The sequence below is a fragment of the Alosa sapidissima genome, chromosome 6 (assembly GCF_018492685.1).
Source record: "Alosa sapidissima isolate fAloSap1 chromosome 6, fAloSap1.pri, whole genome shotgun sequence".
Classification (NCBI taxonomy): Eukaryota; Metazoa; Chordata; class Actinopteri; order Clupeiformes; family Clupeidae; genus Alosa; species Alosa sapidissima.
In genome coordinates, this window is record NC_055962.1 from 29,628,722 (window position 1) to 29,699,095 (window position 70,374).

The window sequence follows — 70,374 nt, forward strand, 5'->3', positions numbered from 1 at the left end:
ATAAATATTATATTTGTTTTACAAATATTGTTAGAATTTGTAATGTATACTGGAATAACACACAGAATCTAGAAGTTGAAGGTTAGAGGTGTTAAGAGCACAAAAAGTGACGTCTTTATCAAGTCTTTTTCTAAGTAATTACAACTTTTGTATAGCATCAGACACACATTCTTTTACTATACCAGGTACCTTTGTGCCTGATAACAAACTGAAAGATTACAATATTTAAAATACTGCCGATTTTAAAGTTGCCATTTTTATGATACCATAGTATGTTCCTAACATACTGCTAATTCACTGCACCTTTCTTCATTTTCCTTTTAATATGCCTGAAAGCCTCACTGAGACTGAGGAAAAGCTTCTATCCATATCTGTATCACATGACATGATTTATCTTAAATATTCTATTTAGTTCCTCTCTCTCTCTCTATATATACATATATATATATAGATATATGTATACATGGACAGATTATGAACTTTCGGGCCCCTCCACTAATTGTCGCATGTGTATGTGTGTGTGTGACCCCGGTAGGCCCATGCAGTAATTCATCCCTGTACTGTATATGTATTTTTTTTTTTACATTATTGCACACTACAGAGAAGTGACATTTCTCTGCATACTGCATATTGTACCTTCTTTAATTGTATGTGACAAATAAAAATGTATTTAATTTCATACTAGGAAGGTGTGATTTATCATCCAAATGGAATGGAATGGAATATTTACTATTTTTTTTTGTCATCTCTTACCAACTGTGTTGTGGATAATCACTAACCATCCACAGTGTTGCTGCTGTGTGAAAAGCAAGACAATAAGGTAAAATGATACACAAATACATCAAAACTAGGCCTGCATGCAAACTTGCACAAAGGGAACTCTTAAGGTTAAGGTTCTGACTCAGATCATGTCTGCAAGCAAACCGCAGACAGAACGTGAACCTTGAATTTGGTCCATTCATAACTTATTTTTGTCATTTAGCTTCCTCTTCCTTCTTCCTTTTAGGGTTACAGAACATGTCAATCATGCATCACTAACAGATCACAGAAAAGTGATGCAGAGCACATCTGGTGTTTATTTTACACAAACATACAAAGACAGTGTGGAAATGTGAGGATATATGCATAAAGCAACACATGCATCACCAATATTTCTCAGGAGATTGCAGTGCATGGCTATCATTACATAAACTTGAACTTATTTTACACAAACATACAAAGACAGTGTGGAAATGTGAGGATATATGCATAAAGCAACACATGCATCACCAATATTTCTCAGGAGATTGCAGTGCATGGCTATCATTACATAAACTTCATTTTTATATTGACCCAACATGCATGTCCATGGTATTCTAATAATAGCCTAGCTCTCTGCTCTGCTTTGAGGGGACACCTCATTTGAAATAAACAGTTATGGGTTCTCATTACGCAGTTATGCAAAAGTGACATAAGCTGTCAGGCATTTAAATCACCAACAGTTCCAGTGGAATACCCCCTCTGTCTATATCTTGCGCTCTACTGTGCTATAAAACTATCTTTTTTTGTAATGCATTACAAAAAAAGATGATTAACATTAGAGGTAGCAGCTGTAGGTTTTTTTTCCCTTTAAAGTTTTTTACAAAGCTCTGTAACTTTTTTGTTTTCAAAACTCGAACAAATTTAACTAGGCTATTGCTCACACAAAATGTCATATCTTCCGCTAAATTAAATACCCAAATGCGGTAGTTAATATTTTCTATCTACTGTATCAGTGTACAGGTGTGTATCTATACAAAGGCAATGATTTGTTAGTGTTCAGTAATGACTATTTGTGAGGAGTGAGGCACTGGTGAAATAGTGTGGATAGTGTGGCATTTTGAAAGATTGTATTTGAAAAAGCAAATCAAGTTACTTGCTGATTTTTGTAGTTAGAGAATTATGTGTGGTGTTTTACAAAAAGTGCTTTATGGAATTGAAAACAGAGTTAAAGGCTGAGAATTGGTTTAGTTTTGCAGATTTGAAATGGGGTTATGATGTTTTTAGAGTGACACGTTTCAGAAATGGTGTGACTTGGAAATATGCCTTTACATGATTAAAAATACTGAATAGTTGTGGAACACCCCTTAAAATTAGGGGTTTCTCCTGTCCCACTCCTGCTGACAACTTCTGCATCAAATGTAACATCTAAGAAATGTATCGGTCTAAATTGTCCCCTAATCCTGGAATGTCCCATATTATGTTGTAACCAAAATATTACAATGACAATATGTAGGCTACTAATAATTAAATGTGCATCATCGACCTGGCATTGGGGTGCTTACAAATCAAATTAAGCTGAGGAAAAACGATAATAGCAAAATGGGACCCCTAGGCCTATTAGCCTACTTCACACAGGCAGCACATAGTGACTGGCATACGCACGCGTGAAAAAAACGTGTCGAATGCTGTTCCAAGCAACTCTTTGTTAAAGTGTAGCAAGCAACGGATTCAGTTTAGCGAAAGGTTTTGATATTTGGGCTCAAGTCAATTGAAATGTATCCCGCCTCCTTGATAGCCTGTGTCCCATCTACAGACCCAGGATTATGTAACGCTACCAACAAACATTGCGCGTAAAGTAGGCTAAACACACAGCTAGCCTAACATTAGATGACTGCGTGGAACGCTTAATTTAACATAAAGGTTATGGGATTATGATCGCAGCCTATAGACTGCACAACTGTGGGCTAAAACAACTCGCCCCTGCAGCAGATCTTATACGTAGGCTAGGTTATCTACTGGGCCTACGTAAAACAGCCTAATTGCAAAGCTACACCACCCTGATAACCCAAGCTAACTTACAACAGAGTCCTTCCATGTTTCATCCAACTAAAGCATGACTAATAAAATAGCCTAAATATAGCAAGTCGCTGCATCTCACACGCAAGAACGTTACATTCTGCAAATGCCCGATTAACGTTAACTGATTATCCAGACACGTTTAGTTCCATTCACTCCTTTTGACGTCTCTGTCCCATCTACAGTTTACCGTAAAATAGATTAGCCTGTGCAGTAAATCCCTTTGCAAATGGATCATGGTTATTTACCGAGAATGCATTAGAATGCGTTGCTATAGACGCCTTACAAAAACCACTCTGTTTTAGTTCCGGGAAAAATACAGGCTCTCCTTTCTCAGCTCCGCCTGCCAGACTTTTCCAGGAAAACATTCCACCGTGAAATATGATATGCGTGTCGCCATAGAGACTAAACAGCAAATCACATTGAACTTCCAAATATGGACACGGAAGTGTGACGAAATCGCGTGCTATGCAAAAACGTTCTGACGTCTTCTATACGTCGGTGCGTGCGGGCACTGAATGACTAGAGGCGCTTTGGCAGAAGTGTAGGACATTGTGCAAAATGTAAAAATGTGCAAGTTGTGTGGGTCTAATAGCTTTATTATCTAGTTATCATTAACATTCTCTTAGTAAATTCATTATTGTTGTTTTTTAATTCCAATGTCAACACATTAGGCCTACCACAATATGCTTAGAACAGTTTTATTGAAATATGATGTTAGAACTCATTGATGGTTTGTGCAAGCTTATTGAACTACAACCTCATTTTTGCATAACTGGAAAACCCTTAAAGATAAAAAAATAAACTATGTTTTAAAATGTCACATGATAGGCCTATATTTTCAAGTCAGTCATCACAATTTGACACATTGGCACAATCAGGCCATACAGAACAAAGAACACAGACAGTACCAAATCTCTATGTGCATTCTAAGTTTATGATAACACATCTCAATTTCCATTTGAGGATCCAATGACGACAATTTATATATATATATATATAATATGCATTTGATGTAAACAACAGTACTCAGACGAACACAGTGTGTCTGGAAGAGGTCAATTTTAAGTGCAGGCACAGTCAAATATAACATTATCAGAATAATTGATATGGAGTTACACAACCCTGTACGTATAAACTTGTAACATCCCCCTCCCACCTGTTTCCCTGGTCTACCTGAACCTTCCCTGCAGACTCTGAATTTCTACAGAGCCAAAAGCGTGGGGGAGTTCAGAATATCTTTAACCATATCCGATCGGCCTTTTGTTTGACCGCCACATTCACAGTCATCTGCCAAACTGTCAAAATCTGGGTAGTTGAACTCAAACCCATGAAGGCTACTGCCACACGTTGGGCTGGAGATCACAGTAGGGCTGTTGAGGATCTCCAAGTTGTCCGCCATGGACTTGTAGAGTGTCTCCCAGTCAGAGATGCCGAGGGAATTGGTGAGGTCAATGTCGGGGACGGCCGGGGCCACATCGTATCCACTGCTACTCTCAGGCTCCCGCGAGGACTCTTCCTTCACTCCCAGGAAGGCCTCTAACTCGGATGTGGCCACCACGGCACTGGAGCATAGCAGGATATTAGAGTTGCCCAAGATCGCAGTGGTCGACGAGATGCCTCCTGCATGCATTTCCAGGTCCTGGAGGGATGGAAGCATCTCAGGAGCCTTCCTGGGGTCAAGAACTGGGGGCAGGTGCTGATTAGGGCTATGCGGACTCTGCTGCATCTCTTCCTCATCCTTTGTGATCTTGCAGGTGGGCTCGTGGGCTGATAAGACCATTTCAAGCTGTGCTTTCTCTCTCATGAGATTATCTATCTCAGCTTGCAGAGTGGCTTTCTCCTCCTCAAGCTTGTCCGTTTCCTATGAAAACAAACAAAGGCTTAAAATATACATGTATGATACACTGGGTTGACAAACTGGTGCAGGAGACTGGCAGGAGAAATCCAGATTTTCATACAGGCTATACATTCTGCTTACATCTTGTAATCTCTCTGTGAGCTCTCTTCTTCTGTTGCGACACTTGGCTGCAGCAATTTTATTCCTTTCTCTCCTGAGCATCCTCTTCTCTTCCTCCTCTGGGGTGAGCTGAAACATTTACAAGAAAAAAAATATATATTTTAAAAAATGTCATGGTAAAATATCTTATCAGCTAAAACATACAGAAATCATTCATTTGAAGGTGCACACTTAAAGTTCTCACTGTGACAGTCTGCCAGCAACATGAATTACATTTTCATTTTCAAAAGAAAGTCATTGAATCAATGGGCATGTCTATGAATGCGGACGTACATCTTTTTGTCTTTTCCTGCGGGATGATTTTTCACGGCTGTCGCTCTCCGAAGAGGACGATGGGGAAAGGCACCGTGATCTTCTGTGCCTTGCAGCGCCTAATGCTGGGGAGACTGTGTTGACGGTAGGATGGACCATCGGCTGCGTGTCTGCTGTGGACATCTGCGACGTGACAGTTGGAACAAAAGGAGAATCTGGTACAGGTCTCCCTCTACCCGATTCCTGAAACCCATAAGAAAATATGTTCAATTTCAAATCCATTATGACGTCTTTAAGCAAAGAATTCGATTTCATATGTTCACTTGTTACGCGCATTGTGGGAATCTTCTGATTAATGCATCAACTTTGATATGGTTCAAAGTGTACATGTCAATTAACCACCAACGTGACAGACATCATGTTTTTTTTTAACGAAGCAGGGTCATATGGCTGTCAATAGCACATTCACATTTCCGTCATTCGTGCACTTTGAATGATTGCAAAGACTGTCAATTCACACCTACCTGCACATTTTGCACGGAGGACACCGATGCGCGGGAGACAGACTCAGCTGGAGATCGCTGGTGTTTGATCACGACAGTGTCTTCAACGGAGGAGACAGAGGAGCAAGACATGGAATCGCAGTCAACGTTCAAGTCACGCATCTCTAAAAATCTGCAGGAATATAAGTCAATTTGTGCGTCCTGGCAGAGTGATTAGATAAATGTCAGCCCTTGATTGTGTAATATCACCTCACTGCTTACACATCTGGAATCTGCAGTTTTATTGCAAGGCTACTCGTTTTATAGTGAGCCTAAATTTTATGAATGAAGTATGTGTGGTGCGACTGTACCATTCAAGAAGGAGGGAGATACCTATTAGCACAACGAATTATGTTTTTCAGTCAAGCAAAATCTTAGAGTAGCTCAGGCAACTGCTAATAATAATGCATTGTGATAAAATAAATGATACAGATATCGTCAAATAATAGAAAATTATAACCATACTCCCTCACTCCCCCCACAAAAAAACAAAATGATAGGCCCACGTGCAACAACATGAATGAACAGTCTGACGTCATAAATATATTCAGTCTGCATTATGGAACATTCTTTCACAGCGGCCATAGATATGTTAGCCAAACTTTAAAGAAACATATGCTAATAATAACGTTAATAAAACATTATTATAAGTCTATATAAACACATTTGTTTGCCAATTACCTAACATTGAGCATGCATAAGCCTCATCGAAAATAACCTGCCAGAATAAAACTCATGTTTAGGCCTACAGCTACTGTATTAGAATGCACTATTAGAGATATGTATATTTTATTAACACTGCTGTTGTTACTGGGGTATTGCAATAATCCATCTAAGTAAAATAGATTTATCTCTGATATATAGGATATGTCAATATATATGACATTTGTACATAAAAATCTGCCTCTCACATTTCTTTCTCTTTAGATGTTATTTTAAGGGTGATAATTATGACAAACAGCACAGCAGACAGGTTGCTAGCCAAGCAGCCAATCGCTGTTAACCTGCTAAGACCATATATGGCATTTCCGGTTCTCACAGCCAAACTGCATTGCAGCCTATCACAGCATTATTCTATTGTGGAATATAAACTACAGTAGTAGTGACCATTCTATTTTAAGCCGATCTCACAAAGAATGTCATCTGACGACGTGGGAGACGCTGCTTGTGCCATCACCTAAATACATTATTTTAAAACAAATAGGTTAATAACAATAACATAATATCCCAATGCCATATAATAGTCTACACACAAAAACATTGGCCCATCATGAAATTAATAGTCTAGACTACTTAAACTAGGTCAAACGAGAAAGAAAACAATTAATTTTCAGAGACTCCTTGCTATAGGCTAACCAACTATTCTCACGGAGACAAGAGACCTCCTTGGTTGAAATCGCCTGGCTATTTATAGCTCGCATGAGGTAATACGTCCACTCAGGCGAAGGCGTGAGAGTTGGCCTCTCTAGTTCAAGCCAGAGCCAAGTGATTCCCGACAGCCGCGCCCCTGGTCATTTTCTGTTAGACCTTTGAGGGTCAGCTGCCCGTTATGCAGACGAAACAGCTCCCGGAATTTTAAATGTAGTTTGAGTTGTTAAAATGTAACTTTAATGGGCTACGAAAAAATATATATATTGAAATGTCTTGCTTGCGTTAGATTAGGCTGGCGATATTAGGCTTTTCCTCTTTAGCCTTAGGCTACTTCTGTGTCGGACGTAGTGTTGCCACACGTAGGCCTAGGCTACTGGATTTTCAGGGATTGTTCTCTTTTTTGAGTGACTGTCCCGGATAATTAATATTCCCGGGACACGAATCGTGCGGTTTTTGATTAAAATGAGCTTCTGATTATAATTTTTGCTAGTTTTAAATGAAACGGCTATTCTGCTTTCTTCTTGGTTGTGTTTACCGGTGTAGCTTACGTGCACAGATATAAAATGCATGCTTTTTTTTATTGGCAGCAGAAATACCGTTTACCTTATTACCTAGCAACTGCCGCGCCTTTCTAGTAGGCCTAGCCTAGTTGCTCAGTAGGCTAAAGCAGAAAGGGGCCGCAGCAGGGAAAGGAGTCCAAAGGGAGTAGGAGTGTGTTTGCGTCAAGGGGTGCATCAGGTCAAGTATAGGCTAGGTAAGAGACAATAGGAAATGTCCCAACATTGCATAGGCTAGGCTACATTGTGCTACATACCGCCGCTCCTACCTCACGCAGCACACACACAAGGGCACCAAGAGACGAAAACGTAGCCAATAAATAATAGCTTTGCTGCAAACTGCTTTTCACTCTTCTTCGAGAATGTTTATTACGACGCCAGAATGCACCAACTCCGTGACATGCAAGGATGATCATGCAACAGATACAACTTGAACATTACTGGAACGCATCTTGAGTGCGATAGAGAGAAAGAGAGATTTTTACAAAGAGAGGGATTTTCACAAATCAAATGTAGCGACCCTAGTTGGACGCATAGTTTTATAATGTAGGCTAGGCTAAAGATTAGGGCTGCTACACTAAAAGGCTAATCTGGATCGTGTTTGTCTCGTGTTTGTTTGTTCAACCTGCGAACAACAAAACAAACAGTTGTCTTGGAACAACCCGTGATAGTTTGCATTCGGTCTGTTTGCTCTTTGCCGCAACTTTGCCCAGTGCAGCACCATGTGTACTGAGCGTCACTGACGCGAAGGGGCGGGACGTTACCAGGGCAACGGCACATGTCAAACAAAACATGAACTTGGGAAACACGGCTAAGAGAATCTGTCTTGGAACGCTGATAAGGCTGTATAACCTTGTTTTTGTTTTTGGTTGACACAGACATTTTAGCAAGTATATAAAAACTGTAATTAATAATTATTTTAATTTTGAAGAGGAGTAAACTAGCCCATAAGATAAAATAGTAAATGGTAAAAAGCCTACAAATAACAATAGTCTAATAATAATAATAATAATAATAATAATAATAATAATAATAATTCAAGTAGTTGGGGCTAGGCCTGTAGGCCTATCTTATAAGGACAGACCTAAACATGAATACAAATATTTATTCTTAGATGCAGTCTACTGACTAATTGATAGTGTCTTCTGAAAAGCATCCTAAACTGACTGGCTTAAAAAGAGAGGCCTAGGACAATAGGTGTTCACAGAGCGGGCCGCTACCCCAACAGCTCCTGCAAAAGGCACTAGGTCAAGCCCATATGTCTTTGAAGTAAGCTTGGGTTACAACATGACTAGGAACACCCAAGGGAAATCTACATGAGAACATCTTCTGCCAGTCTAAACGGCAGACACACCCTTTGCATTCCACAAAGGTAGGCAAGATAAACATCGGCAAAAAACAGACATTGCATAATCATAATACTGCTTGCTCAGGCAGTTCAGACTACCTAGGTCTATAGCCTACGTTTGTAGGTCAATGTAAATAAAATATAGGCTTACATAGCCTATACTTATAGGCCTATGGCCAATGAAGAATATAACGCAGTTAAAGTTACCTATACGTTCTTTGCTAACTAAAAGGTCAATGTGTTCCCCATAAAATGTTCCTTATAGTCAATAATTTATTTCGTGAACAATCCTTATAGTCAATAATTTATTTCGTGAACAATCGATGCAAAAAGTAAAGAATGAAAAAAAAAAAATGGGTTGCATTGTTTATACATTGTTTATGTCGTCCACAAGTTCACTCAACTTCTGTAGGCTATTGTGCTTACATAACGTCATGTTACTGTCAGCCAATTGCATCTGATGTTAGGGGCACAGTCGGCACAGTGCATTTCCCGTAAGTCCCGCCCTTTCAGGATGCATTCCATATTAGGTGTGTGACGTATTTTTCGGGATACCCTGCCATGGAACGTTCGACTCTGCAGTCGTAAGGAGGCCGATTACAGATATTTAATCACTTAGGCCTAAATAAATCACTTATAAAAATGAATTACTTTTCTATAGATTCCCACAGATCGATAAATACGACATAATTGTTCAGCAGTATTGATTATGTGTGTTTAGAACCGTAGTTTTTACTGTAAGAACATTTTTTTTCTCTCTAGTCACCCCGCCCCTTACTACGTCACTAGCTCTGAATGCATATATTAGAAGCGAAGTCGGGAAGTAGCCAGTACAAACTTTGCACTTCACAAGCAAAGGATCAAGCAATACGAGAAAGGATTCTACAGGCAGGGACAGCGATCCTGCAACAGAGGAACATAAACAGCTCAACTCTTTTGAGAATTTACCGAATTCGACGAGACGAGCCAAGCTTCCTCGGATTACTACAATGATGTTTACCACTTTTAACACGGATTGCGATTCTTCCTCACGCTGTAGCACAGCTTCCCCCAGTAACATCGATAACATTGGTTACTATCCGTCGCCTGCTGGATCACAATCGAGCATGGGCTCTCCACTAAGCCAATCTCAGGTATGGTTTCATTCATTTATTAATGGTCGTTTCTTTGCTATACTTTTGTGGTCGAATTGGGTGCTCACAGCCTAGTGTTGAAGTCTTCAAGTTCAAAGATACTCTAAACAATAAGTGCATACATCAGTAAGTTAACTGTTGACATTTAGAGATGAAAATCAAAATGCATAATGCCTGAAACAGGCTATTTGTATTTAACAAGTCGCAATTTCATATTTAACAAATGTCCATAAATTGGCCAACCTCTTTAACTTGCTTAGGGTGAAATGGCTGGTGCTCATAACATAACATGGGTTTTCTCTCATGGGCTTGTTTCACTGATGTTTTGGTGTCTTTTTTTACAGGATTTTACAGACCTCAGCGTCACCAGTGCTTCCTTCATCCCAACTGTCACTGCTATATCATCTTGTCCTGACTTGCGGTGGATGGTACAGCCAGTGGTGTCTTCAGTGGCCCCTTCCAATACCCGGGCACATCCCTACAGTGCAAACTCCACTTCTGCCTACCGTACCCCAGGCCTGAAGACTACAGGAGCTAAAAGCTCTGGGAGAAGGGGCAAAATTGAACAGGTAGATACATCAACTTGATATCAACATTATAGAATGACAGTCAATATAACCTACTATACACTGAAAATGTATACTTGAAAACAACTCTAAATCGTTCCCTTTTTATTGTGTTTAATAGCTTTCCCCCGAGGAAGAGGAAAAGAAAAGAGTGCGCCGTGAACGCAACAAGATGGCTGCAGCAAAGTGTCGCAACAGAAGAAGAGAACTCACAGATACTCTGCAAGCTGTAAGTATTAAACTTCGATTTCTGAACTGACACATGCACTGTATGACATGTTATGGCCATTTCAAACATAGACCTGTATGAACATGACATTAAATTCTTACACTTGCTCTCCTCACAGGAAACTGATGAGTTGGAGGATGAGAAATCCGCTCTTCAGACAGACATTGCCAATCTGCTGAAAGAGAAGGAAAAGTTGGAGTTTATTCTGGCAGCTCACAAGCCCATCTGTAAGATTCCCTCAGACCTGCCAGAGGCCTTTCCTGAAGCTCCCGTTTCCTGCTCCCATTCCATCCTGCTTGAGCCAGTTGCCCAACCTCTGAGCACCCTTGCCGGGTCTTCCAGGTCGACTGAGCTCCCCATCGCCACTACCTCTTCCACTTCACTGTTCTCCAGCCCTAGCGTGGTCAGCGACATGACGACAGTCAAGATGGCTGACCTGGACTGCTCCTTGGAGGAATCGCTGGACTTGCTCGCCAAGAGCGAGCTGGAGACTGTGCGCTCGGTCCCCGACATGGATCTCGTCAGCTCATTGTACACCCAGGACTGGGAGCCTCTCTACACCTCAGCCAACAACGACCTGGAGCCGCTGTGCACGCCGGTAGTCACCTGCACCCCTGCCTGCACCACCTACACGTCTTCCTTCACGTTTACCTATCCCGAGAGTGAAGCTCTCCCCACCTGTGGACTGGCCCATCGCAGGGGTAGCAGCAGCAACGACCAGTCCTCAGATTCTCTCAGTTCCCCCACCCTGCTGGCCTTGTAACAGCCATCTACAACATAAATGTTTATACATCATAATGCTAAGTTGATCACAAGGCTATGGAGAAGTCGAACAACAAACAAACTTTATAAAATCTATATTGTAGTTACCCTATTTATCATCCTCTCAGCCTCTTTATTATGTAGCAAGCTAAAGCATGGTTTAACCAGTTCTACATAAATATAGTTTGGTTAAATTTGTAGTTCTAATATTTTATTGGTGCTAGATAATGGAGTTATTTAGGTGCTGCTGACATAAGCTCAGAGCAATAGATATCAAGAGATTTGTTACATGTTGTAAGAATGTGAGTGAATTTGTTTCCACAAAAATGTTTGTCTTACTATGGTCTGAATGGTCTCACTACATGAGTTTTCTGTGAAAACGTTGTGTTTAATTTATGAAACTTAAAGTTATTTTTGTACTTGATACTGAATGCTTAATTAAGCAAAGTTAAATCTTGTCTGCAAAGCTCGTGACAATAAATCTATTTAAAATGTAAACTTGAGTTTGTTTCCTTAAACAGCAAGAAATTATTGCTGACATTTGTCATTAATTCTTTGAACTGTATGGTTATGTATAGGCTTACATGAAAACATGTAGGCTTCTTCAACACCCACAATTATTCCTGTTAACTGTGAAACGATGGGCCTAGAAAATCAATCATGTCAAATTAAGTGGATTCGCGGATTTTTTTGCGTATGACAAAAAGCCTTCCGTCTCCGCGTTCGATGCAGACGTCATCGCGTCATTGCGTTCTTTTCCTCCTCGTCCCGCATCACTCCAACGGAATAACGTCATGTTTCCGTGTCCATATATGGAATTTATTACTGTTCTCTTTTGAATGGAAATTTCTAGAGCGCTTTCAGACAACCTGAAGATAATGAATCTTGTGATCAAGGATTGGTATTAACAAGTATGTTGGTGCGTTGTATTGCAGTTATGGGGAAGATAAGCACGCGTTTCTGATTTGTTGGCTCTTATAGACGTCTCCTAAGCATTAGCCCAAGGAGTATTATATGCTACTAATAATTGGGCTAATGAGAGGCTACTATTTAGACTAACGGATGGCTCTATGTAAGGACACCATGATAGATTGCCTTGTGTTCTTGTCGGATCGTGTTTATTGAAAATTCGTATGAAAGACATAGCAGGTGCTCAAAGATAAAAGCAAAAAAACAAAACAAAAAAAAAAACAGGGTTAATCAGAATATATTTTTCCCTGGCACCTCTGCGACATGAAATAGCCTACGTGACAGACGATTCCTGCAGTGGGTATATGACACATGAACAAAAAAATGAGCTCCATACTGCACATTCAGCCTACACAAATCACCATCAGATGGCAATAACAAGGTGTGTTTTTCCCCTCAGTTATGACAAAATCGTAGCCTGTGCTAGGATCTGTGTATTTTTAAACTAACAGAGAAAAAGACGTTGAGAGAACTGCATTGCTATGGAAGACATACTCTGACGTAACACTAATAATAATATAACATAATTTCCCCTCTTTTTACATTTCTTAGACCTAACCACTCCTATTTTAGACAGTGTGGTGTGTGAGTTTTGTACAGTAACTCAGAACAGGGCTTAGCTAATGCCTATAGTCATTTCCTCAGACTTGATATTCAAATATTCAGATAGGCCTAATTTCTATTTCATAATCCCGAGCATCAAGAGATATTCAGATAGGCCTAATTTCTATTTCATAATCCCGAGCATCAAGAGATATATTTCATTAGTGACATTTGGGGTGTGTTGACTGTGGTCACCATCAGTTTCTTTCATCATTTCCTACTGCTCCCATATGCTAGTTTATCTGGAACAGTGACCTCATTGGAAGAGTAATGGGCTATGAGGTCAAGTGTGTGATAGGTGATGCAATAACTAGCTAACAGCTGACACACCCTTTGAGGTGTACAGTGGGATAATGAATTACACTGATAGTCTTAGTTAAGCCTCCATGTATCTCAGCCAAGGTGTCATAGGGAAATTATTGACCTGCTGCTTGATAAACCTGTCTGTTCCATGGAAACCCTAACACTATAAGTTCTAGCGTACATTTCTGGTTTACTCAATATCAATTAATGGGATCCCGATACTTTTCTTAATCTGAGTGAAAAATAGGAAATTAAGACCATTTCGCTCCTGTAATAAAAACAATGGGTGAGATTTCGTGATACCTTTTTATATTAAGTTGCTAATAAAAAAGCAAAGCATGGCCTTCCATGTTACCCCTGATGTGAAATCACACAGCGCGTAATAACTATCTATTAATACTTCTCGCCAGCCCTGGGGAGCGTATGTAGAAGCAGAAATAGCAGGTGCCCGCCGCTTCTTTTAACATCAGCATCAACAGTGGTAAAATTAGAACACTGTGACGCCAACCTACGTCGGTGCTTCAGCCCAGGGGAGGAAGCAGACAGGCAGGGTATGCTTGAGAGGAGAGGGATGGGAGGAGCAGGAGAGGAGGAGAGGAGACAAGGAGAGGATCCTGCACGGAAATAATCTTGAGTGCAGTGATGAGAGAGGGAACAGCTTGATGCAATTCCATAAAAGCAAAAGTGATTGCTCCTATTTTCAGATCACCTTACACTCGCCTCCAGTTTTTTTTTCATCCCTTTCAGCTTGTAAAAACATGCAACTGTTACTACAATAGTTGAATTTGTATGATTGTAATAAGATGCTTGCTTGTAAATACTGGGAAGGTGAACAATGTATGGTCTGTAGGGGTGTGGAAGGTAAGGCGATCACTGCAAGAGACCTCACTCCATGCTGATTTTACCAAGGGGGGGGGTCTCTAAGGTAATTGCTCATCTCTTCCTCTTTCATGTTTTTTTTTTAAACATCAGTGATTTTTTCGCTCAGTATTCAGTAAAAACTGTGATTGTGTTTCCTCATTCAGTACATATCTGTCCAAAATGTAAATATTGCATGCTTAATTATCTGCTCTGACATTTCTGTCTTGCCTTCCAAACCACACTTATAAAAGGGAAATGTGGTTGGTGGTTGACAGGTGATTGGTCCTAATTGCTAAAACCTTCTAAGGCTGAATTTATGGCTTTTAATTTACAGACACACAGCAGATACGCCCTTTAAGGTGTAGCGCAGGATAATGCATTATACTAATAGTCTTGTAAGCCTCCTTGTATCTCAGCCAAGGTGTCATGGAAAAATCATTTACTTGTTGTAGCGATTTCAGGTTTACTCAGGTTTACTCAAGCTGAAAGCAGTAAATGAAATGGAACCATACTTTTCTTAAAGAGTGAAAATAAAGAATGAGATGGGTAGGAAAGGAGGATCAGCTCCTAAAAACAATGGGTGAGATTCTGTGATACCGTGATAAAAGACAAAAAAAACAAAACAAAGAACGGCCTTCCACTGAATTTCCCTCATGTGAGGGTGATTTCATCCTGGCCGACTGGATCAACAAGAGGTCTCCCCGGAAACCCAAGAGCTGTAAAATATATCTTGATCTCAATCCTGCTTCAATACATTTCACTACCTTTTGGTTTGATAGTGAGCTAATGGGAATGGGAAGTTTTTCATATAAACTCTGAAGCTCATTAGGTCATCAGAGTCTGATTCTGCTAAGCCTTGATATTAATTCTGTGAATGTATTTCAAGATGTAAATCATTTTTGTTTTTTTTCACCCCTCTACTGGGTTGTGTTGTGTGTTTATTTGTCATTTAATTTAATTACAGTGCATGAAAATGCACTGTTTTGTTATCTTATAAAGTCTTCTTCTTCTTCCCACCAAATTTCTGCGTCTAATTCAGCTTCAACCGTTTAACGTAGAAACTTTGTTCAAACTTTGTAACGTAGGTCTTGACAAGGACACTTGAGGAATGTATTTTTCACTTTTGTAAACTTTATACTTTTTGAGATATTAATAAAAAACAAGCTTATTTTTCCCCATAGACTTTGCATTGGCACTATGACATCACAATGGGCTAATTAACTTTATTTGCACCTGTATCAACTTCCAGCTGCTCAACTAGGCCCCATCAAAAAGCCAGTTAAACTGACTGCACCTGTATCAACTGCTTTCTGCTTAACTAGGCCAACTCTCTCTGTATCTCCATTCTACAAAGATATAAGGCACATTCCATCCAACTTTCTATCCATTCATCCTCTTCAAACCATTCACTCATCCACCCATTAAACTATCCCATCAACATCCATTAAACAATCTGCCTATCAACATCCATTCAACTTTCTGTCTATCAACATCCATTACACTATCTACATTTAACTTTTAAACTATATACTCTGTCTCAGGCTTTAAGCATACGATCTGGCTCTCTACAGATCCTGTTCAACTATTTCCTCTGCCCACAACTGTTTCAAAATAAATGTCCTCACTACAATAATTCACTATTAAATAATGTAACTATTTAAACTACTCAACTAACTGTTCAGCCATTTTAACTGTCAGTTGTTATCAACTATGACTCCTGCCAACTGTTTCCTCTGCCCACAACTGTTTCCAAATAAAAGTTTGTTTTGCATTTTATATTAATATACAGTATGTTTTGCATTTTCACGCACTGGTAATTTCCTCGAAATAACATTTTCTAGTTGTGATTGAGTTAGTTGATTCATGTGTGTAATCTGAGATATGCCAACACATATAATCTATGTTATCATACTGTCATCTAATGGATCATTTTGGTATTGCCCCAAAGAAAGGCTTCAACATTACACAAACTAGATGTACCGCAATATGGTACAAAATATGACCGCCGCTCAGTCCTGCATTCTCTACGCAAAAAAAAAAAAAAAAAATACGCTTGTCAATTTGTCTCCATCTCTTACTCCATCCACTACTCTTGGGACTTTTGTGTATGTAAATGAGTGTGTGCATGTTTGGGTTTGCTTTTGTGTATCTGTGTGTGTGTGTTTATCTGTGTGTGTGTGGATGTATTTATGTGTGTGTGTGGGTGCATGTGTGTGGGGGTGTGTTTATGGGTGTGTGGGTGCATGCATGTGAGTGTGTGTGCGTGTGTGTTTTTATGTGTGTGTGTGCGTGTGGGTCATTCTATAATTCAGGGTACATTTCCCGTCTCCATGATAAAGATTTAGTTATTATCCAAAAAATATTTTTTTATGGAATACATTTTGAACAATTAAAACACCCTTTCACCAATAACAATGCTTTATATTTATTTTAGACCCAATTTATTCACAAAATATGAACTAAATTACTATAACATGATGTTATCAAGTCTAACGATCTATTTTTTGGAGATTAATTTACTGTTATAACACTAGTAGTAATGTAATAACACCATAGTGTTTTATTTACAAACATACTGTAATTACACTTATAGATAGCCATATTCTACTGCTCTTCATCCTGCACATAACACTTATTCTTAATACTATTATAATGTTACTGTTTCTGCACTACAATGGTACTGTTACCACACTGCACATAGCTGTACATACTGTACATATCTGTTTATGGTTTATACTTAATATCCATATTTATTCAGTTTTTCTGTAATATATGCTGTTAATACACTGCATATCTATATTGTTCTACTACTACTATAATGGTACTGCCATCTGAACATGTTGTTCATCTATTGTTCATATTACATAGCCATATATATTCTGCTCGTATAAGGTTACTGCTAATACACTGCACATACTTATATTTAATTACTCTAAACCACCTTCTGAAAACAACTAATACTGTCTACACTGCACTATATCTTTTGTCCTGTCTATGCACCACCTACTTTGTATATCACATTGCACTTTTCTGCTTTTTTGCACTTTTAGACACAAACTGCATTTCGTTGTCTCTGTACTAGTACTCTGCACAATGACAATAAAGTTAAATCTAATCTAATCTAATCTATTATGCAAGATTTAAGTGTAATAAAAATATAAGTTTGGTCTGTCTCAAAGTTCTTGTCAACTCTGTTAACTCTGTTATACAACTGCTTAAAATCCACACAGACTTTGAATATGAAGCATGACGCCTACACAAAGAGATGTCAATTCGTCTGACAGGAAACTTTGGAAAGGCAGTGAGATATGTTAAGCTTCTTCTCTCATTCATTTGAACAAAATGTTGAGGATACACCAAATACAGTCAACTCTGTTATTGCGTTACTGGAGTGAAACTCTCACTCAATTTTTAAAAAACAATATGATTAAAAGCCATGAAATTCTGGTTTATACATATCATGCAGTAACTAGTTTGAGGCTAGGATGTGGACCTAAGCCACAAAATGATGGGAAATGTCAACTCTGTTATCGTCAACTCTGTTAATTCTGTGTTAATTCTGCATTAATGATAACAGAGTTGACAATGATGTGCTGTCAACTCTGTTTTCAATTGCATTTAATGAGAGAGTCTCTGTTAATTTAAGAGTTTGCTCTTAAAATGATGACTAAATATGTTTTTAGCTTCAAATCAGAAGATGTGTTACAACTAATATTTTTACCACATGATTTCTTTTTTAAAATGATATATGTGAAAGCTAACTTTAAAAAAAATTGCACCTCTTGGAAGCTTGCCAGTGGAATGTGCTGTTTTTTTTAATTTATTTCAGGACAAAAAGTAGCAATCTTATCAAATTCAAAGTTGCTACAGTGACTGTAGAGACAAAAGTTCTCTTAGGGAAGGCATAATTTAAAAAGGTATCACATTAGCTAAATATATATAATTGACCGAGTTTGTCTCTAACACAGTTGACAGATTTTTCTGTTATTACATAATTTTTTCAAATAATTACTTGAAGTCTTACAGGTTTAAGCTCAGCAAATACTTGTCATGTTAACTTTGACGTGTGTTCTATGACTATAAAAAAGTTTAATGATAAAAACTCTTTACATTTTTTTGGTTTCTCACACTTGAAATGTACCCCGAATTATAGAATGACCCGTGTGTGTGCCTGTGTGTGTATGCATGTGTAGCCTACTGTATTTGTGTTTATGTGTGTGTGTGTGTGTGTGCTTGTGTGCATTTGTGTATGTGTGTGCATGTGTGTGTGCATTAGGTCATCATAATAATATTTCAAGATCAAGTAGTTTATTGTCATGCACTCATAAAAGTAATTGTAAGTAGGCTTATTAAATTATTTTGCTCAAGAACCAGCTCAACTTTAAATAATTAATTATACGTAGTAATCAAGTAGTTTTTTGTCGTGTACTCATAAAATAAATGATAAGTAATGAAATTCTTTGTCAATAGGTCATCAGAATCAACTGTTTTCTCACCACTGATCTTTTTGAACAATCCCAGCATCAAAGATTTTAGAATCTTTGCCCAGCATCTCAACAATGTCTCACTTGCAACAGACACTCCGTACAATAGGTGGCAGTAAATCGAAGCCCGTCATCCCAACCACGTCGTAGAAGAAGTACAACGATACGTAGCATTAGCAGATTAGCTCGCTAGTGTCATCAGCAGTTCTTCGCTGTCCTGTCCCCCAGTTCTGAAATCCAGGAACTGCTGTGCAGTCAGCAGCCATGAATCGGCTCGGTGCGCTGTTGATTTTACCAGTTTTACTGGAATCAGTGGTATCAATTTCTTTCTTTCTACCGGTCAACACAAGGAAATGTCTACGGGAAGAAATCCACAAAGATGTGCTTGTAACAGGAGAGTATGAAATTAGTGAACAACAGAGCACGAAAACTAACCTGAAGGTGAGTGATAAGCTAACGTTAATGCTAGCTAGCTTTAGCTAGACATGACCATATTTTAAGACGGACGATGATCACACCAGGATATGTCTTGCTTTATATCATAATATGTGAACTGCATCAATTAAATCGTTACTAGAATAATTAGTGTTGTGCCAGTCGTTCACTGACCGGCTAACTTGGAGCTATAGCACTATAGCTATCTAGCTTGCGTTAGCGCAAGAATGCGATGGGGGCCCAACATCCCATCTTTAGAACAAGTGAGCTGACAGCTAACAACGGCGTCTTCCTGGTTTGCCAGGATTTTGCGAGGTAACTAGTCTATCTGAAGTTCTGCTTGATAATCTGTCGGTATTTTTACATTCGTTTCGCGTTAAAATCTTGACTTCTTGTGGATAGTTGCACTGAATCCAAATAGATGTATATGAAGTGCCGCTCTTGGTAGCTTGCTAGCTTTAGCTTGAAGGCCCAGCAAGCTGGCAACCATTTGTATGGTTCATTCAGGATGTTACACGTCAGTCTTATTTGTGCTAATAGCAGACTGACTGCTATTTATTCTGCATGTGAAAGGCATTGTGCTAAACCATGCCCAGATCAAAATTAGTGAAGAAGATGCCTCTGTTGCCATCGTACAGTCCGGTATGGCTTGTCTGGGAACGTTAAGTTAAATATGTTGAACAAGCCATCGTAGTGGCTAAAGGGACGTTCCATAAAGTTACACCTGTCTGAAACAAATGAACCGTAAATACAGGTATGTGGCCACATGTCCTGCACACCTGGTCGTGTTCATGATGTACCGTAGTAGACATTGCACACTCAGTCTAAATACATTAATATTTAAATACCCCCATCCCTCCTCATTTCTTAGATCACGGATTCCTCAGGCCATATTCTTTATTCTAAAGAAGATGCCACAAAGGGAAAATTCGCCTTCACCACAGAGGATTACGACATGCTTGAAGCTTGTTTTGACAGCAAATCCCCAATGGGTGAGTTTACAAGTTGTACTACTTCAGAAATTGTGGAGGCTTGAAAAGTATTACAACTTTGTGGTGTCTGGAGCAATAACCTAGGAACTGTCATATAACTGCTGGCTAATGGTGTGTGTTATAATATTTTCATGTGGGGTGTGGTAAGTTGGTAAACTGTACTGATAAAGCTCACATGAGAATAGCGTATGTTTTAATATTTTTTCCTTAAACAATTATTTTTGCTTTGTAACATCAGGAACTGGGAGGGTCCCTGATCAGCTGGTCAACTTGGACATGAAGCATGGTGTGGAGGCAAAGAATTACGAGGAGGTTGGTAGTTGGCAGTAGACAGACAGACAGAGTAGACATTATGTAGGTCTTAAAAGCTGTGTCTGAATATTGGCACAAGCAAAAGTTGTGCACATATGTATACCAATCCTGTTGTGTAGCCAGTCCCAAATATCCTTGAACTTATGGGATATACATTCTGTATATCTGAGTACCAGTGTGGCACTGTGGAACTACATATGGATAGCTGCTTTCAGCTTCAGCATGTCTTACAATACCTTAACTCTGCTAATAACTGTCTGACAAACAAATAAAAAACATTTAAAATATGGACATTTGCATTGAGTTCTCACATGCACGGCAGGAATTGTGCAAATGGTCTCAAGGTTGTGTGTGCACAACTCTGCTCAAACCATCATTCCGCTGGGAAAAAGACCATGTGGTCGCTCTCAACCGAGGCAATCTTTTCCCTGTCAGATTGCCAAAGTGGAGAAGCTGAAACCATTGGAGGTCGAGCTGAGGCGACTGGAAGATCTGTCGGAGTCCATTGTCAATGATTTTGCATATATGAAGAAAAGAGAGGAGGAGATGAGGGATACCAATGGTAAGATCAGATTGGCAGTGCCAGTGATGCCACTAAATACAATGTAACAGTGTTGTGTGGTAGTGTTAATTACATTTATGCATAAGTATTCACAATGGATGTACATGTGCAAGAGAAGTGGAACTCCTTATCATTTTACTGACTGTGATGTGCATACAACTTATCTGTGTTGATATTTGTGAACTTTTATCTGTCAGTATCATTCAATCTTTACAACTCTTCCTCACCACCTTCTATGTTTACCTTTTCTTTAAAACACCAGAATCCACCAACACACGCGTCCTGTACTTCAGCATATTCTCCATGTGCTGCTTGATTGGGCTTGCCACCTGGCAGGTGTTTTACCTGCGCCGCTTTTTCAAGGCCAAGAAGCTCATTGAGTAGAGTGAGACTGGTTTTGCTCAGGGGATCCAAATATCCCCCCCCCCCCCCCCCCCCCCCCACAGCCTTCGCCCCGGCTTCCCTTCCCCTGTGCCTGCTGCACCCGGCTCCTTGGCTGGAGGAACGTTCCGGCAGTTGAGGGCTGGAGAGAAGGAGAATTCTAGTTTCCAGGGGAACAGGAATGCACTATTGGTTGTTCTCCTACTGCATATTTTGGCGTTTTTTTTTTTTTTTTTTTTTTTTTTCTTTCACTTTTTTTATGTCTTCTTTCACGCTATGATTCTGTTGTAGTAAGCCCTCAAACATGTACAAACTCATTTTAGTTATTGCTACAGTTTTGCTGTTGGTAAAAAGACTCTTGGTGCATATTTGGTATAATTGATAAGCTTGTTTTGTTTAGACAAGATGTTCTCTTCAACTACTGAATGTTTTTGTCTGACGGCAGATTAAGTAACTCCTAGCTTTGGGTTTTGTTTTAATCACTGTAAATGATTTGGGGCTCGCATTGGGTTTCTTTGAGGTATGGGATTGACTATTCTGTGACAACAACTTTTACCACAATCAAGTTTGAGTTGCTTGTAGTAAATTTATCCTTGACAAGACGGGATATTGGTCTTGGGATATAGCCCACCCCCCATTTAGTACCATGCCATGTATTTGTATGTTTTGTCATTTGAGTTTGGATAACATTTGTAACCTGTTCTAAAAGTTTACGTACCACAATTTACTGGTAATGAACATGTTAATATGAAAAATGCCTATATTTTCAAAGGTGTTGTTCTTCCTGAAATTTTTATGGTTTCAGGAAACTGTACCCTGGATAAAGTTTGGCTTGAACAAGTCATCCATGCTCTACTTTCCCAAAGTTGAGGCATGGATAGAGGATAAATGTTACACCATTAAACTTATTTCGGTTTTACTTCACAACAAATTCCCTAGAATCTACAATTACAAGGTATATGACCGCTTATTGGTATATTTACACTGATGCACACATCCCCATTGTTTCTTGAATTCTGTAATTTGCATTTTGAATGTTGAAAATGGGTTTTTCATTCAATAAAAATTAAGATGTGATTGCCTTTGTAAATAATTTCCTAACCAGCTAATTTGTTTGGTTTGAGGCGGTTTAGTTAGACACAGCACACTGCTTCTTCAGCAGACAAGACAACTAATTCATTCTAGACAAGTTGGAGATCAGAGTTCAGTCTCATTTAGAAGTGAAAATTCTTTTTTTTTTTTTTTATAGTAGGAGGAGTTTTTTTTTTTGCCTACCTGTGCAAACATGTTTGCTTAAGAAAAGACCCCATCTCAAAACAATAGGACACCAATGTTCCACGTTACCTCAAATACAAAGACAAACCACAATTCCAATGCTCTTAAAATGTGATCATTATGATTTTTATCTGTTATTGAAACACTTAATTGCAAGTCTGCTAAAAGTTGTCATGCGACCCTTTATTACCATTATCTTTGGTGTATTGCTCCTTGACCATTATCTTTGGTGTATTGCTCCTTGACTGGAATTACAGTAGTTAACAGTTAAACAGCCCTGCCATCTGCCAACCAGTGAAAACTCAACATATTACGAGGAACCATGCCACCATTCGGTTAAAGCAGTCTTTAATTCCCTAATAAGCCAATGTGTATTCTCACAATTTATACACACACTACCATTTAGGTCACCAAATACTGTCTTGATACAGAGGGCTACTTCGGAATTTTGAGTCAGACAATATGTAAAGTATTCGAGCAAGACTTCCACAGCTGTTGATTAACCTTTTAAGTGACAATCTTTATTTAATTATGCTGTAGTGCAGATTTCACACTTAGTTGGTTACAATAGAGAGGTTTATCAAAAGAGAAATATGGAGTCCTGAACTCAAATATCTCAAACCATCTCCTGAAAAAACAATTTCACCTTTTGGATTTATCACTGAGCAAGGTGCTGACAATCAATAATCAATAAATGGAGAGCGATTAGACACAGAACTTGAAGTTGGACGCAGGACTATTAGTTTCAAAAATCGCAGGACTACTAGAGTTTCAAAATAAGGGACAAGGGACATCCAGATAAATCAGAATTTCACAATGTCTAACACCTCCAACATGTTTATCTTGCTGTTTATTTGTATTGGTTTTGTCATGGTCCGGGGTGTTGACAGAATGCTGGTCAAACTTCCATCAGAGTATAATGATGTCCTAGTACCTTTTTAAGATACTTTCCAGCAAGTATTTTCTGTGACCATGGCACAGCCAGTTATCTGACTGACATTTAAGGACTGGGATTTTGATAGTCCTTTCCTGTTCAGATCAAACCGTTTCTGTGTTAGCACTGTCACGTATTTTTCATATTACTTTTTGAACTGTTTTCAGAAGACACATTTTCATGTGAAGTTCCCAACTCCAGCTGCTTCTGTGTTTTGCGCAGATGTTTTACAATATCCTTCAGTGACTTGACTTTCATTTGCAAACGTCTGGATTTCTGCTGAGCATGTTTCAGTTTCTTTCGTAAAATTGCAATTTTTTCATTGGATGAGTTAAGTTTTCCAGTTAATCGTTTTGGTGAATCCTTGATGTGGTACTCATGATCACCCAGTTGTACATTTCTTGTAGGATTACATTCAGGATTGTAATACTGATGGTCACTCAATTGTACCCTTCTTGTAGGTGACACTCGATTGCATTCTGGAACTGTATTTTCAAGTTGTATACGTTCTTGAACAGCCTTGCTTGCAATGACTTTTGAACGGTCTAATGGTGGTTTCCTTGGTGGTGGTGCCTAAATGGTAAAATAAAAACATTAGGGCAATTCCACGGAAAATGGACTTTTTGTCACATCCATAACACCAGTGAAATGCCTTGCCATTTGATGTGAATGACAACATTCATTTTTTGTGCATTTTTTCTCACGTACATTCTTCAGCCAAAAATAGCAAATGCTCAAATTTCATGTAATCATTCACATCATACTATACCATCACATTTTATTGCCGTTATGGATGTTACAAAAAACGTAATTTTCCATGGAATTGCCCATTAATAACATTCAAAAGCACTTAAAACTCATTCAAAAACATGTAATTTAATAACACAATTTCTGATACTATGGATGAATAATTAAATCAATTTGCAGATAACCGACTACAGAGCATAAAAATATCATGTTTTTAACAAGCAAAATACTGAATCAGTGATTCAAACAAAAACTACAGAACTACAGGATACTACATAAAAATGAAATCATGGTTAATTAGTAGAATTTTTAATAATTCTGTATCACTATGTATAATTTCATATTAGTATTTTTTTAGAATAATTGAATTTGAATACTTAGAGGACTGCATGATTTTCTATGGGGTGTCAAATTTTAAAACAAATCTAATAATGAGACTATAGTGCTATAGTGCAGTGACCTTACATAAACATTAACTTTAACCGACCACTTCATCAGTCAGTAAGGCAGTCCAGCTGTTGCTTATTGGATCACGGCACATCCAAGAAAAAGAAATTCAACTGTTTGCCAAAACTCACAAATAGTAGATAAATGGAAAATATGACGTAATAGACATGTAAAACATGTAATTTAGTTACACAATATGGAACTTTTCATTTATTCAGCTGTTTGGTTGAGAAGTTGAGAACTCACAGTCATCCTCAAATGTTTTGGGAGGCTTTTAAATCGAGTTGGAAAGGCTTCAGAACGAAGCCGGACAGTCTGGCCAGTTCTATCCATGTCACTCTCTTTAAAATGGTCAGAGCAGACACGCGAATGTGAACTAGGTGTCCATTTCTCTCGATGGAGACCAACAAGCCAGGCTCTTCTTCTCTCTGGATCACTTGGGATACTGTAAAATGACAAAGATGTGCGACCCAATCATGATTGCTGCCTATATTATCAAGGATATATATATATATGTCAAATACAAATGACAAATAGTTTTTCTTTTCTTTTTTTGTTTGGTCTTGAAAAAACATCTGACATGTAAGCCTACTACAGGGGCAGTCAATGGGTGTGTTTTGTAATGAGAGGGCCTATAATGTTGGCCTAAATATTGTGAAGACCAAATAAAAATGGAAAACATATTTTTTCTTAGACAACAGTTATACAATGCATATATTCTCAATGTCTGAATGAGCACCTGAAATCTTCACATTCACACTAATTATGATGGTCAGCCCATTAATTCCAAGTAGGCCAGGCAATCTAATTATAATTGCATAGGGCGCATATCAAATTGTCTTGAACGTAGGCGATTTACCACTACATTCATTTACTTTAATGAAGGTTGAGGTTTGTGACAAAAATAACGTTCAATCAATTATTGCTTGCAGGGTATTAGAGCATACTCACGAATGAAATGTTCTAGGGTGGCATCTCTTTAAGGCCGACTCTTCGTCTTCGCTGCCTTCGCTATCACTTCTGCCATTAAGTCTGCTTTTCTTACGCTTCTTGCAACCATATGCACAACACTGGGTGCCCTTTTCAGCCTTTGTAGCCCTAGGCCTCCGAACTTTCTTCTGAGCCTGACTGTCCGACATGGGTCCTACCAATATGGCGGTAAATTACCACTATCCTGCTTCAACTAAACAATCAGTTCGATGCCATCGTTATTTTTAGGAGTTTCTTCAAATCACCGCAAATCTGACACATGCTATTTGTATAAATACACGCAATAGCGCTGCGACGAACAAAAAAAAACACGATGAGTATATTCAGGAAGTACTGGCATGTTGACATACAGCGCCCTCTAGTGGCATTTCTTTTCTCACACTTTCAATTGACCCGGATGTGTTGAGAGTATTTCCTGTGTAATGTTGCTGTCAACGCTGTGGCTGTACCCAGTGTGTTTTTGAGCGACTGGCCTACACAAACAAGTAGTTTTGGCATTTATTGACTCAAGTAACTATGCCTGGTGCCGATAAAGGAACAGACCTCTCGGAACGCATAGAGGCCTTCCTTGCTGAACTGAAACGTGGAGGAAGTGGGGCAGGACCACTCCGTGGTGCTGGAGAGACAGCCCGAGAAACCACAGCCCTGTTACGGAGGATCACAGCGCAAGCACGATGGAGCAGCGCTGGTCAGTAAAAATGTTAACAGCGATCTGTGGCTGGTACCCCGAGATCAGATTGACTTTAAATAACACAGCGAAAAGTTTTCATTTATGAAGTGGCAACTGATCAGAGGAAATGCACACAGATGGCAGTGCAAATGATAACAGCAATCATGACTTAACATGACTAGATTATTAATTCACCATGATGTGGTTAAATGAATTGCAGGGGATCTGATGGAGATCATACGCAAGGAGGGGAGACGGATGACAGCTGCTCAGCCATCTGAGACCACAGTAGGCAACATGGTACGCAGAGTGTTGAAGATTATCAGAGAAGAGTATGCCAGGTGGGTCAAGGTCAAGGATGATTTCACCCTAGTGCATTAAACATTATTGGAAAAGAAAATGTTAAAGATATTGTTTTAATGCCTTCAGGTCTACAGGGAGTAGTGAAGAAACTGATCAGCAGGATTCTCTTCACAAACTTCTGACATCTGGGGGACTGAGCGATGATAACTTCAGGCAACACTTCCCGTCACTTAAAGCTAACGTGATAGAAGCAATAAACGAGCTCCTCACTGAATTGGGTAAATCCTAAATATGTTGCCTGAAGCTAGTCCTCCAACTTTCGCTTGAACTTCTAAACAATCCATCCATTCTTGAGTGATGGAAAGCCAAACTTGTCTTCTGATTGTTTACAGAGGGAACCACAGACAACATTGCCATGCAAGCTTTGGAGCACATCCATTCTAATGAGGTCATCATGACAATCGGACGCTCTCGAACAGTAGAGGCCTTCTTAAAAGACGCGGCGAGAAAGCGTAAATTCCATGTCATTGTGGCAGAGTGTGCTCCTTTCTGTCAGGTATGTCTCTGCTGTTTGTTCTTTTGTATATACTCTCTTCTGATTAGTTTGCTGTCAGCAAATGAGACTTTTTCCGTATTCATTCCAGGGTCATGAGATGGCTACCAGCCTATCGGAAGCTGACATTGAGACAACTGTCATTGCTGATGCTGCCATATTTGCTGTGATGTCCCGGGTTAACAAGGTGTGAATTTACATGCACATTGTGCGTCATTGACACCTAATGGTTAATGAATAGATAAATGAATGGTATTAGACACGTGATATTAAAATATACACCCTGCTTCATTGGATTCTACTGAATTTTTGCATTTATACATTTTCTCCAGTCAGTAATAGTGATTGTTTATATATTGCTGCTAAACTGGCAGCTTTTAAAATATTTAAGTATTCCCTGCTCAGTGGATTATTTGTGTCTACTGCCTAGGTCATCATTGGTACACAGACTGTGCTGGCAAATGGAGGACTGCGAGCTGTCAACGGGACACACACACTGGCACTGGCTGCCAAGCACCACTCGACTCCACTTATTGTGTGTGCTCCGATGTTCAAGCTGTCGCCACAGGTAAACTACATAACATGCTTCCTGTATAAAAAACACAAATAGGAAGGTGGAATGTGAAATTGACATGTTATTATTCCTCATCCACATTGTTCTTTCTTTTGAAAGGTTCCACTGCTTGACGCTTCCTTTTGAACCTATGAATGTGCTAAATCTATTCTTGTGTTCTTCTTTTTCCTCGACTATTTTGATTTAAATGTTTTGTGTTTCTTGTTTAGATGAGCTATACTGTAATATTGCCATTGCTTCGCTGTCCATGCCAAGGCCAGTGGTAAAAGCGGTTTATTCTTTTCTGTTTTGCTTTTATCACTGTCTCCCTTTTCAGTTCCCTAATGAAGAGGACACTTTCCACAAGTTTGTGTCCCCACATGAAGTTCTTCCCTTCTCTGAAGGTAACAAAACTGTTAGTCAATGGGACAGACTGTAAATATTCCAAACTGGAATTCTGGGATTTTTTGTACATTGCAACTGAACTGGTAGTTGTTTGTTGTGCCATGGCATCAGATTCACGTGTGACAGGGTATTAGAGAGACACATGTTGGTTTTCATTTCCAGGTGAAATCCTCTCCAAGGTGAACGTACACTGCCCCGTGTTTGACTACGTTCCTCCAGAGCTCATCACACTCTTTATCTCCAACATTGGTGGAAATGCTCCCTCATACATATACCGTTTAGTGAGTGAGCTTTACCACCCTGAAGACCATGAGTTGTAAGACCTGTAAATAAAAAGACAATATACCTAACTGCATCTGTTTGTGTTTGTGTTGTGTTTATTGAGATTGTGGCAGATAGATGTTAACAGAATTAGCCGGGTCAAAGATTGCTGTGTTTGGGAGCTTTTGTGAAAGTACTAGACAGAAGACGGCTATTCTACAGGATCATAATATACTATTTTGATCCTGTGAGGGAATTTGGTCTCTGAATTAATCCTTGAATTAGTGAAAAACACTCAGCACACAGTGAACACACAGTGAGGTGAAGCACATGGGGGATGATATGAGTTACTGTGTAGTGGTACCATAAGTATACTAACACTTGAAATTGAACTGAAATTAGTATGGAACTAACTACATATAAGGAACACACTGCCAGTTGCTACAAGGGCAGAGACACCCCTCTCCATTTTCAAAAAACTCCTGAAGACCCAGCTCCTAGCACCTGATGCTGATCCTAGCACCTACCACCTGTCTTGAACTGACACTCAGCTGTTTAAAAACAGCACTCACTGATGCACTTATTCTTACTGTACCGTTTTTAAATTGTCCTAAAATTATAGAGAATTGCTTTAAAACTTAAACTGTTTACCATGTTGTTAGTCGCTTTGGTTAAAAATGTGTCAGCCAAATGTAATGTCAATGACACCACATCAACTTGATCAAATAATTGAGAGTAAACACCCTAAGAAACTCTCTCAGAAGTACTTATGTCACTTAAACCTCAGCAAAGTATACTGAGCATCTTGTACACTGTTTTTTGTTTTGTTTGATTGATTCTCTGTTAAAGTAATCTTTAAAACTGACATTGTGTTGAATGCGAGTTAACTCCAAGGCAGTCTGTACATTTCATGTAGCGATGGCAATAAAATACACCTTTTAAAACGTTTTATATAAAAGGTTTTCAAATACATTTGTACATGAAGTTAATTAAAATTGCTAAAGTGCTAATAAATTATTTGCAAGGACTTTGAAACGTGTTTGAAATGAACGATGTGCCTGTAGGTGGGCAATAATTTGTCGAAACAGCGCCCTCAACTTGTCATTTATCCAATTGCAACGCAATTACACCTGAAATTACACGTAGCACCCAGAGGGAGGTGCTCAACACAAGCACGAACTAATAGTTTTAACGTCAAAATGTGAGGTGTTTTTGCTATCATTTGGACCTAAAAACACTCAAAATGCGTGAACCTTTGAGGGTTTTTTTTATATTAAAATATTGTTTATGTTTCATGATTACAGGTCTACATGGACTGCCAATTTTAACGATTTGATAATTAAGCAAAAATGTTTAGTTAACCATTTCCACACGTCAAACAAATATTCTAACAATTTTGACAGAAAAAGACTGGGTCCCGCTATATTACTCAGGCTGCACTGCAGCGTCTATTCACAGGCGCGATCCCACTACTGATCGGCACGGGGGCTTTGACCTGCTCCGTTTCCGACCTGGGCCGGTGCACCCCTCCTTAGGCGACCTGGTGGTCCCGGGCTCCCCCAGGAGCACCATATCGATACCGAACTTAGTGCGGACACCCGATCGGCATAGTCCGCAACAGCTCAGAACTCCTGAGCTCAAACGATCCGCCAGCCTCAGCCTCCCAGTAGCTTGGATTACAGGCGCACGCCACTGCACCCGGCGATCTCTACAGCAGTTTTTGGTTTTCTTGAACCTAATGGTCATGACGTCACAAGTCTACCAGCCACTAGAGGCGCTATATGCAAAAAGTGATTTTAGTTTACAAAGCAACATAAATGAAACATGAATGACTTTTACCTCTCAGAGAATGCACACACTTTCTTAAAAGTCATACAATAAGGAGTTTTCACCATAGGATTTTCACATAGCTTTTCGGATAGCTGATAGAATCACATACATTCTCTGATAGAAGAACTAGATTATAATTCCCACAATGCACTATACCAGTTTCCACTGTTAAGGAAGGGTACAGTGATTGTAATGCTGCTAGTCGTGTGGTGTACTTAGTCGTTTCATATCATCCATACATATCTCCTCAGCACTCTCTTGCAGACTGATCATCTTTTGTGTTGGAATATACCACAGCAGACATGGAGATTGGGACAGAAATCAGCAAGAAAATACGGGTAAATAAGAATGTCAAGACCACCTACTCAACCTGTCCCAGCTAGCTAGCACTAGTTCACGTTAGCTGGCTAACGTTGGTTGGCCCGTCTTGGCCAATGTTAACTTTGCTAAGAAGCTAGCTGCGTTTAGCAAGGAGCATAACGTCAGAATAGCTTTAAGGCTAACAATTAACTGTAAGCTAAGTTAATTATTTTGGTAGACATTTAACGTTATACCTACTTGTTAATGCTCATTATCTAATAGCTGCTTGAAAAGTATGTAGGCAGTCTCTTAGAGCCATGCATTCAGGTTGCAAATGACAGTTAATGTTTAGCAGAATACTTTGAAATAACGTTAACGTTATGTCTCGGTTTCAAGTAGCTAACGTTAACGAAACGTTAATCAAATGTGCACTTTCACCACGAAGCTGTCTACTTTTGGTTAGTTATTTTAGTTTGCATTGCTACAAAGTGAACTTGGCTGTAACGTTACTGCCACCATAGTTATTGAAATGGTAGTATGCAAGTTAGATATACCATAATCTAATAGTCTAAGGCATTCGAAAATCACTGCATTTCTTGGGCCTTGAGACATGGTGACCACTACTAACGTTACTGCTCTCGAGCATTTTGGTAATTTGATAGACAGAGTTCCTACCATTCTAAAGCGTGAAAAGGGACTACTAAATAAAGCAAGTTGCGAGGGCTAAGGAGAGCGTTGTTTTCCAAGATAAGCTAACCAACAGCTCGTGCAATTTTCAGATACTTGACATTACTGCCGCGATCTAAACGTATGGTTTTCCTTTTAGGCTGCTATCAAAGGAAAACTGCAGGAGCTTGGCGCTTATGTTGGTAAGTAGAACGTTCATTATTCATTTAGAGTTGTGGTTGGTTCTCAAGGCTGAGCCCACCACACCTTTTAGCTGCATGCACCCAGAAATGTGTGCTTGGAATAAACATTAGATTATGGATCGGATGAACCGTTGCACTAACCAAGGGGAGGTACTGATGGGTTCAGTTCAGGGGCAGGTCATGCATTGTGCAGGCTAATTGGTTCTCCAAAAACTGAATGATGTACCTTTGTGAAGTGTTCGGCTGCAGAGGTTGCACTATGACCAACTTTATGACCCGTAAATTCCTTTCTAGATGAAGAACTTCCTGACTACATAATGGTTATGGTGGCCAACAAGAAAAATGCACAGCAAATGGCAGATGATCTGTCTCTTTTTCTTGGAAACAACACAATCAAGTTCACAGTATGGTATGTCTGCACAGCAATTGGCAGAAAGGAATGTGACATTTGACGATATACCTACAATGTTTTAATGTTAATTCATTTTTTTACAGGTTACATGGTGTCTTGGAAAAACTTAGATCAGTTGCTGTTGGTAAGTTTTGTTTTGAGCCTCTTCTGGGTTGTACAAAAATGTTAGGACTAATGGATTGTCTGAAATATGAATATTAATTCCTGTGACCACATTGCATTAAACATTTGAAGACTTCGCTTCGGCCATTTTCGTTTTCCTCACACTGTCACACCCTTGTGTGTTTTTAGAACCGACATCAATCAGGCCACAGCTTGACTCAGACACAAGTGCCCCGATCTCCAAAAGCCGGGATGGTGAGAGGAGGGGCGAGGACTCCAGAGCCCTGGCTGTCTCCAGCTCGCGCTCCGATAGGACAGAGGCTCGCGTCTCCAGCTCTGCATACGACAACCACAGCAGGTGTAGTGCACAAGCCATGACTGAAATCGATCACCATTGACCACACAAACTCAGCTGTTTTCTAAGCCCCTGTTTGCTATCACTCTTATTGTTACTGCAACACTACAATGTCCCCTCAAGAATCAATAGTTATCTATCTGTCTATCTATCTATCTATCTATCTATCTGTCTATCTATCTATCTGTCTATCTGTCTATCTATCTGTCTATCTATCTATCTGTCTATCTGTCTATCTGTCTATCTATCTATCTATCTGTCTATCTATCTATCTATCTATCTATCTGTCTATCTATCTATCTGTCTATCTGTCTATCTGTCTATCTATCTATCTGTCTATCTATCTATCTATCTGTCTATCTATCTGTCTATCTGTCTATCTATCTATCTATCTATCTATCTATCTATCTGTCTATCTATCTATCTATCTATCTATCTATCTGTCTATCTGTCTATCTGTCTATCTGTCTATCTATCTATCTATCTATCTATCTATCTATCTATCTGTCTATCTATCTATCTATCTATCTATCTATCTATCTATCTATCTATCTGTCTATCTATCTGTCTATCTGTCTATCTATCTATCTATCTATCTGTCTATCTATCTCTATCTGTCTATCTATCTATCTATCTGTCTATCTGTCTCTATCTATCTGTCTATCTGTCTATCTGTCTATCTGTCTATCTGTCTATCTATCTATCTGTCTATCTATCTATCTATCTATCTGTCTATCTATCTATCTATCTATCTATCTATCTGTCTATTCATCCTCAGGCGAGGGTCTTCAGACAAGAATGCTTCCAGACTGACCTCCGCAGTCAAGCCCCTGATGGAACCCCATTCTGTTGAAGCCATCATAGACATCAAACCCGACCTGGACGACGACCTCATCGCCGAAGTCCACGCCGAGACGAGCGTCACTTCCGGCCGGCCCCCGCGTGTCACCTCAGGACGCTCCGCGGCCGAACTCCACAGGTCACGGGTGCCGCCGGGGGCCTCGTCGCGGAGCTCGGGCCGCATGGCGGAGAGCTACAGGCCATCGGAGGAGCGCCTAAGCTCAGCCTACGGCCGCAGTTCCAGGAGCAGCGGCAGCAGGGTAGAGACGCACAAGCTCTTCTGAAGTATCTGTTATTGTGCTACAACCACAATAGCCACATCATTAGAATTTATCCAATTCATCTTCTAACTTCAATCATATGTCTTTTTTCCTCTCTCTCCCTCCCTCTCTCCCTCCCTCTCTGCCCCCCTCTCTCTCTGTGTCTCTTCGTCTCTCATCAAGGATGAGATGCACCGGAAGAGGAAGGCCCCTGTGGCCAGTTCTGTGGTTCGTGTTCACAGAGGAGCCAATGAGGGCCAGGACAGCGATGATGTGGAGGACGACGACGACGATGATGAGGAAGAGTACGGCTCGAGGAGTGGCGTCTCCAGCAGAGTATCCCTTCCATCCAAACCAGAGCGCAAGTATGCTGTCCTGTCTCATTCCAGGGCGTCTGTGTAAACACGTGTGTGTGTGTGTGCGTGTGACATGATCTATGGCATATGTATTATATTGTGGTTACTTATGTAAAGCTCTCGCCAGATGAATTTCGTTCCGCCTAGCTCCGCTCACATATGATATCCATATATCCATATGGGATCGCTTCCGTTGAGAGTGATTTCGGCACCAGATTTTATGGTAGAGCCAATCAGGACGCAGGGTGGGAGTTTCATAGATGTGACGTAGCGTAGAAGCGACTGAGACTGTTTTGATTCAGAGAACAATGGCGGCTCTCATCAGCTTCACGGGTTGGCTTCGATGTGAGTGGTTGAAGTAGCACGTCAATAAAGATGACGGATAAGTGGTTTATCCAATCATATGCAAGGATTTTTGATGAGGCCCAGCCTTCTGAAACACCTCTCCAATGGAGCGATCCCAGATGGATGAATGGAGCTAGGCGGAATGAAATTCATCTGGCGAGAGTCAGGTTAAAGCACAAGCCCATGTGTATAAAATATTTGATATATATATGTATGTATGTTGCTTGCATAGGCCCTCTCTTCCACCCGGCAAGCAGGCCAACAAAAACTTGATCTTGAAGGCGATCTCAGACGCACAGCAGTCTATTACCAAGACGACCAGTTACACAACAAGCCGCACAACAGGTAAAAATGCCCGTAGTGTTTTGTGTTATTCACAATTGAATTGTTGGAACATTTCATTCGTATGTAAAAACAGACCTGTCAGCATCAGGACAATATGAGCTGTTGACTGGAGTGTTGACCCACCCCCTGTTGACCCCCCCCCCCCCCCCACCCCCTCCAGGTCCACGGAGGCAGACGGTCCCAGTAGCCCCACGCACCCGTCCCAGCAGCGAGGAGATGAAGAGCGCCATCCGCTTCGTCCAGGAGCAGCTGCAGGGGCTCATCACACCAGAGGCACAACTCGGTTAGTGCCAAACTGTGTTACCTACAACTAGTTTACACTTGAACGCACACACACACACACACACACACACACACACAACAAAACACAATCTTAGTTATCTAAATTTCACGAATTGGGGGAAGAAACACGCACACGCAACAAAAACAGTCCGAGTTATATATCTTGTATATATTTCTCTTTGAAGATGGTCATGTGTATTTCCCACCCTGACCGCAGTGTGTTTCTGTTCTTTATTATTTCCATAGCTGCTTCTGCAGCTTCTGTTCTCTCAGGTCAGTCCAGGTCACTGTCCTCACGGCTCCAGGTGGAGGAGGTGCCGGAGGACGAGGAACCGCCCCAGCAGCCAGACTACGGTACGGTCATCATCCTTAAAGGTGTGAGTTTTTGAACATTCTGACATAAGATTTCCATTCTGCAACAATTGAAGGTTCTAAAATTCTATCTTGAATTCAATGAACCCAGATATTCTTTAGAACGTTAATTTTCCAACATTTCCATCACACCTGTGTGACACTACACCTTTTAAGGGTTAAAGGAACACAATGCAATTCTTTTACTTAAAACACGTAACACTTATTCTGATGCTACAATGACTTATAATAAGAATGAAGTCTCTGACATTGCCTATGAAAGTTTGACATTGCGTTATGTGAAGTTCTTGATCGGGTAGGATCGTGACCCTTTTAGTCAGTTTATGACTAATTGGGGGTATCGTCTTTGCGCTAACTGCTGTTGAATGTCGATGCCAAGCGGCATAGATATAAATTCTTCCAGGGACAGGTAATGAGTGGGAGATAGAAATGTCCTTGGGTCGGGGTTGCCCCTGAGGTTCCCGTGGGCACTTCTGTGCCATCTGCACCACATTTCTCCCTTAGTCAGTATCTTGATGCTGCTTTTCTTTTCTTTTTCTCAAATCAGAAACTTTTACGTTTTAATGAGCAGAAAATAGTGTTCGTATGTCCCTGAAGTCTGAATTGAACCTTGAGTGCAATTTAAGTGCTATGAGTATTGTAAGTAGTTTTGGAACGCACATATTGGAGGCAGTAGTGCTGATAAAAAGTGAAAAAAAGATAAAAAAGTGTTTGTCTGAATGCAGTGTCTCCCTCTGCTCTGCTCAGAGGCCCAGCTGTGTAAATATGTGTTAGTCTGAAGGCAGTGTCTTCCTCTGCCCTGCTCAGAGGCCCAGCTGTGTGACATGAACAGGCTGAAGGCCTTCGACACGCGCTCCTTCATTGTGAAGCGACCGGAGCTGGAGGAGACGCCCTCAGTCAGGAGCCGGTTGGGCACCTCTGTTCAGCTGCAGGAGGTCCCGTCCACTACAGCCCCCACCCCCACCGCCGCCCCCACCACCCCACTCACCCCACTCCGTATGGTCCAGCCCAGGTGCAGTAAACCACAGCTCTCCTGCCACTACTCTAGTTCACCATCATATGCCTTTCCATACACATTGTTTTTATTCAAAATTTGGTCACCAGTCGCCACTGGTCTCTTTGTGTGTGTGTGTGTGTGGTTACCTCCTGTCCCTCTTCCACACCTTTTTCTGCTAACTTAAAAAAAAAAAAAAAAAAAAGATCGTGCAAACATTTTACGAAAGGATATGATTGGTTGGCCTGTTTGTTTTCACCATGTTGGAACATCGTCGTTTTCTCCACCCGTTCTCATAGGGAGCGACCTGAGGTGGCCCCTGCGAGTCCTAAGTTCATCGTGACGCTGGACGGGGTACCTAGCCCGCTGGCCAGCCGCGGCGACCAGGACATGGATGTGGACGACAGCGACGTGCCCAGAGTGGACAGGGCCGCCGCAGACCCACCTGGCCTGGGACTGAAGATCCGAGAGCGACTCGGTGCCCACCAGCGACTGCAGAAGGTCGTCAGCTTCTCAGACGGTGGGTATCCCTGAGGAAAAGCAGTGCATGAATGCATGTTATCCCACGCTATTCTTGGCGTTGGAGTCGTTATTATTTTTTTTCTCTTACTACTGATTTGATTCTACACCCAACAAAATGGTGTTGAGGATGTGTGTGTGTGTGTGTGTGTGTGTGTGTGTGTGTGTGTGTGTCGTCCCTTCAGTTTTTATTTGCCATCCTTGAGCACCAATCTCTATACTGTGCTATGAACATAACTACTTAGGCTAGCTGTGCTGACATCTTTTGTCAAAGCTCTTGGTTTTGGAGTGGAGTTAAAAACAGTAACATCTGGGCACAGGTTACACAACTATGTCTGCCAGTGCACGATCTAGTGGATCTAGTCTGCGGAAGAAGTCCAGGTAGCGTGAACAGGTGGTGTCGACGAGAGCTGGCTGTTGAGTGGCCAGACTAGATCTCTCGGTCCACAAGATGGTAGGAGTAGTGGATATAACTTCAGCTCCACACCTTTCAATCTAAAATGAAATTACACAAAGCAGCACAATGCAGACTAGTGAAGAGCTGGGTCTGGCTGTCATTCATTCCCAGTTTTTTTTAAGTTAAACACAGTGCCACATTGTGACTTATGTAGGTGGCCTTTATCGTGTTGGATGCCTAATAGATGTTTACATTAGAAGAGTATCTGGATGCCTAATAGATGTTTACATTAGAAGAGGATATGGATGCCTAATAGATGGTTTTACATTAGAGGAGGATATGGATGCAGAGGACAGTGACATGATGGATCAAGAGCCCGTCCCTGTGAAGCGACAGAAAGTTCTGGAACGCTGCAAGTTTTGGCCAGTCTGTAAAAGTGGGGATGATTGTGTGTACCACCATCCCACCACCCAGTGCAAGTAAGTGTTAAGGAATGTTTATTTTCAAAAGAGTATTTCGTAATGGAATGTTTTTAATTCAAGCGTAATGATTAAATCACACTGGGACGCATGTAACCTTGTAAAAGCAATTCTTATCTGTATTTTGCGTTCCTGTTCATTCGTTACTGGACGTACACGCCACCGCCGAATTGAGCTGCAAAAGAAGCTCTGGCCGCCATGTCAAGGACGCTTATCAAAGAGTACGGGGAAGCTTTTGACGCTTTGGCTGCTCTGACGTGGCAGCATTCTATGTTGCTGGTCGTTTGCCGCTGACCAACTTTCAACTTTATGCTAGACGCTCAACAAGCCCAAAACGCGACGCCGACGGATTTGCCGCTTCTTGCAGCTGAGAGAAACCGGCTTCCATTGAAAATGAATGACTTCCTGTATCTTTTGCAGCTCAAGTCCCCGGTGGTGTGTACGTACAGTTATTAAAAGCATCATGACCTCTCATGATTATGTGCTGACACAAATGTTTGTTTGTTTGTTTGTTTGTTTGTTCTTATGTCCCCCCCCTTTCAGAACCTTCCCCAATTGCAAGTTTGGTGACAAGTGCCTGTTCGTCCACCCCAACTGTAAATTTGATGCCAAGTGTAAGAAACCTGACTGCCCATTCACGCACGTTAGCCGCAGGGGAGCACCCAACCTGCCTCGACCAGGTGAGCACCCCCCCCACCCCCCACCCCCTCACACATCCTTTCTGCTGTTTCCGTCTTCAGAATCCTTTCGTAAGAGAGCTGCTAGAAAGATATCTGACGTGCATGTCACAGAATGACATTGGGTTGGTTAATGGGTGGTTGGTGGTCTAGTGGTTGGGGAAGTACTGTAGGATATCCCAGGATTGTCAATTCTACAACCATTGTGTCCCTAAGGCACCCAACACCAAGTTGCTCCAGAAGGGGACTGCCCAGTGCCCATGTAGTTAGTTCACTTTAAGTGGCTCTGGATAACATCATGTGCAGTCACTAATAATGTAATGTGTAATAGTGTAAAGTGAACTCCTGGGTTGTTTTATAGTGGCCGCAGTAGCTGCAGCACAGCCCCCCACCATCTGTCGCTTTTTCCCAGACTGCAAGAAGATGGACTGCCCCTTTTATCATCCAAAGGTGAGTGTGCCTGGTGGCCTTTCATGTGTCTGAGAATTTTAAGGTTTGAGCCTTGAGTCTTCTTGTGCGTGCGTGTGCGTGCATGTCTTAATTTGTAATGGTAGCACATGATGAAGAATGGCTGTTTACCCCGTTACATCTTTCTGTTTCTTTTGACTTGAAATCAGTTTGCTTATTATTAGTGTATGAGAGAAGTCTTATTTGAATTTGAGTTTGAGAATATTGTGTGTGTGTGTGTGTGTGTGTGTGTGCGTGCGTGCGTGTAGCCTTGCAGGTTTGCTGGCCAGTGCAAACGCCAAGGATGCAGCTTCTACCACCCCTCGACCTCAGTGCCCCCGCGTCATGCTCTGAAATGGACGAAGACTCAGAGCAGGTACGTAACCACAGACACAGATACAGAGTGTATGTATATGGCAAGTTGATGATTTGAAATGAGTGAAGACTCTTCATCCTGATGTAACAGAGGTCGTAATTCGTTCCGCCGCTCACAGCCCTCGAATCCGCCACCTCAACACACCGGCATGGGAGTTGAACGCTCTAACCACTGAGCTAAAAGCCCAGGCTTCCAACTTGGTGGTTAGAAGCGTTCTTAAGGTTAGGGGTGTGAGGATTTACACGGGCAACTAGCACGCTAGCTCAGTTCGCCTCCGTTACACAGGTGAATTTCTTAATTTCTTATATGAAATGTCCCAGCAACAGCTTACATACATTACAACTAACATGTTCTAATCAGATCAGTTCATCATAAGTTCAGATAAAACTTTCACTGTGCTGTCATTAAAAAAAAAAAATATTCAGACTTGCTTTGATCAAGCAGGCCAAAATCCTCTGAACTTACATGAGATTTATGAAGCAAGAGAGATCTGATCACACAAACTAAATTAGGCCATGAGTTAACTGAGGCAGTGGGTCAAGCAAGACTGGGCACTTTCAACGAATAAAAGACTGGCCGATTAGCTGTTCCGCACAAATATCAACAGCTTTCCTTAAGGACATAATGCAGACTGCCTCTTTAAGAGGCAGACCCATGCTGACCAGGGAATAGAGTTTGTGCCTTGATTGACTAGAATAAGTACTTAGTGCTTACTACAGAGGTCTCCTAACTTACTGAAGCTTGGATAAAAATAGTAATAAATGTGCCCTTGCACTGAAAAGATACTGATATGATCACAAGTAACCAGTAACTTCTTATGTCTGCCCTTCTTTCTCCAGTTAAGAAGAATCACACCTGCAGAAGACTTGTTGGCATGACCTGATGTTTGAATTTGTTTGGTTCAATATTTGATTGTTCAGTAGTTTTAGTTGACTTGAACTTTGTTATGTCATGGTTTTGTTTAAAGAGATTTTTAAAAATTATTTGAATATAGAATTTTTGTTTTGTAAAGCTCTGCACATATTTTCGGAATGTTGTTTGTGCAGTAAAGCATTCTATAGTATTCTCGGTATGTCTATACTTATTTCTCATTCCCCAGATAGATTTTTCTCCCATGGATAACCTTACGTTGAATAATATTTCTACAAATATATGAATTAAACTTACATGTTCCCGCGCTCTTTAAGAATAACTCTTCTGGAATTTGGGAAAACCAGTATAGTGCTGCACTTTTAATTTAGACCGTTGTTTCAAAATGGCTTACTTTTTTTTTTGCCGACTGCCTTTAATACATTTCCCACTTTAATAAGTTGACGAACATGTCAAATTCAGCCTGAAGCAAGGTAAACATCAGCACGTGTGATGGAAATGTGTTGTTGAATGCAACCGAACTGTTCCTTGTGAAACTACTGCCTCTTGGACATATCAGGGCTCATTCCAAAATAGTAAAATGTTGGCTCATGTCATTGTGCTCATCACAGTGGCAGGATGAACTGTAAGATGAGACAAGATAATAGCATCACTTTTAGGTCTTGTGTCACAAAGCTCTTCAATGTTTATTTTTTTCCTAATCTGTCCATTCTCATTTGAGGTAGGGTGAAAATCTTCAATTCTGAAAAGAAAAAAAATGAACACGCTCAACAAAGGTTTAGATATTTATTACCAAGTTTCAAGTGGGAACTGATTTCTCGATTGAGTCTCTTAATAATAAAGTGAATGACTACATTATTCAGTGGAAATTTGCCCTTGAGTGGTGAAGCCTGTGGCTATGGAAGCAGAATTATTCAAGGACCTTATGTTTTCCAAAAGTCAAAGAGAACATTCTCTACCCAGACGGGGGGAAGAATGTGGCCTTGCTGCCCGCCTTATCTTTCAACTGTGGAAAATTCCACAATAAAATAAAAACAAATATGAAAAACAGACTGCTGGTAATATCTGGACTGCAAAATATTCCATAACATAAAATGTGACAACATTAAGACTGCTGATAAGCAAACTGATGAAACAAACACAAAAAAGACTATGAAATTAATAGGCAAGCAAACCATAGGGGAAATCTGGTGTGAGAAAGTAGTAAGCCGAAAGTGAAGGCTTTGTAGCAAATTATTTTTCCCTTCTGTTTCTTATTGTAGCTAACAAGCCATTTCTCTAGTTGTCAGACTCTTAAGTCGGATGGTAAAATGATTTCCCCCCATTTCACCTAAGCATATTTATGTACAGATACACCAACTTCACTCTTTCATGTAGAATAATAACCTAGTGTGAAACTACAATGAGCTGAGTGTGGAACTGGACTTCTTGACCAAAGTCAAATGTGATGTGTAATATAACATGTAATGTAACAGACAAAGACGAGTAAGTTTAAAAGACTGGGTCCCGCTGAATTGCTCAGGCTGCACTGCAGCGCCTATTCACAGGCGCGATCCCACTACTGATCGGCACGGGGGCTTTGACCTGCTCCGTTTCCGACCTGGGCCGGTGCACCCCTCCTTAGGCGACCTGGTGGTCCCGGGCTCCCCCCAGGAGCACCATATCGATACCGAACTTAGCGCGGACACCCGATCGGCATAGTCCGATGCAGCCCAGAACCCCTGAGCTCAAACGATCCGCCAGCCTCAGCCTCCCAGACGCTTGGATTATAGGCGCACGCCACTGCACCCGGCGATGGACACAGTGATTCGGAGAGAACTTCCAAGGTGTGTTGCTGTGACGCCGTCAGAGAGTGTTCTCTCGGCGTTGTTTTTGAGCAAAAAGTATCTTTGGATCTGGAAGTGTGTGACATGAAAATAGAAGTTAGTGAAAAAAGGGACAGCTCTGAATGCTCAGTTGGCCTGACGTGTAGATGGTTTGGTTGCATTTAATTAGGCCACCAGCATGTAAAAATGAGCAAAAAACCTGAAAAAGACAAATTGCACCCACTACAGTGACCTATCAGTACCTTTTTGGATAAACACTGCAGTTCCAGTTTGATTCCTGTAGGAGACAGTGTGCGCTATAGGCATTTTAAGCTAGTAAATAATTGCCTGATAGAAGTTTTTGTTGTGAAAGGCAAATAAGTTGAAGATAAAAGTTATGATGTGTATATCACGTGTTGTGTTTAAACATAAATGATTTTTTGTGGCCAAAAATAAAGAGGCTGAGTCCCGCTGTATTGCTCAGGCTGCACTGCAGCGCCTATTCACAGGCGCGATCCCACTACTGATCGGCACGGGGGCTTTGACCTGCTCCGTTTCCGACCTGGGCCGGTGCACCCCTCCTTAGGCGACCTGGTGGTCCCGGGCTCCCCCAGGAGCACCATATCGATACCGAACTTAGCGCGGACACCCGATCGGCATAGTCCGATGCAGCCCAGAACCCCTGAGCTCAAACGATCCGCCAGCCTCAGCCTCCCAGACGCTTGGATTATAGGCGCACGCCACTGCACCCGGCGATGGACACAGTGATTCGGAGAGAACTTCAAGGTATGTTGCTGTGACGCCGTCAGAGAGTGTTCTCTCGGCGTTGTTTTTGAGCAAAAAGTATCTTTGGATCTGGAAGTGTGTGACATGAAAATACAAGTTAGTGAAAAAAGGGACAGCTCTGAATGCTCAGTTGGCCTGATGTGTAGATGGTTTGGTTGCATTTAATTAGGCCACCAGCATGTAAAAATGAGCAAAAAACCTGAAAAAGACAAATTGCACCCACTACAGTGACCTATCAGTACCTTTTTGGATAAACACTGCAGTTCCAGTTTGATTCCTGTAGGAGACAGTGTGCGCTATAGGCATTTTAAGCTAGTAAATAATTGCCTGATGGAAGTTTTTGTTGTGAAAGGCAAATAAGTTGAAGATAAAAGTTATGATGTGTATATCACGTGTTGTGTTTAAACATAAATGATTTTTTTGTGGCCAAAAATAAAGAGGCTGTGTTTAAAAGACTGGGTCCCGCTGTATTGCTCAGGCTGCACTGCAGCGCCTATTCACAGGCGCGATCCCACTACTGATCGGCACGGGGGCTTTGACCTGCTCCGTTTCCGACCTGGGCCGGTGCACCCCTCCTTAGGCGACCTGGTGGTCCCGGGCTCCCCCAGGAGCACCATATCGATACCGAACTTAGCGCGGACACCCGATCGGCATAGTCCGATGCAGCCCAGAACCCCTGAGCTCAAACGATCCGCCAGCCTCAGCCTCCCAGACGCTTGGATTATAGGCGCACGCCACTGCACCCGGCGATGGACACAGTGATTCGGAGAGAACTTCAAGGTATGTTGCTGTGACGCCGTCAGAGAGTGTTCTCTCGGCGTTGTTTTTGAGCAAAAAGTATCTTTGGATCTGGAAGTGTGTGACATGAAAATACAAGTTAGTGAAAAAAGGGACAGCTCTGAATGCTCAGTTGGCCTGATGTGTAGATGGTTTGGTTGCATTTAATTAGGCCACCAGCATGTAAAAATGAGCAAAAAACCTGAAAAAGACAAATTGCACCCACTACAGTGACCTATCAGTACCTTTTTGGATAAACACTGCAGTTCCAGTTTGATTCCTGTAGGAGACAGTGTGCGCTATAGGCATTTTAAGCTAGTAAATAATTGCCTGATGGAAGTTTTTGTTGTGAAAGGCAAATAAGTTGAAGATAAAAGTTATGATGTGTATATCACGTGTTGTGTTTAAACATAAATGATTTTTTTGTGGCCAAAAATAAAGAGGCTGTGTTTAAAAGACTGGGTCCCGCTGTATTGCTCAGGCTGCACTGCAGCGCCTATTCACAGGCGCGATCCCACTACTGATCGGCACGGGGGCTTTGACCTGCTCCGTTTCCGACCTGGGCCGGTGCACCCCTCCTTAGGCGACCTGGTGGTCCCGGGCTCCCCCAGGAGCACCATATCGATACCGAACTTAGCGCGGACACCCGATCGGCATAGTCCGATGCAGCCCAGAACCCCTGAGCTCAAACGATCCGCCAGCCTCAGCCTCCCAGACGCTTGGATTATAGGCGCACGCCACTGCACCCGGCGATGGACACAGTGATTCGGAGAGAACTTCAAGGTATGTTGCTGTGACGCCGTCAGAGAGTGTTCTCTCGGCGTTGTTTTTGAGCAAAAAGTATCTTTGGATCTGGAAGTGTGTGACATGAAAATACAAGTTAGTGAAAAAAGGGACAGCTCTGAATGCTCAGTTGGCCTGATGTGTAGATGGTTTGGTTGCATTTAATTAGGCCACCAGCATGTAAAAATGAGCAAAAAACCTGAAAAAGACAAATTGCACCCACTACAGTGACCTATCAGTACCTTTTTGGATAAACACTGCAGTTCCAGTTTGATTCCTGTAGGAGACAGTGTGCGCTATAGGCATTTTAAGCTAGTAAATAATTGCCTGATGGAAGTTTTTGTTGTGAAAGGCAAATAAGTTGAAGATAAAAGTTATGATGTGTATATCACGTGTTGTGTTTAAACATAAATGATTTTTTTGTGGCCAAAAATAAAGAGGCTGTGTTTAAAAGACTGGGTCCCGCTGTATTGCTCAGGCTGCACTGCAGCGCCTATTCACAGGCGCGATCCCACTACTGATCGGCACGGGGGCTTTGACCTGCTCCGTTTCCGACCTGGGCCGGTGCACCCCTCCTTAGGCGACCTGGTGGTCCCGGGCTCCCCCAGGAGCACCATATCGATACCGAACTTAGCGCGGACACCCGATCGGCATAGTCAGATGCAGCCCAGAACCCCTGAGCTCAAAGGATCCGGCAGCTTCAGCCTCACAGACGCTTGGATTATAGGCGCACGCCACTGCACCCGGCGATGGACACAGTGATTCGGAGAGAACTTCAAGGTGTGTTGCTGTGACGCCGTCAGAGAGTGTTCTCTCGGCGTTGTTTTTGAGCAAAAAGTATCTTTGGATCTGGAAGTGTGTGACATGAAAATACAAGTTAGTGAAAAAAGGGACAGCTCTGAATGCTCAGTTGGCCTGACGTGTAGATGGTTTGGTTGCATTTAATTAGGCCACCAGCATGTAAAAATGAGCAAAAAACCTGAAAAAGAAAAATTGCACCCACTACAGTGACCTATCAGTACCTTTTTGGATAAACACTGCAGTTCCAGTTTGATTCCTGTAGGAGACAGTGTGCGCTATAGGCATTTTAAGCTAGTAAATAATTGCTTGATGGAAGTTTTTGTTGTGAAAGGCAAATAAGTTGAAGATAAAAGTTATGATGTGTATATCACGTGTTGTGTTTAAACATAAATGATTTTTTGTGGCCAAAAATAAAGAGGCTGAGTTTAAAAGACTGGGTCCCGCTGTATTGCTCAGGCTGCACTGCAGCGCCTATTCACAGGCGCGATCCCACTACTGATCGGCACGGGGGCTTTGACCTGCTCCGTTTCCGACCTGGGCCGGTGCACCCCTCCTTAGGCGACCTGGTGGTCCCGGGCTCCCCCAGGAGCACCATATCGATACCGAACTTAGCGCGGACACCCGATCGGCATAGTCCGATGCAGCCCAGAACCCCTGAGCTCAAACGATCCGCCAGCCTCAGCCTCCCAGACGCTTGGATTATAGGCGCACGCCACTGCACCCGGCGATGGACACAGTGATTCGGAGAGAAATTCAAGGTGTGTTGCTGTGACGCCGTCAGAGAGTGTTCTCTCGGCGTTGTTTTTGATCAAAAAGTATCTTTGGATCTGGAAGTGTGTGACATGAAAATACAAGTTACTGAAAAAAGGGACAGCTCTGAATGCTCAGTTGGCCTGACGTGTAGATGGTTTGGTTGCATTTAATTAGGCCACCAGCATGTAAAAATGAGCAAAAAACCTGAAAAAGACAAATTGCACCCACTACAGTGACCTATCAGTACCTTTTTGGATAAACACTGCAGTTCCTGTTTGATTCCTGTAGGAGACAGTGTGCGCTATAGGCATTTTAAGCTAGTAAATAATTGCCTGATGGAAGTTTTTGTTGTGAAAGGCAAATAAGTTGAAGATAAAAGTTATGATGTGTATATCACGTGTTGTGTTTAAACATAAATGATTTTTTGTGGCCAAAAATAAAAGGCTGAGTCCCGCTGTATTGCTCAGGCTGCACTGCAGCGCCTATTCACAGGCGCGATCCCACTACTGATCGGCACGGGGGCTTTGACCTGCTCTGTTTCCGACCTGGGCCGGTGCACCCCTCCTTAGGCGACCTGGTGGTCCCGGGCTCCCCCAGGAGCACCATATCGATACCGAACTTAGCGCGGACACCCGATCGGCATAGTCCGATGCAGCCCAGAACCCCTGAGCTCAAACGATCCGCCAGCCTCAGCCTCCCAGACGCTTGGATTATAGGCGCACGCCACTGCACCCGGCGATGGACACAGTGATTCGGAGAGAACTTCAAGGTATGTTGCTGTGACGCCGTCAGAGAGTGTTCTCTCGGCGTTGTTTTTGAGCAAAAAGTATCTTTGGATCTGGAAGTGTGTGACATGAAAATACAAGTTAGTGAAAAAAGGGACAGCTCTGAATGCTCAGTTGGCCTGATGTGTAGATGGTTTGGTTGCATTTAATTAGGCCACCAGCATGTAAAAATGAGCAAAAAACCTGAAAAAGACAAATTGCACCCACTACAGTGACCTATCAGTACCTTTTTGGATAAACACTGCAGTTCCAGTTTGATTCCTGTAGGAGACAGTGTGCGCTATAGGCATTTTAAGCTAGTAAATAATTGCCTGATGGAAGTTTTTGTTGTGAAAGGCAAATAAGTTGAAGATAAAAGTTATGATGTGTATATCACGTGTTGTGTTTAAACATAAATGATTTTTTTGTGGCCAAAAATAAAGAGGCTGTGTTTAAAAGACTGGGTCCCGCTGTATTGCTCAGGCTGCACTGCAGCGCCTATTCACAGGCGCGATCCCACTACTGATCGGCACGGGGGCTTTGACCTGCTCCGTTTCCGACCTGGGCCGGTGCACCCCTCCTTAGGCGACCTGGTGGTCCCGGGCTCCCCCAGGAGCACCATATCGATACCGAACTTAGCGCGGACACCCGATCGGCATAGTCAGATGCAGCCCAGAACCCCTGAGCTCAAAGGATCCGGCAGCTTCAGCCTCACAGACGCTTGGATTATAGGCGCACGCCACTGCACCCGGCGATGGACACAGTGATTCGGAGAGAACTTCAAGGTGTGTTGCTGTGACGCCGTCAGAGAGTGTTCTCTCGGCGTTGTTTTTGAGCAAAAAGTATCTTTGGATCTGGAAGTGTGTGACATGAAAATACAAGTTAGTGAAAAAAGGGACAGCTCTGAATGCTCAGTTGGCCTGACGTGTAGATGGTTTGGTTGCATTTAATTAGGCCACCAGCATGTAAAAATGAGCAAAAAACCTGAAAAAGAAAAATTGCACCCACTACAGTGACCTATCAGTACCTTTTTGGATAAACACTGCAGTTCCAGTTTGATTCCTGTAGGAGACAGTGTGCGCTATAGGCATTTTAAGCTAGTAAATAATTGCTTGATGGAAGTTTTTGTTGTGAAAGGCAAATAAGTTGAAGATAAAAGTTATGATGTGTATATCACGTGTTGTGTTTAAACATAAATGATTTTTTGTGGCCAAAAATAAAAGGCTGAGTCCCGCTGTATTGCTCAGGCTGCACTGCAGCGCCTATTCACAGGCGCGATCCCACTACTGATCGGCACGGGGGCTTTGACCTGCTCTGTTTCCGACCTGGGCCGGTGCACCCCTCCTTAGGCGACCTGGTGGTCCCGGGCTCCCCCAGGAGCACCATATCGATACCGAACTTAGCGCGGACACCCGATCGGCATAGTCCGATGCAGCCCAGAACCCCTGAGCTCAAACGATCCGCCAGCCTCAGCCTCCCAGACGCTTGGATTATAGGCGCACGCCACTGCACCCGGCGATGGACACAGTGATTCGGAGAGAACTTCAAGGTATGTTGCTGTGACGCCGTCAGAGAGTGTTCTCTCTGCGTTGTTTTTGAGCAAAAAGTATCTTTGGATCTGGAAGTGTGTGACATGAAAATACAAGTTAGTGAAAAAAGGGACAGCTCTGAATGCTCAGTTGGCCTGACGTGTAGATAGTTTGGTTGCATTTAATTAGGCCACCAGCATGTAAAAATGAGCAAAAAACCTGAAAAAGACAAATTGCACCCACTACAGTGACCTATCAGTACCTTTTTGTATAAACACTGCAGTTCCAGTTTGATTCCTGTAGGAGACAGTGTGCGCTATAGGCATTTTAAGCTAGTAAATAATTGCCTGATAGAAGTTTTTGTTGTGAAAGGCAAATAAGTTGAAGATAAAAGTTATGATGTGTATATCACGTGTTGTGTTTAAACATAAATGATTTTTTGTGGCCAAAAATAAAGAGGCTGAGTTTAAAAGACAGGGTCCCGCTGTATTGCTCAGGCTGCACTGCAGCGCCTATTCACAGGCGCGATCCCACTACTGATCGGCACGGGGGCTTTGACCTGCTCCGTTTCCGACCTGGGCCGGTGCACCCCTCCTTAGGCGACCTGGTGGTCCCGGGCTCCCCCAGGAGCACCATATCGATACCGAACTTAGCGCGGACACCCGATCGGCATAGTCCGATGCAGCCCAGAACCCCTGAGCTCAAACGATCCGCCAGCCTCAGCCTCCCAGACGCTTGGATTATAGGCGCACGCCACTGCACCCGGCGATGGACACAGTGATTCGGAGAGAACTTCAAGGTGTGTTGCTGTGACGCCGTCAGAGAGTGTTCTCTCTGCGTTGTTTTTGAGCAAAAAGTATCTTTGGATCTGGAAGTGTGTGACATGAAAATACAAGTTAGTGAAAAAAGGGACAGCTCTGAATGCTCAGTTGGCCTGACGTGTAGATGGTTTGGTTGCATTTAATTAGGCCACCAGCATGTAAAAATGAGCAAAAAACCTGAAAAAGACAAATTGCACCCACTACAGTGACCTATCAGTACCTTTTTGGATAAACACTGCAGTTCCAGTTTGATTCCTGTAGGAGACAGTGTGCGCTATAGGCATTTTAAGCTAGTAAATAATTGCCTGATGGAAGTTTTTGTTGTGAAAGGCAAATAAGTTGAAGATAAAAGTTATGATGTGTATATCACGTGTTGTGTTTAAACATAAATGATTTTTTGTGGCCAAAAATAAAGAGGCTGAGTTTAAAAGACTGGGTCCCGCTGTATTGCTCAGGCTGCACTGCAGCGCCTATTCACAGGCGCGATCCCACTACTGATCGGCACGGGGGCTTTGACCTGCTCCGTTTCCGACCTGGGCCGGTGCACCCCTCCTTAGGCGACCTGGTGGTCCCGGGCTCCCCCAGGAGCACCATATCGATACCGAACTTAGCGCGGACACCCGATCGGCATAGTCCGATGCAGCCCAGAACCCCTGAGCTCAAACGATCCGCCAGCCTCAGCCTCCCAGACGCTTGGATTATAGGCGCACGCCACTGCACCCGGCGATGGACACAGTGATTCGGAGAGAACTTCAAGGTATGTTGCTGTGACGCCGTCAGAGAGTGTTCTCTCTGCGTTGTTTTTGAGCAAAAAGTATCTTTGGATCTGGAAGTGTGTGACATGAAAATACAAGTTAGTGAAAAAAGGGACAGCTCTGAATGCTCAGTTGGCCTGACGTGTAGATGGTTTGGTTGCATTTAATTAGGCCACCAGCATGTAAAAATGAGCAAAAAACCTGAAAAAGACAAATTGCACCCACTACAGTGACCTATCAGTACCTTTTTGGATAAACACTGCAGTTCCAGTTTGATTCCTGTAGGAGACAGTGTGCGCTATAGGCATTTTAAGCTAGTAAATAATTGCCTGATAGAAGTTTTTGTTGTGAAAGGCAAATAAGTTGAAGATAAAAGTTATGATGTGTATATCACGTGTTGTGTTTAAACATAAATGATTTTTTGTGACCAAAAATAAAGAGGCTGAGTTTAAAAGACTGGGTCCCGCTGTATTGCTCAGGCTGCACTGCAGCGCCTATTCACAGGCGCGATCCCACTACTGATCGGCACGGGGGCTTTGACCTGCTCCGTTTCCGACCTGGGCCGGTGCACCCCTCCTTAGGCGACCTGGTGGTCCCGGGCTCCCCCAGGAGCACCATATCGATACCGAACTTAGCGCGGACACCCGATCGGCATAGTCCGATGCAGCCCAGAACCCCTGAGCTCAAACGATCCGCCAGCCTCAGCCTCCCAGACGCTTGGATTATAGACGCACGCCACTGCACCCGGCGATGGACACAGTGATTCGGAGAGAACTTCAAGGTCTGTTGCTGTGACGCCGTCAGAGAGTGTTCTCTCTGCGTTGTTTTTGAGCAAAAAGTATCTTTGGATCTGGAAGTGTGTGACATGAAAATACAAGTTAGTGAAAAAAGGGACAGCTCTGAATGCTCAGTTGGCCTGACGTGTAGATGGTTTGGTTGCATTTAATTAGGCCACCAGCATGTAAAAATGAGCAAAAAACCTGAAAAAGACAAATTGCACCCACTACAGTGACCTATCAGTACCTTTTTGGATAAACACTGCAGTTCCAGTTTGATTCCTGTAGGAGACAGTGTGCGCTATAGGCATTTTAAGCTAGTAAATAATTGCCTGATGGAAGTTTTTGTTGTGAAAGGCAAATAAGTTGAAGATAAAAGTTATGATGTGTATATCACGTGTTGTGTTTAAACATAAATGATTTTTTGTGGCCAAAAATAAAGAGGCTGAGTTTAAAAGACTGGGTCCCGCTGTATTGCTCAGGCTGCACTGCAGCGCCTATTCACAGGCGCGATCCCACTACTGATCGGCACGGGGGCTTTGACCTGCTCCGTTTCCGACCTGGGCCGGTGCACCCCTCCTTAGGCGACCTGGTGGTCCCGGGCTCCCCCAGGAGCACCATATCGATACCGAACTTAGCGCGGACACCCGATCGGCATAGTCCGATGCAGCCCAGAACCCCTGAGCTCAAACGATCCGCCAGCCTCAGCCTCCCAGACGCTTGGATTATAGGCGCACGCCACTGCACCCGGCGATGGACACAGTGATTCGGAGAGAACTTCAAGGTATGTTGCTGTGACGCCGTCAGAGAGTGTTCTCTCTGCGTTGTTTTTGAGCAAAAAGTATCTTTGGATCTGGAAGTGTGTGACATGAAAATACAAGTTAGTGAAAAAAGGGACAGCTCTGAATGCTCAGTTGGCCTGACGTGTAGATGGTTTGGTTGCATTTAATTAGGCCACCAGCATGTAAAAATGAGCAAAAAACCTGAAAAAGACAAATTGCACCCACTACAGTGACCTATCAGTACCTTTTTGGATAAACACTGCAGTTCCAGTTTGATTCCTGTAGGAGACAGTGTGCGCTATAGGCATTTTAAGCTAGTAAATAATTGCCTGATAGAAGTTTTTGTTGTGAAAGGCAAATAAGTTGAAGATAAAAGTTATGATGTGTATATCACGTGTTGTGTTTAAACATAAATGATTTTTTGTGGCCAAAAATAAAGAGGCTGAGTTTAAAAGACTGGGTCCCGCTGTATTGCTCAGGCTGCACTGCAGCGCCTATTCACAGGCGCGATCCCACTACTGATCGGCACGGGGGCTTTGACCTGCTCCGTTTCCGACCTGGGCCGGTGCACCCCTCCTTAGGCGACCTGGTGGTCCCGGGCTCCCCCAGGAGCACCATATCGATACCGAACTTGGCGCGGACACCCGATCGGCATAGTCCGATGCAGCCCAGAACCCCTGAGCTCAAACGATCCGCCAGCCTCAGCCTCCCAGACGCTTGGATTATAGGCGCACGCCACTGCACCCGGCGATGGACACAGTGATTCGGAGAGAACTTCAAGGTGTGTTGCTGTGACGCCGTCAGAGAGTGTTCTCTCTGCGTTGTTTTTGAGCAAAAAGTATCTTTGGATCTGGAAGTGTGTGACATGAAAATACAAGTTAGTGAAAAAAGGGACAGCTCTGAATGCTCAGTTGGCCTGACGTGTAGATAGTTTGGTTGCATTTAATTAGGCCACCAGCATGTAAAAATGAGCAAAAAACCTGAAAAAGACAAATTGCACCCACTACAGTGACCTATCAGTACCTTTTTGGATAAACACTGCAGTTCCAGTTTGATTCCTGTAGGAGACAGTGTGCGCTATAGGCATTTTAAGCTAGTAAATAATTGCCTGATAGAAGTTTTTGTTGTGAAAGGCAAATAAGTTGAAGATAAAAGTTATGATGTGTATATCACGTGTTGTGTTTAAACATAAATGATTTTTTGTGGCCAAAAATAAAGAGGCTGAGTTTAAAAGACTGGGTCCCGCTGTATTGCAGCGCCTATTCACAGGCGCGATCCCACTACTGATCGGCACGGGGGCTTTGACCTGCTCCGTTTCCGACCTGGGCCGGTGCACCCCTCCTTAGGCGACCTGGTGGTCCCGGGCTCCCCCAGGAGCACCATATCGATACCGAACTTAGCGCGGACACCCGATCGGCATAGTCAGATGCAGCCCAGAACCCCTGAGCTCAAAGGATCCGCCAGCCTCAGCCTCACAGACGCTTGGATTATAGGCGCACGCCACTGCACCCGGCGATGGACACAGTGATTCGGAGAGAACTTCAAGGTGTGTTGCTGTGACGCCGTCAGAGAGTGTTCTCTCGGCGTTGTTTTTGAGCAAAAAGTATCTTTGGATCTGGAAGTGTGTGACATGAAAATACAAGTTAGTGAAAAAAGGGACAGCTCTGAATGCTCAGTTGGCCTGACGTGTAGATGGTTTGGTTGCATTTAATTAGGCCACCAGCATGTAAAAATGAGCAAAAAACCTGAAAAAGAAAAATTGCACCCACTACAGTGACCTATCAGTACCTTTTTGGATAAACACTGCAGTTCCAGTTTGATTCCTGTAGGAGACAGTGTGCGCTATAGGCATTTTAAGCTAGTAAATAATTGCTTGATGGAAGTTTTTGTTGTGAAAGGCAAATAAGTTGAAGATAAAAGTTATGATGTGTATATCACGTGTTGTGTTTAAACATAAATGATTTTTTGTGGCCAAAAATAAAGAGGCTGAGTTTAAAAGACTGGGTCCCGCTGTATTGCTCAGGCTGCACTGCAGCGCCTATTCACAGGCGCGATCCCACTACTGATCGGCACGGGGGCTTTGACCTGCTCCGTTTCCGACCTGGGCCGGTGCACCCCTCCTTAGGCGACCTGGTGGTCCCGGGCTCCCCCAGGAGCACCATATCGATACCGAACTTAGCGCGGACACCCGATCGGCATAGTCAGATGCAGCCCAGAACCCCTGAGCTCAAAGGATCCGGCAGCCTCAGCCTCACAGACGCTTGGATTATAGGCGCACGCCACTGCACCCGGCGATGGACACAGTGATTCGGAGAGAACTTCAAGGTGTGTTGCTGTGACGCCGTCAGAGAGTGTTCTCTCGGCGTTGTTTTTGAGCAAAAAGTATCTTTGGATCTGGAAGTGTGTGACATGAAAATACAAGTTAGTGAAAAAAGGGACAGCTCTGAATGCTCAGTTGGCCTGACGTGTAGATGGTTTGGTTGCATTTAATTAGGCCACCAGCATGTAAAAATGAGCAAAAAACCTGAAAAAGAAAAATTGCACCCACTACAGTGACCTATCAGTACCTTTTTGGATAAACACTGCAGTTCCAGTTTGATTCCTGTAGGAGACAGTGTGCGCTATAGGCATTTTAAGCTAGTAAATAATTGCTTGATGGAAGTTTTTGTTGTGAAAGGCAAATAAGTTGAAGATAAAAGTTATGATGTGTATATCACGTGTTGTGTTTAAACATAAATGATTTTTTGTGGCCAAAAATAAAGAGGCTGAGTTTAAAAGACTGGGTCCCGCTGTATTGCTCAGGCTGCACTGCAGCGCCTATTCACAGGCGCGATCCCACTACTGATCGGCACGGGGGCTTTGACCTGCTCCGTTTCCGACCTGGGCCGGTGCACCCCTCCTTAGGCGACCTGGTGGTCCCGGGCTCCCCCAGGAGCACCATATCGATACCGAACTTAGCGCGGACACCCGATCGGCATAGTCCGATGCAGCCCAGAACCCCTGAGCTCAAACGATCCGCCAGCCTCAGCCTCCCAGACGCTTGGATTATAGGCGCACGCCACTGCACCCGGCGATGGACACAGTGATTCGGAGAGAACTTCAAGGTGTGTTGCTGTGACGCCGTCAGAGAGTGTTCTCTCTGCGTTGTTTTTGAGCAAAAAGTATCTTTGGATCTGGAAGTGTGTGACATGAAAATACAAGTTAGTGAAAAAAGGGACAGCTCTGAATGCTCAGTTGGCCTGACGTGTAGATGGTTTGGTTGCATTTAATTAGGCCACCAGCATGTAAAAATGAGCAAAAAACCTGAAAAAGACAAATTGCACCCACTACAGTGACCTATCAGTACCTTTTTGGATAAACACTGCAGTTCCAGTTTGATTCCTGTAGGAGACAGTGTGCGCTATAGGCATTTTAAGCTAGTAAATAATTGCCTGATGGAAGTTTTTGTTGTGAAAGGCAAATAAGTTGAAGATAAAAGTTATGATGTGTATATCACGTGTTGTGTTTAAACATAAATGATTTTTTGTGGCCAAAAATAAAGAGGCTGAGTTTAAAAGACTGGGTCCCGCTGTATTGCTCAGGCTGCACTGCAGCGCCTATTCACAGGCGCGATCCCACTACTGATCGGCACGGGGGCTTTGACCTGCTCCGTTTCCGACCTGGGCCGGTGCACCCCTCCTTAGGCGACCTGGTGGTCCCGGGCTCCCCCAGGAGCACCATATCGATACCGAACTTAGCGCGGACACCCGATCGGCATAGTCCGATGCAGCCCAGAACCCCTGAGCTCAAACGATCCGCCAGCCTCAGCCTCCCAGACGCTTGGATTATAGGCGCACGCCACTGCACCCGGCGATGGACACAGTGATTCGGAGAGAACTTCAAGGTATGTTGCTGTGACGCCGTCAGAGAGTGTTCTCTCTGCGTTGTTTTTGAGCAAAAAGTATCTTTGGATCTGGAAGTGTGTGACATGAAAATACAAGTTAGTGAAAAAAGGGACAGCTCTGAATGCTCAGTTGGCCTGACGTGTAGATAGTTTGGTTGCATTTAATTAGGCCACCAGCATGTAAAAATGAGCAAAAAACCTGAAAAAGACAAATTGCACCCACTACAGTGACCTATCAGTACCTTTTTGTATAAACACTGCAGTTCCAGTTTGATTCCTGTAGGAGACAGTGTGCGCTATAGGCATTTTAAGCTAGTAAATAATTGCCTGATAGAAGTTTTTGTTGTGAAAGGCAAATAAGTTGAAGATAAAAGTTATGATGTGTATATCACGTGTTGTGTTTAAACATAAATGATTTTTTGTGGCCAAAAATAAAGAGGCTGAGTTTAAAAGACTGGGTCCCGCTGTATTGCTCAGGCTGCACTGCAGCGCCTATTCACAGGCGCGATCCCACTACTGATCGGCACGGGGGCTTTGACCTGCTCCGTTTCCGACCTGGGCCGGTGCACCCCTCCTTAGGCGACCTGGTGGTCCCGGGCTCCCCCAGGAGAACCATATCGATACCGAACTTAGCGCGGACACCCGATCGGCATAGTCCGATGCAGCCCAGAACCCCTGAGCTCAAACGATCCGCCAGCCTCAGCCTCCCAGACGCTTGGATTATAGGCGCACGCCACTGCACCCGGCGATGGACACAGTGATTCGGAGAGAACTTCAAGGTGTGTTGCTGTGACGCCGTCAGAGAGTGTTCTCTCTGCGTTGTTTTTGAGCAAAAAGTATCTTTGGATCTGGAAGTGTGTGACATGAAAATACAAGTTAGTGAAAAAAGGGACAGCTCTGAATGCTCAGTTGGCCTGACGTGTAGATGGTTTGGTTGCATTTAATTAGGCCACCAGCATGTAAAAATGAGCAAAAAACCTGAAAAAGACAAATTGCACCCACTACAGTGACCTATCAGTACCTTTTTGGATAAACACTGCAGTTCCAGTTTGATTCCTGTAGGAGACAGTGTGCGCTATAGGCATTTTAAGCTAGTAAATAATTGCCTGATGGAAGTTTTTGTTGTGAAAGGCAAATAAGTTGAAGATAAAAGTTATGATGTGTATATCACGTGTTGTGTTTAAACATAAATGATTTTTTGTGGCCAAAAATAAAGAGGCTGAGTTTAAAAGACTGGGTCCCGCTGTATTGCTCAGGCTGCACTGCAGCGCCTATTCACAGGCGCGATCCCACTACTGATCGGCACGGGGGCTTTGACCTGCTCCGTTTCCGACCTGGGCCGGTGCACCCCTCCTTAGGCGACCTGGTGGTCCCGGGCTCCCCCAGGAGCACCATATCGATACCGAACTTAGCGCGGACACCCGATCGGCATAGTCCGATGCAGCCCAGAACCCCTGAGCTCAAACGATCCGCCAGCCTCAGCCTCCCAGACGCTTGGATTATAGGCGCACGCCACTGCACCCGGCGATGGACACAGTGATTCGGAGAGAACTTCAAGGTATGTTGCTGTGACGCCGTCAGAGAGTGTTCTCTCTGCGTTGTTTTTGAGCAAAAAGTATCTTTGGATCTGGAAGTGTGTGACATGAAAATACAAGTTAGTGAAAAAAGGGACAGCTCTGAATGCTCAGTTGGCCTGACGTGTAGATGGTTTGGTTGCATTTAATTAGGCCACCAGCATGTAAAAATGAGCAAAAAACCTGAAAAAGACAAATTGCACCCACTACAGTGACCTATCAGTACCTTTTTGGATAAACACTGCAGTTCCAGTTTGATTCCTGTAGGAGACAGTGTGCGCTATAGGCATTTTAAGCTAGTAAATAATTGCCTGATAGAAGTTTTTGTTGTGAAAGGCAAATAAGTTGAAGATAAAAGTTATGATGTGTATATCACGTGTTGTGTTTAAACATAAATGATTTTTTGTGGCCAAAAATAAAGAGGCTGAGTTTAAAAGACTGGGTCCCGCTGTATTGCTCAGGCTGCACTGCAGCGCCTATTCACAGGCGCGATCCCACTACTGATCGGCACGGGGGCTTTGACCTGCTCCGTTTCCGACCTGGGCCGGTGCACCCCTCCTTAGGCGACCTGGTGGTCCCGGGCTCCCCCAGGAGCACCATATCGATACCGAACTTAGCGCGGACACCCGATCGGCATAGTCCGATGCAGCCCAGAACCCCTGAGCTCAAACGATCCGCCAGCCTCAGCCTCCCAGACGCTTGGATTATAGACGCACGCCACTGCACCCGGCGATGGACACAGTGATTCGGAGAGAACTTCAAGGTGTGTTGCTGTGACGCCGTCAGAGAGTGTTCTCTCTGCGTTGTTTTTGAGCAAAAAGTATCTTTGGATCTGGAAGTGTGTGACATGAAAATACAAGTTAGTGAAAAAAGGGACAGCTCTGAATGCTCAGTTGGCCTGACGTGTAGATGGTTTGGTTGCATTTAATTAGGCCACCAGCATGTAAAAATGAGCAAAAAACCTGAAAAAGACAAATTGCACCCACTACAGTGACCTATCAGTACCTTTTTGGATAAACACTGCAGTTCCAGTTTGATTCCTGTAGGAGACAGTGTGCGCTATAGGCATTTTAAGCTAGTAAATAATTGCCTGATGGAAGTTTTTGTTGTGAAAGGCAAATAAGTTGAAGATAAAAGTTATGATGTGTATATCACGTGTTGTGTTTAAACATAAATGATTTTTTGTGGCCAAAAATAAAGAGGCTGAGTTTAAAAGACTGGGTCCCGCTGTATTGCTCAGGCTGCACTGCAGCGCCTATTCACAGGCGCGATCCCACTACTGATCGGCACGGGGGCTTTGACCTGCTCCGTTTCCGACCTGGGCCGGTGCACCCCTCCTTAGGCGACCTGGTGGTCCCGGGCTCCCCCAGGAGCACCATATCGATACCGAACTTAGCGCGGACACCCGATCGGCATAGTCCGATGCAGCCCAGAACCCCTGAGCTCAAACGATCCGCCAGCCTCAGCCTCCCAGACGCTTGGATTATAGGCGCACGCCACTGCACCCGGCGATGGACACAGTGATTCGGAGAGAACTTCAAGGTATGTTGCTGTGACGCCGTCAGAGAGTGTTCTCTCTGCGTTGTTTTTGAGCAAAAAGTATCTTTGGATCTGGAAGTGTGTGACATGAAAATACAAGTTAGTGAAAAAAGGGACAGCTCTGAATGCTCAGTTGGCCTGACGTGTAGATGGTTTGGTTGCATTTAATTAGGCCACCAGCATGTAAAAATGAGCAAAAAACCTGAAAAAGACAAATTGCACCCACTACAGTGACCTATCAGTACCTTTTTGGATAAACACTGCAGTTCCAGTTTGATTCCTGTAGGAGACAGTGTGCGCTATAGGCATTTTAAGCTAGTAAATAATTGCCTGATAGAAGTTTTTGTTGTGAAAGGCAAATAAGTTGAAGATAAAAGTTATGATGTGTATATCACGTGTTGTGTTTAAACATAAATGATTTTTTGTGGCCAAAAATAAAGAGGCTGAGTTTAAAAGACTGGGTCCCGCTGTATTGCTCAGGCTGCACTGCAGCGCCTATTCACAGGCGCGATCCCACTACTGATCGGCACGGGGGCTTTGACCTGCTCCGTTTCCGACCTGGGCCGGTGCACCCCTCCTTAGGCGACCTGGTGGTCCCGGGCTCCCCCAGGAGCACCATATCGATACCGAACTTAGCGCGGACACCCGATCGGCATAGTCCGATGCAGCCCAGAACCCCTGAGCTCAAACGATCCGCCAGCCTCAGCCTCCCAGACGCTTGGATTATAGACGCACGCCACTGCACCCGGCGATGGACACAGTGATTCGGAGAGAACTTCAAGGTGTGTTGCTGTGACGCCGTCAGAGAGTGTTCTCTCTGCGTTGTTTTTGAGCAAAAAGTATCTTTGGATCTGGAAGTGTGTGACATGAAAATACAAGTTAGTGAAAAAAGGGACAGCTCTGAATGCTCAGTTGGCCTGACGTGTAGATGGTTTGGTTGCATTTAATTAGGCCACCAGCATGTAAAAATGAGCAAAAAACCTGAAAAAGACAAATTGCACCCACTACAGTGACCTATCAGTACCTTTTTGGATAAACACTGCAGTTCCAGTTTGATTCCTGTAGGAGACAGTGTGCGCTATAGGCATTTTAAGCTAGTAAATAATTGCCTGATAGAAGTTTTTGTTGTGAAAGGCAAATAAGTTGAAGATAAAAGTTATGATGTGTATATCACGTGTTGTGTTTAAACATAAATGATTTTTTGTGGCCAAAAATAAAGAGGCTGAGTTTAAAAGACTGGGTCCCGCTGTATTGCTCAGGCTGCACTGCAGCGCCTATTCACAGGCGCGATCCCACTACTGATCGGCACGGGGGCTTTGACCTGCTCCGTTTCCGACCTGGGCCGGTGCACCCCTCCTTAGGCGACCTGGTGGTCCCGGGCTCCCCCAGGAGCACCATATCGATACCGAACTTAGCGCGGACACCCGATCGGCATAGTCCGATGCAGCCCAGAACCCCTGAGCTCAAACGATCCGCCAGCCTCAGCCTCCCAGACGCTTGGATTATAGGCGCACGCCACTGCACCCGGCGATGGACACAGTGATTCGGAGAGAACTTCAAGGTGTGTTGCTGTGACGCCGTCAGAGAGTGTTCTCTCTGCGTTGTTTTTGAGCAAAAAGTATCTTTGGATCTGGAAGTGTGTGACATGAAAATACAAGTTAGTGAAAAAAGGGACAGCTCTGAATGCTCAGTTGGCCTGACGTGTAGATAGTTTGGTTGCATTTAATTAGGCCACCAGCATGTAAAAATGAGCAAAAAACCTGAAAAAGACAAATTGCACCCACTACAGTGACCTATCAGTACCTTTTTGGATAAACACTGCAGTTCCAGTTTGATTCCTGTAGGAGACAGTGTGCGCTATAGGCATTTTAAGCTAGTAAATAATTGCCTGATAGAAGTTTTTGTTGTGAAAGGCAAATAAGTTGAAGATAAAAGTTATGATGTGTATATCACGTGTTGTGTTTAAACATAAATGATTTTTTGTGGCCAAAAATAAAGAGGCTGAGTTTAAAAGACTGGGTCCCGCTGTATTGCAGCGCCTATTCACAGGCGCGATCCCACTACTGATCGGCACGGGGGCTTTGACCTGCTCCGTTTCCGACCTGGGCCGGTGCACCCCTCCTTAGGCGACCTGGTGGTCCCGGGCTCCCCCAGGAGCACCATATCGATACCGAACTTAGCGCGGACACCCGATCGGCATAGTCCGATGCAGCCCAGAACCCCTGAGCTCAAACGATCCGCCAGCCTCAGCCTCCCAGACGCTTGGATTATAGGCGCACGCCACTGCACCCGGCGATGGACACAGTGATTCGGAGAGAAATTCAAGGTGTGTTGCTGTGACGCCGTCAGAGAGTGTTCTCTCGGCGTTGTTTTTGATCAAAAAGTATCTTTGGATCTGGAAGTGTGTGACATGAAAATACAAGTTACTGAAAAAAGGGACAGCTCTGAATGCTCAGTTGGCCTGACGTGTAGATGGTTTGGTTGCATTTAATTAGGCCACCAGCATGTAAAAATGAGCAAAAAACCTGAAAAAGACAAATTGCACCCACTACAGTGACCTATCAGTACCTTTTTGGATAAACACTGCAGTTCCAGTTTGATTCCTGTAGGAGACAGTGTGCGCTATAGGCATTTTAAGCTAGTAAATAATTGCCTGATGGAAGTTTTTGTTGTGAAAGGCAAATAAGTTGAAGATAAAAGTTATGATGTGTATATCACGTGTTGTGTTTAAACATAAATGATTTTTTGTGGCCAAAAATAAAAGGCTGAGTCCCGCTGTATTGCTCAGGCTGCACTGCAGCGCCTATTCACAGGCGCGATCCCACTACTGATCGGCACGGGGGCTTTGACCTGCTCCGTTTCCGACCTGGGCCGGTGCACCCCTCCTTAGGCGACCTGGTGGTCCCGGGCTCCCCCAGGAGCACCATATCGATACCGAACTTAGCGCGGACACCCGATCGGCATAGTCCGATGCAGCCCAGAACCCCTGAGCTCAAACGATCCGCCAGCCTCAGCCTCCCAGACGCTTGGATTATAGGCGCACGCCACTGCACCCGGCGATGGACACAGTGATTCGGAGAGAACTTCAAGGTGTGTTGCTGTGACGCCGTCAGAGAGTGTTCTCTCTGCGTTGTTTTTGAGCAAAAAGTATCTTTGGATCTGGAAGTGTGTGACATGAAAATACAAGTTAGTGAAAAAAGGGACAGCTCTGAATGCTCAGTTGGCCTGACGTGTAGATGGTTTGGTTGCATTTAATTAGGCCACCAGCATGTAAAAATGAGCAAAAAACCTGAAAAAGACAAATTGCACCCACTACAGTGACCTATCAGTACCTTTTTGGATAAACACTGCAGTTCCAGTTTGATTCCTGTAGGAGACAGTGTGCGCTATAGGCATTTTAAGCTAGTAAATAATTGCCTGATAGAAGTTTTTGTTGTGAAAGGCAAATAAGTTGAAGATAAAAGTTATGATGTGTATATCACGTGTTGTGTTTAAACATAAATGATTTTTTGTGGCCAAAAATAAAGAGGCTGAGTTTAAAAGACTGGGTCCCGCTGTATTGCTCAGGCTGCACTGCAGCGCCTATTCACAGGCGCGATCCCACTACTGATCGGCACGGGGGCTTTGACCTGCTCCGTTTCCGACCTGGGCCGGTGCACCCCTCCTTAGGCGACCTGGTGGTCCCGGGCTCCCCCAGGAGCACCATATCGATACCGAACTTAGCGCGGACACCCGATCGGCATAGTCCGATGCAGCCCAGAACCCCTGAGCTCAAACGATCCGCCAGCCTCAGCCTCCCAGACGCTTGGATTATAGGCGCACGCCACTGCACCCGGCGATGGACACAGTGATTCGGAGAGAAATTCAAGGTGTGTTGCTGTGACGCCGTCAGAGAGTGTTCTCTCGGCGTTGTTTTTGATCAAAAAGTATCTTTGGATCTGGAAGTGTGTGACATGAAAATACAAGTTACTGAAAAAAGGGACAGCTCTGAATGCTCAGTTGGCCTGACGTGTAGATGGTTTGGTTGCATTTAATTAGGCCACCAGCATGTAAAAATGAGCAAAAAACCTGAAAAAGACAAATTGCACCCACTACAGTGACCTATCAGTACCTTTTTGGATAAACACTGCAGTTCCAGTTTGATTCCTGTAGGAGACAGTGTGCGCTATAGGCATTTTAAGCTAGTAAATAATTGCCTGATGGAAGTTTTTGTTGTGAAAGGCAAATAAGTTGAAGATAAAAGTTATGATGTGTATATCACGTGTTGTGTTTAAACATAAATGATTTTTTGTGGCCAAAAATAAAAGGCTGAGTCCCGCTGTATTGCTCAGGCTGCACTGCAGCGCCTATTCACAGGCGCGATCCCACTACTGATCGGCACGGGGGCTTTGACCTGCTCCGTTTCCGACCTGGGCCGGTGCACCCCTCCTTAGGCGACCTGGTGGTCCCGGGCTCCCCCAGGAGCACCATATCGATACCGAACTTAGCGCGGACACCCGATCGGCATAGTCCGATGCAGCCCAGAACCCCTGAGCTCAAACGATCCGCCAGCCTCAGCCTCCCAGACGCTTGGATTATAGGCGCACGCCACTGCACCCGGCGATGGACACAGTGATTCGGAGAGAACTTCAAGGTGTGTTGCTGTGACGCCGTCAGAGAGTGTTCTCTCTGCGTTGTTTTTGAGCAAAAAGTATCTTTGGATCTGGAAGTGTGTGACATGAAAATACAAGTTAGTGAAAAAAGGGACAGCTCTGAATGCTCAGTTGGCCTGACGTGTAGATGGTTTGGTTGCATTTAATTAGGCCACCAGCATGTAAAAATGAGCAAAAAACCTGAAAAAGACAAATTGCACCCACTACAGTGACCTATCAGTACCTTTTTGGATAAACACTGCAGTTCCAGTTTGATTCCTGTAGGAGACAGTGTGCGCTATAGGCATTTTAAGCTAGTAAATAATTGCCTGATAGAAGTTTTTGTTGTGAAAGGCAAATAAGTTGAAGATAAAAGTTATGATGTGTATATCACGTGTTGTGTTTAAACATAAATGATTTTTTGTGGCCAAAAATAAAGAGGCTGAGTTTAAAAGACTGGGTCCCGCTGTATTGCTCAGGCTGCACTGCAGCGCCTATTCACAGGCGCGATCCCACTACTGATCGGCACGGGGGCTTTGACCTGCTCCGTTTCCGACCTGGGCCGGTGCACCCCTCCTTAGGCGACCTGGTGGTCCCGGGCTCCCCCAGGAGCACCATATCGATACCGAACTTAGCGCGGACACCCGATCGGCATAGTCCGATGCAGCCCAGAACCCCTGAGCTCAAACGATCCGCCAGCCTCAGCCTCCCAGACGCTTGGATTATAGGCGCACGCCACTGCACCCGGCGATGGACACAGTGATTCGGAGAGAACTTCAAGGTATGTTGCTGTGACGCCGTCAGAGAGTGTTCTCTCTGCGTTGTTTTTGAGCAAAAAGTATCTTTGGATCTGGAAGTGTGTGACATGAAAATACAAGTTAGTGAAAAAAGGGACAGCTCTGAATGCTCAGTTGGCCTGACGTGTAGATGGTTTGGTTGCATTTAATTAGGCCACCAGCATGTAAAAATGAGCAAAAAACCTGAAAAAGACAAATTGCACCCACTACAGTGACCTATCAGTACCTTTTTGGATAAACACTGCAGTTCCAGTTTGATTCCTGTAGGAGACAGTGTGCGCTATAGGCATTTTAAGCTAGTAAATAATTGCCTGATAGAAGTTTTTGTTGTGAAAGGCAAATAAGTTGAAGATAAAAGTTATGATGTGTATATCACGTGTTGTGTTTAAACATAAATGATTTTTTGTGGCCAAAAATAAAGAGGCTGAGTTTAAAAGACTGGGTCCCGCTGTATTGCTCAGGCTGCACTGCAGCGCCTATTCACAGGCGCGATCCCACTACTGATCGGCACGGGGGCTTTGACCTGCTCCGTTTCCGACCTGGGCCGGTGCACCCCTCCTTAGGCGACCTGGTGGTCCCGGGCTCCCCCAGGAGCACCATATCGATACCGAACTTAGCGCGGACACCCGATCGGCATAGTCCGATGCAGCCCAGAACCCCTGAGCTCAAACGATCCGCCAGCCTCAGCCTCCCAGACGCTTGGATTATAGACGCACGCCACTGCACCCGGCGATGGACACAGTGATTCGGAGAGAACTTCAAGGTGTGTTGCTGTGACGCCGTCAGAGAGTGTTCTCTCTGCGTTGTTTTTGAGCAAAAAGTATCTTTGGATCTGGAAGTGTGTGACATGAAAATACAAGTTAGTGAAAAAAGGGACAGCTCTGAATGCTCAGTTGGCCTGACGTGTAGATGGTTTGGTTGCATTTAATTAGGCCACCAGCATGTAAAAATGAGCAAAAAACCTGAAAAAGACAAATTGCACCCACTACAGTGACCTATCAGTACCTTTTTGGATAAACACTGCAGTTCCAGTTTGATTCCTGTAGGAGACAGTGTGCGCTATAGGCATTTTAAGCTAGTAAATAATTGCCTGATGGAAGTTTTTGTTGTGAAAGGCAAATAAGTTGAAGATAAAAGTTATGATGTGTATATCACGTGTTGTGTTTAAACATAAATGATTTTTTGTGGCCAAAAATAAAGAGGCTGAGTTTAAAAGACTGGGTCCCGCTGTATTGCTCAGGCTGCACTGCAGCGCCTATTCACAGGCGCGATCCCACTACTGATCGGCACGGGGGCTTTGACCTGCTCCGTTTCCGACCTGGGCCGGTGCACCCCTCCTTAGGCGACCTGGTGGTCCCGGGCTCCCCCAGGAGCACCATATCGATACCGAACTTAGCGCGGACACCCGATCGGCATAGTCCGATGCAGCCCAGAACCCCTGAGCTCAAACGATCCGCCAGCCTCAGCCTCCCAGACGCTTGGATTATAGGCGCACGCCACTGCACCCGGCGATGGACACAGTGATTCGGAGAGAACTTCAAGGTATGTTGCTGTGACGCCGTCAGAGAGTGTTCTCTCTGCGTTGTTTTTGAGCAAAAAGTATCTTTGGATCTGGAAGTGTGTGACATGAAAATACAAGTTAGTGAAAAAAGGGACAGCTCTGAATGCTCAGTTGGCCTGACGTGTAGATGGTTTGGTTGCATTTAATTAGGCCACCAGCATGTAAAAATGAGCAAAAAACCTGAAAAAGACAAATTGCACCCACTACAGTGACCTATCAGTACCTTTTTGGATAAACACTGCAGTTCCAGTTTGATTCCTGTAGGAGACAGTGTGCGCTATAGGCATTTTAAGCTAGTAAATAATTGCCTGATAGAAGTTTTTGTTGTGAAAGGCAAATAAGTTGAAGATAAAAGTTATGATGTGTATATCACGTGTTGTGTTTAAACATAAATGATTTTTTGTGGCCAAAAATAAAGAGGCTGAGTTTAAAAGACTGGGTCCCGCTGTATTGCTCAGGCTGCACTGCAGCGCCTATTCACAGGCGCGATCCCACTACTGATCGGCACGGGGGCTTTGACCTGCTCCGTTTCCGACCTGGGCCGGTGCACCCCTCCTTAGGCGACCTGGTGGTCCCGGGCTCCCCCAGGAGCACCATATCGATACCGAACTTAGCGCGGACACCCGATCGGCATAGTCCGATGCAGCCCAGAACCCCTGAGCTCAAACGATCCGCCAGCCTCAGCCTCCCAGACGCTTGGATTATAGGCGCACGCCACTGCACCCGGCGATGGACACAGTGATTCGGAGAGAACTTCAAGGTATGTTGCTGTGACGCCGTCAGAGAGTGTTCTCTCTGCGTTGTTTTTGAGCAAAAAGTATCTTTGGATCTGGAAGTGTGTGACATGAAAATACAAGTTAGTGAAAAAAGGGACAGCTCTGAATGCTCAGTTGGCCTGACGTGTAGATGGTTTGGTTGCATTTAATTAGGCCACCAGCATGTAAAAATGAGCAAAAAACCTGAAAAAGACAAATTGCACCCACTACAGTGACCTATCAGTACCTTTTTGGATAAACACTGCAGTTCCAGTTTGATTCCTGTAGGAGACAGTGTGCGCTATAGGCATTTTAAGCTAGTAAATAATTGCCTGATAGAAGTTTTTGTTGTGAAAGGCAAATAAGTTGAAGATAAAAGTTATGATGTGTATATCACGTGTTGTGTTTAAACATAAATGATTTTTTGTGGCCAAAAATAAAGAGGCTGAGTTTAAAAGACTGGGTCCCGCTGTATTGCTCAGGCTGCACTGCAGCGCCTATTCACAGGCGCGATCCCACTACTGATCGGCACGGGGGCTTTGACCTGCTCCGTTTCCGACCTGGGCCGGTGCACCCCTCCTTAGGCGACCTGGTGGTCCCGGGCTCCCCCAGGAGCACCATATCGATACCGAACTTAGCGCGGACACCCGATCGGCATAGTCCGATGCAGCCCAGAACCCCTGAGCTCAAACGATCCGCCAGCCTCAGCCTCCCAGACGCTTGGATTATAGGCGCACGCCACTGCACCCGGCGATGGACACAGTGATTCGGAGAGAACTTCAAGGTGTGTTGCTGTGACGCCGTCAGAGAGTGTTCTCTCTGCGTTGTTTTTGAGCAAAAAGTATCTTTGGATCTGGAAGTGTGTGACATGAAAATACAAGTTAGTGAAAAAAGGGACAGCTCTGAATGCTCAGTTGGCCTGACGTGTAGATGGTTTGGTTGCATTTAATTAGGCCACCAGCATGTAAAAATGAGCAAAAAACCTGAAAAAGACAAATTGCACCCACTACAGTGACCTATCAGTACCTTTTTGGATAAACACTGCAGTTCCAGTTTGATTCCTGTAGGAGACAGTGTGCGCTATAGGCATTTTAAGCTAGTAAATAATTGCCTGATAGAAGTTTTTGTTGTGAAAGGCAAATAAGTTGAAGATAAAAGTTATGATGTGTATATCACGTGTTGTGTTTAAACATAAATGATTTTTTGTGGCCAAAAATAAAGAGGCTGAGTTTAAAAGACTGGGTCCCGCTGTATTGCTCAGGCTGCACTGCAGCGCCTATTCACAGGCGCGATCCCACTACTGATCGGCACGGGGGCTTTGACCTGCTCCGTTTCCGACCTGGGCCGGTGCACCCCTCCTTAGGCGACCTGGTGGTCCCGGGCTCCCCCAGGAGCACCATATCGATACCGAACTTAGCGCGGACACCCGATCGGCATAGTCCGATGCAGCCCAGAACCCCTGAGCTCAAACGATCCGCCAGCCTCAGCCTCCCAGACGCTTGGATTATAGGCGCACGCCACTGCACCCGGCGATGGACACAGTGATTCGGAGAGAACTTCAAGGTATGTTGCTGTGACGCCGTCAGAGAGTGTTCTCTCTGCGTTGTTTTTGAGCAAAAAGTATCTTTGGATCTGGAAGTGTGTGACATGAAAATACAAGTTAGTGAAAAAAGGGACAGCTCTGAATGCTCAGTTGGCCTGACGTGTAGATGGTTTGGTTGCATTTAATTAGGCCACCAGCATGTAAAAATGAGCAAAAAACCTGAAAAAGACAAATTGCACCCACTACAGTGACCTATCAGTACCTTTTTGGATAAACACTGCAGTTCCAGTTTGATTCCTGTAGGAGACAGTGTGCGCTATAGGCATTTTAAGCTAGTAAATAATTGCCTGATAGAAGTTTTTGTTGTGAAAGGCAAATAAGTTGAAGATAAAAGTTATGATGTGTATATCACGTGTTGTGTTTAAACATAAATGATTTTTTGTGGCCAAAAATAAAGAGGCTGAGTTTAAAAGACTGGGTCCCGCTGTATTGCTCAGGCTGCACTGCAGCGCCTATTCACAGGCGCGATCCCACTACTGATCGGCACGGGGGCTTTGACCTGCTCCGTTTCCGACCTGGGCCGGTGCACCCCTCCTTAGGCGACCTGGTGGTCCCGGGCTCCCCCAGGAGCACCATATCGATACCGAACTTAGCGCGGACACCCGATCGGCATAGTCCGATGCAGCCCAGAACCCCTGAGCTCAAACGATCCGCCAGCCTCAGCCTCCCAGACGCTTGGATTATAGGCGCACGCCACTGCACCCGGCGATGGACACAGTGATTCGGAGAGAACTTCAAGGTGTGTTGCTGTGACGCCGTCAGAGAGTGTTCTCTCTGCGTTGTTTTTGAGCAAAAAGTATCTTTGGATCTGGAAGTGTGTGACATGAAAATACAAGTTAGTGAAAAAAGGGACAGCTCTGAATGCTCAGTTGGCCTGACGTGTAGATGGTTTGGTTGCATTTAATTAGGCCACCAGCATGTAAAAATGAGCAAAAAACCTGAAAAAGACAAATTGCACCCACTACAGTGACCTATCAGTACCTTTTTGGATAAACACTGCAGTTCCAGTTTGATTCCTGTAGGAGACAGTGTGCGCTATAGGCATTTTAAGCTAGTAAATAATTGCCTGATAGAAGTTTTTGTTGTGAAAGGCAAATAAGTTGAAGATAAAAGTTATGATGTGTATATCACGTGTTGTGTTTAAACATAAATGATTTTTTGTGGCCAAAAATAAAGAGGCTGAGTTTAAAAGACTGGGTCCCGCTGTATTGCTCAGGCTGCACTGCAGCGCCTATTCACAGGCGCGATCCCACTACTGATCGGCACGGGGGCTTTGACCTGCTCCGTTTCCGACCTGGGCCGGTGCACCCCTCCTTAGGCGACCTGGTGGTCCCGGGCTCCCCCAGGAGCACCATATCGATACCGAACTTAGCGCGGACACCCGATCGGCATAGTCCGATGCAGCCCAGAACCCCTGAGCTCAAACGATCCGCCAGCCTCAGCCTCCCAGACGCTTGGATTATAGGCGCACGCCACTGCACCCGGCGATGGACACAGTGATTCGGAGAGAACTTCAAGGTATGTTGCTGTGACGCCGTCAGAGAGTGTTCTCTCTGCGTTGTTTTTGAGCAAAAAGTATCTTTGGATCTGGAAGTGTGTGACATGAAAATACAAGTTAGTGAAAAAAGGGACAGCTCTGAATGCTCAGTTGGCCTGACGTGTAGATGGTTTGGTTGCATTTAATTAGGCCACCAGCATGTAAAAATGAGCAAAAAACCTGAAAAAGACAAATTGCACCCACTACAGTGACCTATCAGTACCTTTTTGTATAAACACTGCAGTTCCAGTTTGATTCCTGTAGGAGACAGTGTGCGCTATAGGCATTTTAAGCTAGTAAATAATTGCCTGATAGAAGTTTTTGTTGTGAAAGGCAAATAAGTTGAAGATAAAAGTTATGATGTGTATATCACGTGTTGTGTTTAAACATAAATGATTTTTTGTGGCCAAAAATAAAGAGGCTGAGTTTAAAAGACTGGGTCCCGCTGTATTGCTCAGGCTGCACTGCAGCGCCTATTCACAGGCGCGATCCCACTACTGATCGGCACGGGGGCTTTGACCTGCTCCGTTTCCGACCTGGGCCGGTGCACCCCTCCTTAGGCGACCTGGTGGTCCCGGGCTCCCCCAGGAGCACCATATCGATACCGAACTTAGCGCGGACACCCGATCGGCATAGTCCGATGCAGCCCAGAACCCCTGAGCTCAAACGATCCGCCAGCCTCAGCCTCCCAGACGCTTGGATTATAGGCGCACGCCACTGCACCCGGCGATGGACACAGTGATTCGGAGAGAACTTCAAGGTGTGTTGCTGTGACGCCGTCAGAGAGTGTTCTCTCTGCGTTGTTTTTGAGCAAAAAGTATCTTTGGATCTGGAAGTGTGTGACATGAAAATACAAGTTAGTGAAAAAAGGGACAGCTCTGAATGCTCAGTTGGCCTGACGTGTAGATGGTTTGGTTGCATTTAATTAGGCCACCAGCATGTAAAAATGAGCAAAAAACCTGAAAAAGACAAATTGCACCCACTACAGTGACCTATCAGTACCTTTTTGGATAAACACTGCAGTTCCAGTTTGATTCCTGTAGGAGACAGTGTGCGCTATAGGCATTTTAAGCTAGTAAATAATTGCCTGATAGAAGTTTTTGTTGTGAAAGGCAAATAAGTTGAAGATAAAAGTTATGATGTGTATATCACGTGTTGTGTTTAAACATAAATGATTTTTTGTGGCCAAAAATAAAGAGGCTGAGTTTAAAAGACTGGGTCCCGCTGTATTGCTCAGGCTGCACTGCAGCGCCTATTCACAGGCGCGATCCCACTACTGATCGGCACGGGGGCTTTGA

General features: G+C 43.5%; 5 protein-coding genes and 1 long non-coding RNA gene across 7 annotated transcripts; 4 read left to right on the forward strand and 2 right to left on the reverse strand.

Annotated features, from left to right (window-relative positions):
• Nucleotides 1-3,544: 3,544 nt before the first annotated feature.
• si:ch211-153j24.3 (proto-oncogene c-Fos) lies at nt 3,545-5,710 on the reverse strand. The gene is made up of 4 exons (XM_042096495.1): nt 5,614-5,710; nt 5,111-5,332; nt 4,799-4,906; nt 3,545-4,681 (listed from the first exon to the last, which is right to left on the reverse strand). The coding sequence occupies exons 2-4, from the start codon at nt 5,270-5,272 to the stop codon at nt 4,022-4,024; spliced, it is 930 nt and encodes a 309-aa protein (XP_041952429.1). The 5' UTR covers nt 5,273-5,332; nt 5,614-5,710; the 3' UTR covers nt 3,545-4,021.
• A 4,018-nt stretch (nt 5,711-9,728) lies between these two features.
• On the forward strand, nt 9,729-12,095 carry fosab (v-fos FBJ murine osteosarcoma viral oncogene homolog Ab). Its single transcript, XM_042095567.1, has 4 exons — nt 9,729-10,040; nt 10,385-10,609; nt 10,728-10,835; nt 10,954-12,095. Exons 1-4 carry the CDS (start codon nt 9,897-9,899, stop codon nt 11,596-11,598), a joined length of 1,122 nt encoding a protein of 373 aa, XP_041951501.1. The 5' UTR covers nt 9,729-9,896; the 3' UTR covers nt 11,599-12,095.
• A 6,916-nt stretch (nt 12,096-19,011) lies between these two features.
• On the forward strand, nt 19,012-22,576 carry tmed10 (transmembrane p24 trafficking protein 10). The gene is made up of 6 exons (XM_042095569.1): nt 19,012-19,258; nt 20,124-20,244; nt 20,483-20,556; nt 20,992-21,118; nt 21,381-21,551; nt 21,598-22,576. Exons 1-5 carry the CDS (start codon nt 19,082-19,084, stop codon nt 21,500-21,502), a joined length of 621 nt encoding a protein of 206 aa, XP_041951503.1. The 5' UTR covers nt 19,012-19,081; the 3' UTR covers nt 21,503-21,551; nt 21,598-22,576.
• Nucleotides 22,577-23,105: 529 nt separating this feature from the next.
• On the reverse strand, nt 23,106-26,220 carry LOC121711920. Its single transcript, XR_006032485.1, has 3 exons — nt 25,854-26,220; nt 25,149-25,347; nt 23,106-24,281 (listed from the first exon to the last, which is right to left on the reverse strand). It is a non-coding gene; the product is annotated as an uncharacterized LOC121711920 (long non-coding RNA).
• Nucleotides 26,221-26,237: 17 nt separating this feature from the next.
• Nucleotides 26,238-28,731, forward strand: eif2b2 (eukaryotic translation initiation factor 2B, subunit 2 beta). The gene is made up of 8 exons (XM_042095804.1): nt 26,238-26,580; nt 26,783-26,903; nt 26,992-27,143; nt 27,258-27,421; nt 27,510-27,605; nt 27,849-27,986; nt 28,309-28,375; nt 28,539-28,731. Exons 1-8 carry the CDS (start codon nt 26,409-26,411, stop codon nt 28,694-28,696), a joined length of 1,068 nt encoding a protein of 355 aa, XP_041951738.1. The 5' UTR covers nt 26,238-26,408; the 3' UTR covers nt 28,697-28,731.
• A 1,740-nt stretch (nt 28,732-30,471) lies between these two features.
• On the forward strand, nt 30,472-40,257 carry zc3h14 (zinc finger CCCH-type containing 14). 2 transcript variants are annotated; one of them, XM_042095786.1, is made up of 17 exons: nt 30,472-30,805; nt 31,594-31,636; nt 31,931-32,045; nt 32,132-32,172; nt 32,340-32,508; nt 33,284-33,605; nt 33,789-33,970; nt 34,539-34,651; nt 34,812-34,934; nt 35,180-35,308; nt 36,113-36,317; nt 36,599-36,819; nt 37,547-37,694; nt 38,238-38,374; nt 38,733-38,821; nt 39,088-39,194; nt 40,034-40,257. In XM_042095786.1, the coding sequence occupies exons 1-17, from the start codon at nt 30,770-30,772 to the stop codon at nt 40,035-40,037; spliced, it is 2,184 nt and encodes a 727-aa protein (XP_041951720.1). In that variant the 5' UTR covers nt 30,472-30,769; the 3' UTR covers nt 40,038-40,257. The 2 variants fall into 2 exon arrangements, with proteins under 2 accessions (XP_041951720.1, XP_041951721.1); XM_042095787.1 differs by having other exon boundaries at nt 30,473-30,805; nt 35,180-35,287.
• Nucleotides 40,258-70,374: the final 30,117 nt, after the last annotated feature.

Bases quoted from the DNA above. Each gene is read 5' to 3' on its own strand.
- si:ch211-153j24.3 (XM_042096495.1), bottom strand. From the start codon at position 5,272: ATGTCCACAGCAGACACGCAGCCGATGGTCCATCCTACCGTCAACACA. The intron at 4,907-5,110 runs GTACGTCCGCAT...TAAATGTTTCAG, and splicing joins GCAGGAAAAGACAAAAAGAT to CTCACCCCAGAGGAGGAAGA. The intron at 4,682-4,798 runs GTAAGCAGAATG...TTGTTTTCATAG, and splicing joins TCACAGAGAGATTACAAGAT to GAAACGGACAAGCTTGAGGA.
- fosab (XM_042095567.1), top strand. From the start codon at position 9,897: ATGATGTTTACCACTTTTAACACGGATTGCGATTCTTCCTCACGCTGT. The intron at 10,041-10,384 runs GTATGGTTTCAT...CTTTTTTTACAG, and splicing joins CTCCACTAAGCCAATCTCAG to GATTTTACAGACCTCAGCGT. The intron at 10,836-10,953 runs GTAAGTATTAAA...CTCTCCTCACAG, and splicing joins TCACAGATACTCTGCAAGCT to GAAACTGATGAGTTGGAGGA.
- tmed10 (XM_042095569.1), top strand. From the start codon at position 19,082: ATGAATCGGCTCGGTGCGCTGTTGATTTTACCAGTTTTACTGGAATCA. The intron at 20,245-20,482 runs GTGAGTTTACAA...TTGTAACATCAG, and splicing joins TGACAGCAAATCCCCAATGG to GAACTGGGAGGGTCCCTGAT. The intron at 20,557-20,991 runs GTTGGTAGTTGG...TTTCCCTGTCAG, and splicing joins AGGCAAAGAATTACGAGGAG to ATTGCCAAAGTGGAGAAGCT.
- eif2b2 (XM_042095804.1), top strand. From the start codon at position 26,409: ATGCCTGGTGCCGATAAAGGAACAGACCTCTCGGAACGCATAGAGGCC. The intron at 26,581-26,782 runs GTCAGTAAAAAT...AATGAATTGCAG, and splicing joins AGCACGATGGAGCAGCGCTG to GGGATCTGATGGAGATCATA. The intron at 27,987-28,308 runs GTAAACTACATA...CTCCCTTTTCAG, and splicing joins TGTTCAAGCTGTCGCCACAG to TTCCCTAATGAAGAGGACAC.
- zc3h14 (XM_042095786.1), top strand. From the start codon at position 30,770: ATGGAGATTGGGACAGAAATCAGCAAGAAAATACGG. The intron at 32,173-32,339 runs GTAAGTTTTGTT...GTGTGTTTTTAG, and splicing joins ACTTAGATCAGTTGCTGTTG to AACCGACATCAATCAGGCCA. The intron at 38,822-39,087 runs GTGAGTGTGCCT...GCGTGCGTGTAG, and splicing joins GCCCCTTTTATCATCCAAAG to CCTTGCAGGTTTGCTGGCCA.